Source organism: Sarcophilus harrisii, chromosome 2 (genome assembly GCF_902635505.1).
Source record: "Sarcophilus harrisii chromosome 2, mSarHar1.11, whole genome shotgun sequence".
NCBI lineage: Eukaryota > Metazoa > Chordata > Mammalia > Dasyuromorphia > Dasyuridae > Sarcophilus > Sarcophilus harrisii.
The window spans coordinates 598,701,338-598,773,426 of NC_045427.1; the positions used below are offsets into that span (position 1 = coordinate 598,701,338).

The window sequence follows — 72,089 nt, forward strand, 5'->3', positions numbered from 1 at the left end:
CCCTTGAGTCTTGTATTTGGAGGTTAATTTTTTTAGTCAACTTAGTCTTTAAATTAGAAATGCTTGAAAGTTTTCTATTTCATTAAATATCCATTATTTTCCCTGAAAGATTATATTCAGTTTTGCTATTATGTATATGCTTGATTATATATCCTAATCCTTTGCCTCCTGGTATATAATATTTCAGTCCCTCTGGTTCTTTATTGTGGAAACTATCAAATTCTGTGTAATCCTGAATGTAGCTACATAGTGCTTGAATTATTTCTTTTTGGATGCTTGCAGTGCTTTCTATTTGATATTTAAGCTCTGAAATTTGGCTATGATGTTCCTGGAAGTTTTCATTTTGGGATCTCTTTCAGGCAGTGATTCATGGATTCTGTCAATTTCTATTTTGCCCTCTGGTTCTAATATATCAAGGCAATTTTCTTTAATAATTTCTTGAAAGATATTATTCAGTTTTTTTTATCTTGGTTTTCAGGTAGTCCAATAATTCTTATATTATCTATCCTGGATCTATCTTCTAGGTAAATTGTTTTTCCAATGAGAAAATTTTATATTTTCTTCTATTTTTAAAAACATTTTTTTGCTTTTGTTTTATTGTATTTTGATGTCAATGTTTTGATGTATTTTAATGATTAGTTTCCACTTTCAATTCCAATTTTTAAGGAATTTTTTTTTTTTAGTGAGCTTTTTAATTTCCTTTTCCATTTGGTCAATTCTATTTTTTAAGGCAATATTTTCTCTGGTAAACTTTTATATACACTTTCCCATGCTATTGCCTCTTTTTTCATGATTCTCTTGTATTACTCTCATTAATTTTTCCAGTTGTTCTTCTATGTCACTAATTTGGTTTTTAAAATCCTTTTAAAGTTCTTCCAGTAATTTTTTTGGGCCTGACACCAAATTATGCTATTTTCCTCTTCTAAATTTATGCATTTATCCTTGCTATTACCATAGTAATTTTCTATAATTAAATTTTTTCTTTTGCTCTTTTCTTTTTGCATTTTTGTGACTTTTTTTTTTTTTTAATGTAGGAATTTGGCTGTGGTCCTATACTGTCCCATTGAAGCTCTAGGTCTTATTGCTGGCTTTCACTGGGATTTAAGTCTTAGTGGCTTGCTTTCTTTGGAGATTGGGGTTCCCTCTGTCTCATATTGGGGGGTGCTTCCTGTTGGTTTCCTTGGGTGTGGGGTTTAGCTTCTGGCTTGCTCCAGGGGTGAGATCTTGCTGCTGGATTGTTAAATTAACACCATTTTTCTGATGGCTATCCCTGGAGAAGAGATCTTGTTGCTTATCTGTCCCAAGGGTGGGTACTTGTGGCTAGGTCTCTCTGCTGGTAGGTCCCAGGGTGAGGCTATCACTATTGGTTAGCCCTGGAGCATGGTTTCTGCATTGGTCAGCAATAGAATGACTTGTGCTGGGGGGTGAGGTCTTGCTCTGCTGTACAGACTTCTCCCTTTGCAGAGAGGGCTGCTGGATTCTATGGATGAAATTACTCTTCACTAGAGATTTAACTCCTGATACTAGACTTAGCAGTGCCATTCTTGCAAGGTGAAGAAAGTAAAGTTTTCAGAAATACATACTTTACTGGCCTGAAAAAAGTTAATACAGCTCAAAAAAGTGTTTAACTTCCTCCTAAGAAGTGGATGAGACACATTTATTGTGTCATATTTATGTGATCCTTTGCTTTTAAGACAAGGTAAGAATTCTTCAAACATTCTGATTAAAAATACAATTTAGAAAATGTATTAATTCATTTTTAAGAGAGCATCCTTTAATGACAATATAAAGGTAGATATCTCTGGGTGTGGAAAGTGGAATTCATGTATAGTTGAAGTCCATCAAGAACTTTTGCATAGAGATTTTTCTTTGTTATAAGGAAGATTTCAATATCAGGAGTGGTATTGTTAAGAATTTTAAATAGAAAAAGTGCAAGAAAAAATTTTGTTCCATTCTCTCCCTCCCTGTTGTTAGCACTCTATCCATTCTGATATTACTTTGCATTATGTTTATATGCTTTGCATTTATGAATCTTTATATACATCATATCCTTGTCCAAATTTACACAACTGGTGTCTGAAGCTAGATTTAAACTTGATTCTTCCTGACTCCAGGATCAATGCTCTATGCCCTGTGCCACTTAGCAATCTAGAAAAAAACCTCAGGAGCTTTTTAGGTTACCCATCTTATTTTACAAGGTATAAAAAAGAGGCTCAGGAAAGCTAAATGACTTCTTAAATTATAGATCATAGTATTTATGACCTATGTCTCATAGGTCATAAGTATTAGAGACAGAATTTAAGCCCCATATATTTAAACTATAGAATCAGTATTCTTTAAACTGTACAGAATTGTCTCCATATGTCACTTCAAGGAGGCAATTTAATATAAGAAGAAAAACTCTAGAATCCAGAGATCTTAGTTATAACATAGGCTTTGTGGGTAAAGTATTGGACTTGGAGTCAGTAATTTAAGTTCAAATCCTGCCTCAAATATTTGTCAAGTGTGTGACCTTGGGCAAATCACAAACTCCCTGGGTTTCAATGTTCTCATCTGTAAAGTAGGGATGATAATAATACCTACCTCACAAGATTGTTGTGAAGATTCAGTAAAATAATAAGTGTAAAGCATTTTACAAACCTTACAATGCTATATAAATATATGCCTTATAAAATAGGATTATGGGTGTTGGCTTTTTTTTTTTCTGTTGTTTATCAGCTTGTGACTTTGGGAAAGTAATCATATCACTGAATTTGTTTTCTTTTTGTGAAGCAGATATAAAATAACTTTGTCTTCTATTTGACAGGATTGTCATGAAAAAATTACTTTGTCAATGTTTAAATGTTCTATACCACCATATATAAGTTAATTTTTACCATGATTTGTGGTTATAAAGTGAATATGATTTGAATAAAGAAGACAGGCTTTAAAAATTACCTCTGATCCTTACTGGCTGCATAATTATTCAAACGAGTCATGTCTTGGATCTAACTCAAGTCCTAGAGCTGCAGTTCCTTGGTGATCTGGAATTCTCCACATATCATATATCTGTTTCTTATGATTATAATTATACAAAATCAAGGAATCTTGATTAAGTTTTAATTTTTGAATAGTTTTAAAATTCATGTTGTTTTCTTGCTGTGACTAATTTGTGGGTAGATTTTCCCCTTCAACATTTTGCCTACCACTCAAAATATTTAGTTATCCTTTGAAAAATTACCTCGGTAAAAAAAATGGATGATGATAGTTGATAACCAAGGTCCTGCTTTGGGTCAGAATTACAGAAATGAAGACCATATTTAGAAGTAGGACAGGATTTATTTTATAGAAGTGTGACTATTGTAATCTGAGTTACATAAAATCAATTTAGCTTCTGATCTCTGCCTTGCCACTAATCACTTTCTGTTTCTGATTTGAATGAGGACTATTCATTCACTCCTCACTTTGGAATTAATAGCAGGGGTTGCTTTAATCTCCCCCCAGTTGTTGATTGTCCTCCTGAAGGTGAGCCCAAACCTGGGGGAGGGGGGAGAATCCCTTTCATTGGCTTCCTTCTGTCACCCATCCACATAATAAGAAGCAGTTACCAACATCAACAATTAGTGTTATTAATAGCCATACCATTTCTTCTACTTGCTATTCTGCCCTTTTATTGATGTCTTTCTGGGGTGTTCTTTTATGGTACATTATTCTGTTGAGAATTCCCACAAAGTCGACCCACTTAAGTCTCTGGCCTGTGCACAGACTGCTCACAACAGCACAGATAGCATTGGGAGCCCTTGACAAAGGATTCCTCTGGCAGTTGTGTTGGAGCACAGGAAGGATGAAGTTAGACAGCTTAATATCCCAGAGAAGATGTGGCCAGCAGGGAGGGCAAATCATTAGGGAAACCTGATGTGTAGAAGTAAAGGTAACAAAGGAAGGCCCAAGTAGGTTTTAATCTGCCATAAACTTTTTCATAAACACCTTGGGACCTGAGTTGAAGAAAAGATTGATTGAAGAATTTTATGTATGAATGATAAAAGCTGGCTGAGGGACATTTTTCCTTCATGGGTTTCAGCATTTATTTTGCTATTCATTTCACGAAGACATATTTCTCAACTCTTACAGCTTATCAGCTTAACTTGCATTTATGTAGGACTCTTTTTTTAAACTGAGAAGTAATTGATTTTCATAACTGTAGAGTCAATGGTGAAAATCTTTGCCACTCTTCAATAGGCATCTGGATGTGAGAAAGTTATTTCATAAAACCAAAGCTACAGGAGCAGAAAAGGACTTCAAGGAATTTTATGGTTTGGCATTTAAAGCCCTTCATGGTTTGATTGCAGCCTATCTTTCTAGGTTTATTTCACATTATTTTCCTTCACTCACTATTTTTTTCACACTAGTTTATTTATCATTTCCATACTTTTCTGTGCCTTTGCACTGAAGATGGTCCCCAGGATCTGCCTTTGTCTTCTTCCTTGCCTCTTCCTTTTGGAATCTTAGTTTAGGTGCTACCTTCTCCATGAGAAGATACCATTCCTTAGTAATTAGTACCTCGAGTTACTTTTTGTCTACATTTTATATTTATTTACTTGTAATCTCCACCCTTTAATATGAGCTTTATGAGGAAAGGGGCAGTTTCATTTTTGTTATATTCCCCACCTCCATCCATAATGTTTTGGACATGGTAGATAGTTAATAAATTTTTCCTAAATAAACAAATGGATATATGGTCCATCTCCTTGCCTTCAGATAGATAAAGTATCAGTACCCCTATTTTACAACTTAATCAATCAAAAACTTTCATGTTAAATGACTTGTTTGACATCCCACAGCTAATATATGGTGCATTAAAAAAAACTGAAATCTAACTCTTCTATATCCTTGTACAGTGTTCTTTACCACACTGCAAAGTATGTATTTTTTCTTTCCTGTGATGTTGGTTTCACCCATGATTCAGGAGTCAACAATTCTATGAGTTATATTATTTCTAAGAGATTTTGATCAACAAAAAATAGAAATTGTTAATAATTTGTATAAGAGTCAGGATCCAGGAACCAGGTGGCTGGCTAAATGTAGTTTTCTTAACATAAGTTAATATTATACTAGTTGAAATTGATACAAAAGGGAATTCTTTATAGCCAAAGCAATATAGAGAATTGAATTATAGAAAATTCAGGCAACCATTCCTCTCTTCTAACCATATTAACAACAAAATCAAAGCAAGAATAAGATTGGAAGAATGTCTGATGAATTTGAGACCGACGAACCCTATCTGGATAATTTTAGTGCCTCCCCACTTATCAGCCTTTTTGCAGACTCACTTCTCTCTGGAGCATAAGATTAAATATGAGGTTCCACAAAGAAAAACCTTACCAAGGATATTCTATTTATTATAAAATAAATAGCTCCTCATTAGAAAGGAGTCATTCCTTTTGGACTTTGCTGTAATGTTGGAAATATCCTATGTAGTAACCAAGAATACAGTGGGTGATCAAGCTGGAAAAAAGCACTGGGATAAAAAGGGCAAAAGTATGGGGATACATTAATCAGACTACATTTCTTAGACTATTATATCTGGTTTGGATTAAACAGTTTTAAAATCACTAATTGATATTCATTTCCAGTATCATCAACCACATTTTTCTTAGCAAGTGAGGCACTTCTTTTTTACTTGTTGAAATCACATGGCTATGTCAGTGCTGAATTCAAAACCAAGGAATCTTAAGGTCTTTTAAATCTTATGCTGCAAACCAATGTTCCAAAACTATAATAATTTAAATCAATGTTTCAGACAATGTTATAATATTTATATTTTTCTTTTGCATTGTTTTTAAGGGATACAAAATTTTTTTCTTACAATATCCATATAAGATGTAGTGAGTAGTGCAAATGTCATTCTCTTGTTTATATTGACTGGAAAAGTGGGGCTCATCACTACATGACTAATGTGTTTTAAAGGCAACATTGAAACTCAGATTTCCTGACTTTCAGATAAGCCCTGTTTCCACTATACTACATTTCATGAAATCCCTTTTGGGGGACTAAATAAAATCTGTCGGCAAGCAGATCAGTGAGTAGAATGGATTTAAAAGTTTTTGAGTTCATTTTTTTTTATTTCTGGGATAAGAAAGATATTGACAAAGAGGCTAACAAGTTTATTTTGTGGGACTCTAGTGTTTTCAAAGAAGCTTTGGAAATATTCAGTAGGGTCCTATGAAAATCAGGCTCATAAAATCATAGATTTAGAGCTGGAAGGACAAATCTAGTCCAACTACTTCATTTTTATAAATGAAGAAACTGAGGTTATGGAGATTGAGACATCAATATTCACACAAGTAAATAAGAGAAAGTACAGATAAAGTTTTGTAATAAAACACAATTATCATGATATGGGAAAGCAAAAATTCCTTCTCCTTCACCTCAGTTGGTTGATTTATCTCCTAGTCATAAGTATGATTTTACATGAACTAATTAGTCAAATGCCTTGGCTATTGTTACTTGGTCATTTACTTAGATTGTGCAAGTGAGAACAGCTTTAGTCTTCTGACATTAAGAATTGGTAGGTACAGATTTAACTAGAAAGAAAAGGTGAGGTGTAAAAATAGAGACAATCAGGTAAGTAGATGAACCTGTTCATAAGCATGTACTTTCCTACCAAGCAGCTTAATAAATCTGTATTTTTTATTTAATCAAAGAAGGTTTTGTGATAGTTTTTCAGTTGCTTCAGTTGTTTCCAATTCTTCATGACCCCATTTGGGGTTTTCTTGATAAAGATACTGGAGTGTTTGCCATTTCCTTCTCCGGCTCATTTTACAGATGAATAATTGAGGCAAATAGAGTTAAATTATTTGCCTGAGGTCACACAGGTAGTAAGTGTCTGAGACTAGATTTGAATCCAGGAAGAGGAATATTCCTGATTCCAGGCTTAGCACTTTATCTGTTGTGCTATCTAGCTGTTCCCAAAGGTCACCATTGGCATTATATTCATTTAGATGTGAGGGTATTTGGCTGGGACTGACCTGGTGATATCTGATGATATTACATATACTTGTTCTTTGTTTTCTCAGCCTGTTAATCTTTTTTTTTTTCTCCTCTTTTCTCCACTAGTTTTGCAAAATTACCTAATTTCTTGTTATTTTGGATTAATAGGATATAAGTTTTTTTTTTAAATCAATATAGAAAGAAAGGAGAGGACTTTGTATTCTCTGGCTAATAATAATCGCTAGCATTTATGTAGCACCTACCAGATACCCTACTAAATGCTTTACAAATTTACCTCTTCTGATTTTCACAAAGTCCTGAGAGACAGGTGCTGTTATTATCCCTACTTTATGATGGAGGAAACTGAGGCAAAGCAAAATTAATTGACTTGACCTTAGGTTTAGATTTGCCTAAGGTCATATAACTAGGATTTGAACTCTGTTCTTCCTTACTTCAGGTCTGATTCTTGATGCACTGCACTACCAGGCTGCCTAACAGAATGGTAATACAGCGTGCAGTTTGTTTTCTGTGAGGAAATGTAGTTTAGTACAAAGAGAACTGTAGTGCATATGGAGAAAACCTGGTATTGAAACCTATGTTTGACATTCTGCTTTGGTCTATGTGATTATGAAAAATTATTTAACATCTTTGATCCGTAGTTCCCTTATGTGTAAAATGAAGATAATATCCCTGGGTATCCTTTTCTTATTTCTTATTTCTCTTTATTCCCAAGGAGGAACTTTCTCTTTAATCCCAAGTACTCCATTTTAACTGATTTTTTTTCCTCAAGCACCGTTTTGCTTACTTGAGGTTGCAATTTTGAGGATTAAATTGGAGAATATTTGTAAAGTGCTCTGCAAACCTTAAAGTGGTATACTAATGTCTGCTATCATCACAAATTCAGTGTGCTTTTCTGTGTGAAGTTTCTCCCTATCCACCCCACAAGTGACTGATATTCACAAAAGCAATATTTAAGGGCACTTCACTTAACCAGGATAAGCATCATCTGTTAAATGATGCATATATCTCCCCTAGAGGAAGCCATTTATCAATGTTTTCTTGTAATAGCTTGTTTTTAAACAGTTAATGGAAATATTACCATCCACACAGTATATCAAAACTTCTACTTTTAGATAGAGGAGAGACAATTAAACAAAATCTGGTGGTAAGTAGTAGAGGAGGCAATCATAGGTGATTATTTAACTAACCTAGATATATTTCTTCAACCTAAGTGAAGGGCCATAGCTTGTGCTCTTCAGTGACCCAATTATTGGTGACCCATTTCCTTAGAAAGTGACTCAGTGGGTAGCAGAAGTCTCAAATACTGTTTTTTTTTTCCCTGAATAGATATATAGAACTTTTAAGAACCTCAATCTCAGCATGATGGATGGAAGTGATTTTTTTCTATATGTAGCAGAAGTATATCTACTATATGTTTCTAGCTTACTGAAAATGGAGTCTTTTGAAAACAATTTTTTAAAAAAACAAATATTCCTAGGCTTCCAGTTTTGGAATTTCCTATTTGGAAATTCCCACATATTTGAATTACTGTCGGTCCATTTTTATTTTAACGACTTTTACTATCTTCATTTCCCACCATCTGTCTTCTTCCTTTTGCTACCATTTTGAACAATTTTAAGTCACAGATAAAACTTGTTCCATGTCTTCATAATCACAATTATCTCTTTGATCCTAGGTAGTTTGTTGTCCCAAATTAAATCAATGCTAAAAAATGAAGACTTGCTAAAGTAAAAATATTGAATAGACTTTCATGGCTTCTGAAGGGCAATTCCAGAAGAATGTGGGAATAGTCAGAACATCACTAGAATTAGCATATAGCCTCCAAACTGGTTGACTTTTGAAAGGACAATAATTATTTGAGTATGTAATCAGTAACCCAATTGTGTATAGTATATGCTTTCTGCAGATTTGTACTTGTTTCCTTTCTTTAAACTTTGAACTCTTATAGGGCAGGGAAATGGCTTCTCCATATAAATTATAAAATCCTTATTGTTCTTTTAAAGAGATTCTTTAAGGCTATTTAAAAAGAATTGGGTTGTCCTTTCTTATTTTTTCCCCCTAAATCACCCAGTTTAGAACTTCCAAAAGTAATTTGTCAAAAAAGAAATAAAACCTATATTAATGGATCACAAAAAGAAAGTTATTAAGTTTTATTTTAAAAAACAACCAAGTGAAAAAACCTCTCCAAAGTGAATGAATAGTTATTTAATTTACAATGGCTTAAAGTTTCACTGTCTTACTTGGTTGATCTCTCATGTTTGAGCTCTTCTATGAGATGGCAGGTTAGTTCCTGAAGCTATCCATCAAGTTTAAAAGGCTGCTTCCCACAGCCACTTGTGCAGAGCAATCAAGGCAAACCTTTTACTTCCCAGTCTCAAAGGAAACCCGTCCAGTAGACATCTCTATCAAAGGTCTGTCCTAATGGATCCAGTTCACTCTCGTTGTATTCCTAGCTGCACAAGTATATAAGTTATAGAATATACTGCAGATGGGATTGGAAAGAATAGATTCTTCCTTTCCCTGTATAACTAGGATCAGATATCACTGGACATTCACCTTATGTGGATTCTCCCCTTTTGAAATGTTTTATTTGGAGAAATTTTCCAAATGATGAGACAAAGCTTACAATCTGTCCAGCCTCTTCCTAGAACATGCTGGGAACATTTTTTCCTTCTAAAAGTCCATGCACAATTCAGACATGCTTTTAATATTTGAAGATTTTTATGTTCCTATGATCTGTGTGTATGTATGTGTGTATGTGAGTTTGTCAGATGAAGTGTAGATGACAGAAACGAATTGGGGAGTGGAATCTGAGACCCAGCATGGAATAACTGGCATACTAGCAAGAAAATTATGGTAATATTTTATCTCAGCATAAAGACATGCTATGCTTATTTGCATATTCTTACTGTGAAGTAAACTGAGTTATAATCACATGACATGGCAAGGAAAGCTTGAAATGACATTTGCAACACACTTTAAATATTCACAGTGAAGCTTTCCCTGAAGGGTAGGGAAGTAAAGATCTCCTAATAAGTCAACTCCATTGTTAGAACTTGCTGTAAAAGGAGGAGATGTTTAACACATGGTTATGTATATCTTTTGGCTTCTTAATAGCAACAGTATGAAAAGAAGGCCTATAGTTTTGACAGAAACTGTTAACAGTAGGAAAAGATGAGCTATTGTTCCCTAGCTACTGTTTCCCAAGGAGCTCAAAGTCTTTGTGAATTTTGTAGATTTATCTTTATAAAATCTCATAGAGTGGTGTTTCTAGGATTCAGAGGGTGGTGAAAGGCCAGAAGGCAACATGGAACAGCGAAAAGAGATTCAGATTTGGAATTAGAGAATTTGGGTTCAGATCTTGCCCTGTCACTCTTTTTGAAACTCTGAACAAGTCACTTTATGTCTCTAGGATATAATTTCCTAATCTGATAAATAAAAGGTTTGGTCTAAAAAGTTGTTCTTAAGCAGCAGTTCAAGCATACATTTAAGGGATCTATTAATTTAATTGGAAAAAAAGTCTCTTTTATTTAATATTTATTTCAATTTAATTGGGCCTATTGGAAATTCTAAATATTTTATTTTATGCCTTTAAAAATGTTCTAAGAAAGGGTCCTACATCAGACTGTCAAAGGACTTAAGATGTTAAAAGTATTAAGAAGTCCCAGACTATATGTTTTCTGAAGTCCTTTCTAACTTTAGATGTGTTACCCTATTTTAATATAGGTCCTTTGCCCTGAAGGGGTATGGTAAATTACCATTGTTAAATAGCTGGATAGTTCAGTGGATGGAACTCTGGCCCTTGAGTCAGGAAAACCTAAGTTCAAATCTACCTCAAATACTTACTAGACATATGATCCTGTGTAATTAGCTTTGTGACCACCATTTGCCTCAGTTTCCTCATCTGTAAAATGAGAATTATAATAGCGTCTATTTTATTGTATTGTTATAAGAATAAAAGGGGGATAATATTTGAAAAGTGCTTAGGATACAATGGTTACTAAATACATGCCCATTTCCTTCTCCCTTCCAATGTAGGGCTGAGAAAAGGCCCCTCTTAGACAGTTGCTTGATGATTCAAAGCTCAAGAAGACTTGTAGGACTGACAAAAGGCTGGGCATCTAGATGTGAGAGCAAGGATAGATTTGACAGACATGAATCTGCAGGTATGCCTCCAATTTGGATCAGAGTCTGGCAGAAAAAGGGACGTGTAGAAATCATCTACCATTAGTGAAAGAATCAAACTGAGACCAAAATACAGGTTAGGATGTCTCTTCAGTCAAGGTAAGTGATCACTGGAGGGACAAGTTCCCTGTAAGTAAATTGGAGATATTTCATATGATTTGAGTTTACATCCTAATTCTAACACTAACTAGTCAGGGATTCAAGTAGTTTTTGGAAATCCAGTCATTGGAGTGAGGGAAAACTGGAAGTTAGTAGCAAGAAGTTTAATCACTGGAAAAATTTGGGAGACATAGTTGGAGTCTAGTCATTGAAGAATTGACAAGATAGGTTTTTCCCTTCCTCTAATTCGTCTGGAATCTTCCTCCATCAATCACTCCTTTTCTCCCTCCCTCCCTCCCTTCCTCCTTCCTTCCATCCCTTCCTCTGTCCCTTTCTTCTTCCCTTTCTCTCTCCCTCCCTCTCCTTTTCTCCCTCTCTTCTTCTTCCTCTTTCTCTCTCCTCATATCTTCACTTCTTCAATATTTTCCTTACCATCCTTACCTTTCCTCTTATACTTATTTATACTGTCTCCTTTTATACTATTTCCTATTCTAAAAACTTTTCCCTTGAGCTTGCTGGACCTAATTTATTGTCAACTCCTAGAAATAATAATCAGTAATTACCTTGGTTTCATCACTATTTCTAATTCTTTGCAGTTTTGAATTCCTTACCACTTCACTGAAATTGCTCTCTTAAAGGTCACTAGTGATATCTTGATTATCTCCAATGATAGTGATTGATATCTGTGGAGTTTTCTTAAAAAAGATAGTGGACTGGTTTGCCATTTTCTTCTTTAGTACCATTTTCTTTACAGATCAGGAACTGAGGCAAATAGGGGTTAATGACTTGCCCGGGTCATATAGCTAATAAGTGCCTAAGGCCAGATTTGAACTCAGCTTTTCCTGCCTCCAGACTCAGTGTACCTACAGTACCACTTAGCTACTATTTGTCAAATACAAAAGTTTATTTTAGTTGTTATCCTCCTTGGTATTAACTTTCTCCAAGTCACTTAGGCTTGAAATCCTTACTATTATCATTAGCATTTTTGCTGCTCCATATAACTCACTCAGTCCTATAGATTCCATCTCTACCCCATCTCTGAGATCCATATTATTTTCTCATTTCTGCTGCCACTAGTTTAGATCAGGTATTCATAACCTTTTCACCTGAATTGATGCAATGGCTTTTAAGCGAAAACATACCTTCTCAAGTCTGGTTTTCACAACATTGCTGGATTAATCTTCATACCCCAAATTGAATATATTTCTCTTCTGGTTAAAAACCTTTAATGGATCCACATTTGTCAATGATGGAAGTCCAAATTCTTTAGCAGGACATTCAAGTTCTATTTGATTGGATTCTAGCAGAAAGTAAGAAGAATACTAGACTTATAACATTTATCAAGCACTAACTATATGTCATGTATTTTGTTAAGTGATGGAGAAAAAAAGGCAAAAACTAGTTCCTTTCCTTTATGAACTAACATTCTAATGAGAAAAACAACAAGCAAAGAACTATATACATATAAATATATACAGAATAGATAAGATAGTCTCAAAAGGAAGGCATTTAGCTATGTTAGAGAATTGGAGGAGGAAGAGAGGATCAGGAAAGACTTCTTATAGAAGGTTGACATTGATATGAATTTTAAAGGAAGCCAATGGGTCAGGTGATGGAGGTGAAGAGGAAGAAAATGCTAGGGAAAAGAGAGATTCAGTATAAATATAGAGTTCCAAGATGGAGTATTGCGTGTGAAGTACAGTCAGAAGTCCAAAGTGGTTTGATCTTAGAGTATGTATAAGGAAGTAAAGGGTAAGAAGACAAGAAAGGTAAGAAGTGAAAGATTTTAAATGAAAAACAGAAAAGTTTATATTTGATCCTGAAGGTAATATGATCCTTTGGAGTATATTAAGTAGAGGTAACAAAGTCAACCCTGTGCTTTAGGAAGATCACTTTGGCGGGTGAGTGAAGGATGTATCAAAGTAAGCAGAGAATTGAAGTAGGGAAAACAACTAGAAGGCATTGCAATAGTTAATATGTGAAGTGATGAGGGCCCACAGAATAGTTGTAGCTGTGTGATTAGAGAGGAGAAATTTAATGAGAATTATTGTGAAGATGGAAGAATAAGACTTGGCAAAAGTTTGATTATGGGTGTGAGTACAAGTAAGGAATTGAGGAGGACTCTGAAATTGCAAGCCCATATAACTGGGAGGATGATGGTATTCTTGACTGTAATAGGGAAATTGGGAAGAGAAGAAAAGGAAAAACAAATAAGTTATGAACATGTTTAGTTTGAGATGTCTATAGGACATCCAGTTAGAGATATGCCAAGGATGGATGTTATCTCAATCTGGATCTTAAGAAATAGGTTAGGGTTGGATCCATGGATCTGGAAATCATCCACATATTGGTTATATTTGAACCCTTGGGAGCTGATGAGATCACCAAGTAAGGAGTACAGGATGGAGCCTTGGGAGACACCCATGGTTAGAAGATATGAAAATCCTGGAAAGGAGACAGAAATAATAGTAAGAAAGGTAGGATAATCAAGAAAGAGCAATGTTATGAAAATTTGGAGAGAAGAAAGTGTTAAAAAGACAAGGATCATCAATAGTTTTAAAGGCCGCAAAGAGATCAAGAATGAGAATTGAGAAAATATCATTAGATTTGGTGAGCAGATTGGTGGTGCAATGGATAGAGCCCTGGGTTTGGAGTCAGAAAGACTCATCTTCATGATTTCAAATCTGGTCTCAAACATTTGCTATCTGTGTGATCTTGAACAAGTCACTTTTTTTCTCAGTAAAATGATCTGGAGAAGGAAAAGACACATTAATCCAGTATCTTTGCTAAGAGAAAATCCCAGAATGATGTCACAGAGAGCCAGAGTAAGTGAAATGATATAATAACAATTAGGAGATCACTGGTAACTTTGGAGAGAGCAGTTCCAGTTAGATGATGATGGAAGCAGAATTATTATGGTATAGAAAAGATTGAGAGGAGAGAAAATAGAGGCAATATGTACAGAAGGCTTTCTCAAGAAGTTTAACTGAGAAGGGAAGAAAGATATAGTATGATATCTATTGGGAAGATCAGATCAAGTGAGGCTTTTTTTAAAAGATAGAGAAGAGATCAGTATATATGTAGGTATCTAGGGAGAGACTGAAGAGTCATAAGCCTGGGAATGATAGGGAGGGCAATCTTCTAGAAAAGGGGTTATAGAATAAAATCAAGTTTGCACATGGTAGGGTTTTAATGCAAGGGTGATGAAAGAGATAGTGGGGGAAAATGTTCAAGTGATGGGAGATGAACAAGAGGGGAAAATAGGTGATCGATAGTAGCTTCAACTTTTTTTTTTTTTTTAGTGAAGTATAATGCAAAATTTTCAGATGAGCAGGTGGGGGAACTACCATGAGAGTTGAGAAGGAATAAAATGGTTTTACATATGCTGTGATGAGTGGGAAAGTGAATCAATTAGGAAAGTATAAAAGGATTGCTTTGCTGTAGTAAAGGCACAGCTGAGATTATGTAACAGAAATTTGTAGTGAACTCAGTCAGCATAGTTTTTTTTTTTGGGTGTGCATTTGCAATTTTTTTTCCAGTTCTGTTAAGCAGAACATGAATAACAGCAAAGATACTGAAAGATGAGAATAATATGAAGTTAGGATTTGGCTTGATCAATATAGGATAAGGAGGCAATATACTCTAGTGCAGAGAGTGGAATGGAATAGAATTGAATCAGAAAGGAGTTAAGCAAGGGAAAAGTGAAGCACCCATTAGTGCAGGGTGATAAGCTGGGAAAGAAGTTAGGGCTGGATGGATTAAAGATAGCAATGCAGATGATGGACAGAGCTAGAGAGCAATAAGTCAGAGAGAAAGTTAAAATGATAAAAGATTATATTCAAATAAAGGCAGTTTTAATTTCATGAACATGGAACTGGAATGTTTATGGGTCATGGCAAGAGCAAGGACACAAGCATCTCTGAACGTAGATTAGGTGGAATGGAGGAGCAGGTCATGGACTTTGGGGAGATTGAGGAAACTGGAACTTAGAACACTTGAGAAGTACCAAAATGTATGCTAATATTTCCTCATATTAGAGTAGAATTGAGATGGAGAGAGGCACTGCATCATTGAAGAAGGAAGGAGAGTCTTCTGGCAACAGTTACAAGGATCTTGGGTGATACACTTATTAAAAGGAATTTTGAAGAAGGAGAAGTTACTGAGTGAAGGTAGTAGAGGGTGGGTCTGGAACTGGCAATGGAGAAGAAATAGTATTCTCACTTTTTATCATAACAGGGAGAGATGGGGATAGGCAGAGGCAGTGAGATCTTAGCATAGGGCTCCTTACATTCCCCTCGCTGGTCTTTATTAACTCTGAATGTAAATAGCAGTCGTTTCTGCTCTGGCCAAAACCCTGAGGGTCTTCCTCTCCTAGATTCATTCATTTACTTATTTATTTACTTTTTTTGGACTAGGAGAAAGAGGAGGTTTTTTTTCCTTAACTACTACTAGCCTTAATTACTGAATGGGTATAGTCTCAGTCAGACTGAGATCTGTTGAAGACCTTAGCTTAAAAAGGTCAAGGTTTCCCATTTCATCTGGGGCCATCCGCTCTATATCTGACCACTGGACCCAGATGTCTTGGAGGGGAAAGTAAGGCAGGTGACCTTGTCCAGTCTCCCTCACTTAAATCCAATTCACATGCAGGTCATGGTAACAACAGCCTAAGGAGAAAATTGGTTATAGAACTGGGTGAGACAAGCTATAGGTAAAGGTTAAGTAGCCCACTGGCAAAGGAGGGAGTGGAAGATAGGGGAAGATACTATTATCCTCCATTTTAAGCGAGGAAAATTTGTGTACCGAGGACTCTCATAAACTTCAACACTTTGATGGATCTGTGATCTACATCACCTGGGATGCTCACCATCCAACCTCAGCTGATGTAGTCATTATCCCTGTCTTCCTGTAATCCATTCTCTTATGCTCTTCCTCATTTTAACAAAGACAGGACCAGTATCTCATCTGTTAATAAAATTGATTGAGTAATTGATTGATTAATACCACAAAGTAGGGCTTATACCCTATAACATGCTGTACCACATTAAACCACTAGGCTTCACTTTGGGCTTGAGGGACTCATCAGACATATTAATAGCCAGTGATTTGCTATATTCAATCAAACCGCTAGATGGTACTCAAAGCTTGAGCTGGATGACCCTATTTCTGATGCTCATGTACTGGCTGTGTCAGTTTCTGCAATCTCCCCCTTCTCCCCTAACCACTCTGCTCTGCTTTTCCAAGGGCTTTCCAACGCTTTTGTCTAAGGGTATGAATACATTCCTGACAATAACTCATGATTTGTTTAATGGTTCGGAGCCCATCCAATTGTGGTTCTAATCTCTTCCCCAGTTGCCTGCTACATTGCTCATTTACATGTGGACTATATTTACTGAATGAAACCCAAAGCAGAAAATACAGCATTAGGAGACTGGCATCCCAAAGCTCCTAGTAAGTTCTGAAATCTTAACTTTTCCTTATTCCCATTTAGTTTTCCACATCTGGTGTTACCCAATGCAAGCCAAATGTCTTTATGAAGAAGCATTGTCTAATATACTGCTTTCCCAGACTCATGGAAAAAGCAGGGAACCATATTTTTTACTCTCCTGCTCCTAGACACCAGTTATACTTATCTGCTATAGGACACCTCAAGCAGCTGTTCCAGGAAGAGTAATTTGGTGCCATTTTTGCATCTTTTTGACCAGTTTTCTGGTGCATTTTTCTGATATTCCTTGGCTGCCAGGTCCAATCATAGGTATCTGTGAATCATTGTTCCCATGCGTAGAATGATAAAAAGACTAAAAGCCTGTGTCTCCATTTTAAATTTCTGCCAGAGCACTATGACCTGGTTTAATCCTCCAACTTGGTTCTTTTTTAATTGAGTCTTTTTACCTTCCCACTTTCATTTTCTTGCCCTGTAATAGAAAATGAAAGGGAAAAGATGTTACCTACAGCTTGAGAAGGGGCTCTGCAACCAGTTGTTACAGCCCATCGGGGGTTCATTTATTGTGCTGGGAATCTTCCTCTAAATTGTGACATTCTGTGAGTACTAGGGAAAAAGATTGTCTTTCTATCTGTTATCTCTTGCTCTGATTATATAGCTAATGAGTAGCTTTCCTAATTGTTTTAGCAAGTTATCAGTCTTAAAATAAGAGCATGCAAAACGAGTAAAAAGATATGCAATATCTTGAGACTCTACTCATCCTACTCTGATGCATGGAAATGACTACGGGTTCTCATACCTGTAGCAAGCAGCTGTCACAGAGGGAAGATTTTGGCTGTGAACTTTACTTCTCCCACCCAAAAGGGATGGAATTGAATCTCCTATGAAACCATAGAGAGCATAGAGAGCATGCCTTTCTTACTGGTTACACCTCAAACTCTCCTTCCTTTTGTCTTAGGTTAGAGACTTTGTTTCACATTAGCTTTTACTTAGCTATATATTTTGTTTCACATTTTTTTTCCCTCAATAGTATTTTTTCTAAAAATATGCAAAGATAGTTTTTAACATTCATCCCTGCAAGGCCTTGTGTACCAACTTTTTCTCCCTCCCTTCCTTCCCTTCTCCCTCTCCAAGACTACAGCAGTCCAATATAGATTAAATATATGAAATCCCTTTAAATGTTTCTCCACATTTGTCATGCTGTGCAAGAAAAAACAGGCTAACAAGGAGAAAACCATGAGAAAGAAAAGGCCAGCAACCAACCAAACAAAAAGCAAAAGGTGAAAAAAACATATTTCAATCCACATTCAGTCTCCATAGTTCTCTCTCTGGATGTGAATGGCATTTTCCATTCTAAGTCTAATGGAATTGTCTTTAACCATTACATTGTTGAGAAGAGCCAAGTTCATTACATAATCTTGCTGATACTATGTACCTTGTTCTGGTTTTGTTCATTTCACTCAGCATCAATTCTTATAAGTCTCTGAAATCAGCCATTTGTTATCTATTTGTAAAATATTAAGATTGTAATTTTAGCCCAGGACAATGGTCCCTAACTTCATATAGTCATCCTTTCTCCTTGATTTGGGGAAACTTGTTAGTACTGGTTATTAATAATATTCATAGAAATTCTGAGTCCTCAAATAACTTCCAGTCACTAGATGAGATGAAGATCCCTTGCTTTTTAAATTATATATTGTCAAGTGGTAACTGGCTTCCCTCTTAGCTACATTCTTTATAATAAGGGTATTGGTTCAGAACACAATTAAAACGATTTAGAAAGACCATATAAAAGTTAAGACAGTCAATAGGCTAGTTTAAAAGAACAGAGAAACAGTTAGGAGTAAACAATGCATATCATTTGCAGATGGAACCAAGGGAAAAATGAGAGTAAAAAAAATGCCATAGTTTTATTGGTTTCTATCCTGTGTTTCTATTTAGTCACATCCATATTGCCACTTAATGTGTCATCACCCCTCCCCTCTCCATTCCTTAAAGGATAATATAGAGTAAGGAAAAGATTCTAATTGCTTTAATGTTTAGAGTTAATTTTCACACAAAGTTTCCTTCATTTGCTATTATTGCCTAAACTCTGTCTACCTTGAAGATGTTTAATACAATTGGGCAAGCAGAACTCTACTAGTCCAGTCTAATTTGTTCATGTTCCATCTCCTTTTGGTTTTGGAGAAAAAAAGGAAAAACTATAAGTCCCAGGGTTTTAGTGAGGGTTTAAACTACTTTTCCTTTTTTTCTGGTAAATATCTCGCTGAATACCATTAAAGTATAAGCTCTGGCAGTACCATTGAGTAAGAAAAGCTTAAAATATGGGAGTGGTGATGGATTCACCTGCCATTTGAGAACCAAATATAATTAACTTCAAATAAACTAATTTTATATTCAGTTCTGGGCTGCATTTTAGGATATTAACAAGGGAAAATAATGTTTAGTTTTGGAGAAGGGAAGATTTGGCTGAGATGGGGTGAGGGGGGGAACATAATTTCTGTCTTCAAGTTGTTGAAGGACTGTCATGTAGAAGTGTGATTAAATTGATTTTGCTTGGTGCCAGAAGGCAGAATTAGGAGCTATGAGTTGATATTGTGCAAATTAAAAAAAATTATTTTTAATACACATTACTTTGTGAACTATATTGGTAGAGAAAAATCAGAACAAAAGGGAAAAACTATGGAGACAAAAAAAAACCCAGGAAAAAAAGGGAACATAGTATGTGTTGATTTACATTCAATCTTCATAGTTATTTTTTTGAATGCAGATGGCATTATCTGTCCAAAGTAAATTGGGATTGCTTTGGATCACTGAAGCACTAAGAAGAACCAAATCTTTCATAGCTGATCATTGAATATCTTGCTGTTATTGTGTACATTGTGCAAAAATTGAATGGACTAATTTATAAAGTAGTGAGTTCTCTGTCACTACAGATAGAAGTTGGAGGACTATTTTGTAGAGGTTATTATAGAGAGGATTCTGGTTTTGAGCTGGGTTGGGCTTCTGAGATTTTGTGATTCTGGTCAGGCTTTCTCTCTCTCTCTCTTCTTCCTGCCCCCACAAAAAAATCTCAGGAAATCTTCTACTGAGAGGTGGAAGGGAATTATAATCTGCTTCAATGGAGGGAGTCCCAACATGGATGACATTATAGATCTTTAAAGCATTTAAATGTAAATATACATCAGAAATCAGAACTCATTTGATTAGCTGTCATCTTATGGTACTGAGGGCATTTGTCATTGGAAACATGAATTTAGTGCTTTGTATTTGGCTGGTTTGTCACAATATTCCTTTACTTTAAATTTATTCTAGATGGATTTTCCACCTACACAAAGAAATAGAAAGGGAGGGGGAGAAGGCAACAGTAATGCCTAGGGAAAGCTTCCGACACTGTTTTGTGATTGGATCAAGGGAAAACTACCTAAAATCTCTATTTCAATAGAATTTTCCATTAAAAGAGATTGACTTATTTCCCAGTGATGGCTCATAGAGACTGTTGCTTGTCAGATCATTGCATATATTACAGTAACAAAATATAGAAATTGGCTAATGTAAAGATGTTGGCAGGCGACCCTATGGTAAGATCATTTTCCAACTTAGCATAGGCTCATTTAATTTTGGGTGAAATTCTCTTTGAAATTCAGATGACATACAGGTGAACACAACCCTGAAAATAACTGTCCTGCCACTGTTGTGAATTTGTCATGCCAGGATAGAATTTATTTATTGCAGGGACACCTCCCAAATCCCCATTTAGTCCATTACATTGCTTCAGATAGTGTTGGAGTGGTGTGTGTGTGTGTGTGTGTGTGTGTGTGTGTGTGTATAATCTAGAAGAATAAAATGGCTGTGGTAAAACATACAAAAAGGAAATTTATTTGGGGGGGATTCTAATTTGCCATTTGGCGGTTCTGCTCTGTTGTTAAATTTTGTGTTCTGTAGATAATGACAGTCTTCTAGAGAAGTGCTCTTGGTAGTCAAGAGCATCTCTGGACATTGAACCAATTTCTTTAGTCCCTAGGGAAGGAATAGAAAAGGAGAAAAAGAGACAGATGGGGAACTAGAGGCAGGCAAACAACATGGAGAAAGGCAAAGGGAAATAGAAATAGAAAAAGGAAGAGATTTAGAAAATCTTACTAGATTCTGGGAAAAGAACATATATTTGTCATATCTTGTTCATATACACAATTGACTTCACAACTTCATCACCTATTTTCATTCCAGTGGCCATTGGTTTGGAAAAGATTAGTTTATGTCCCAGTCATAAAGAAGGGCAATGCTACGGAATGTTCAAATCACAAAATAATTGTACTCATTTCACATGCCAGCAAGGTTTTGTTTAAGATTCTGCAAGCAAGGTTTCAGCAATATGTGAACTAAGAATTATCAAAGAGCAGTCTGGATTTCAAAGAGGAACTAGAGATCAAATTGCCAATTTTTGTTAGATTATGGAGAAAGCAAAGGAGTTAAAAAAAACTTACTTATGTGTCATTGATTACACTGTGTAGCCTTCAAAGAGATGGAAATACTAGATCATCTTGCTTATTTCCTGAAGATTCTGTATGCAAGCCAAGAAGCAACAGTTAGAATCAAACACGGAACAACTGATTAATTTAAAACTGGAAAAGGAGTGCAATAAAGCCATATGTTGTTACCTTGTTAAGTTAAATAACTTATATGTGGGTGGATGAATCTAAAGCTAGAATTAAGCTTAATGGATAAATTGATAATTGATAAATATCAATTTCAATAAGTATCAATATCAACTATTTCAGATATTCAGATGATACCATTGTGATGACAGAAAGTGAAGAGGAATTAAGAAGCCTCTTGATGAAAATAAAAGAAAGGAGCATAAAAGTTGGCTTGAAACAACATGAAAAGACCACAAAATTTTGGCAACTGGTGCCATCACTTAATGGCTAAAGAAATAATGGAAAGAGTGGTAGTTTATGTTTTCTTAGGCTCAAAGATCACTAGCAACTGCAACCATAAAATTAAAAGATGCTATTCCTTGGAAGGAAAACTCTGACAAATTTCTATCGCACACTTAAAAGCAGCGATATCACCTTGCCAATAAAGGTTAAGGCTATGTTTTTTCCTTCTCAGTAGCAATGTATATGATTGTGAGAATAGGGCTATAAGAAAGCTGAGAACTGCAGAACTGATGCCTTTGCATTGTACTGCTGAAGACTTTTGAGAGTCTTTTGGACAGTAAAGAGATCAAATCAATCAAGGATAAAAAATAATTTAGGCTATTCACTGGAAAGTCAAATACTGAAGCTGAAATTTAAATACCTTGGTCATATAATAAAAAGATGAGATGCTTAAAAAAGACCCTGATGCTTGGAAAGACTGAAGGCAGAAGAAGAGGGGACAGGAGAATGAGATGGATAGATATTGTCATGTAAACAATGAATGTGAATTTGAATAAACTTTGAGAAATATAGAAAATATAAGAATGTCACAAAAAGTAGACACAACTGAATGAATGAGTGACAATTAGTTTACCTGCCAAGTTGAACTTCATAGAACCATTACACAGTTTTACTCTTGGAGGTAAACTATCTGTAAATCAGTAGATATGTTCTCTGAGAGTAATTGTGTCTTAAGAATTTGCTAAAGCACACAAAAGTTAAAATACTTGCTCAGAAGTAGGTTTTGAACCCATATATTCCTGATTCCTCTCCTAACACTGCATCTGCTGGAATTTAAATTCTCTTCCCTTGTCCTTTCTATTACCGTTGGTAAAGCATTTTTAATATATATTAACATAAAAATCAGCACTTGATCATGACTTCTTTGGTTTTGATCTTTATTTTCCCAAGTTTAATCTTCTATCCCAAACTATAATTTTTTGATGGATTTGTTATTTGACCCTCATTATAGGCTAATGAGACAGGTCCTGAAGGTATTATCTCCATTTTAACCAAAACTAGAGAAGTTAAATAAGCCCCTGTTAACATGAGTAGGTAATGTTAAAGGCTGGATTTGAAACTACAGCTCTCCAGACAAGTCCGGTATTTTTTACTATGGCACTATCCCTAACGAAGATGTATTCCTGCTATTGTTAATATAAAACTGATTGCTTATTATGTATGTACTCAGTTTCCTCTTCTATAAGATGGAGAGAATAATACTAGTTCTGTACTTCTTTGGATATTGAGAAGATATTTGCTCTAATAGTTTAAGCATCTTTTTTTTTTTTTTTTTTTTTTTTGGTCCATGTGGAGCTCTCTTTACTGATGTGGAGTCCCTCCATTCTAAAGTGTCATTGTGGCCTTTGAAAGTAGTTGACACTTTCATTATGTTGATCAGGTGCATTCTTGCTAGATAATTAAATTTTTGCTTGATCCATCCTGGACCTGTATCAGTCAACAACTATTTATTATCCATTATGTGATAGACACTGGGCTAGGTGATAGGGAGGTAAATATAAAAAAAGAAGAAATAAATACTACTTTTAAAGATCTAACATTTTATTTGTGGAGACAACATGTAATATATACAGAAAACCATAAATAAATACCAAGTATTTTATAGAGGGAAGGGACTGACATTTAGGGGGATCAGGAAAAACTTCAGTGCTGGTTGGAAGAGAAAAATTGTTTGAGAACTGCATGAGGAGACTATATTCTGGTCATTAAGGATGGCCAGCTCAAAGGCAACAATGTGGGAAATGTCCCTCTGTGAGGAACACCAAAAAAAGCCAGTTTGGCCAGCTCAAAGGCAACAATGTGGGAAATGTCCCTCTGTGAGGAACACCAAAAAAAGCCAGTTTGGCTGGGCCACAAAGGGTAATATGGGAGTTAATTTATAATCAGGCTGAAAATTTAAGTGGTGACCAGGTTGTAAATGACTTTAAAGCTAAATAAAAGTTCATATTTGATTCTAGAGGTAATAGGGAGCCATAGGAATTTATTGAGTTGGAAAGTAACATGTTTTAAAATGTCCTTATAGAAAAATCATTTTGGAAGTGATTGTGGAAGATGGATTTGAATGTGAGGAGACTGAAGATGGGGACCATTTAGCAGATCTTCACAATAGTCTGGGTTAGAGGTTATGAAGAGTTGAACTTGTGAGTATAGAGAATGGGGTCTGATGTGAGAAATGCTATGAAGAAAAAAACAGCAAGATTTGGCAAATGATTAGAAACATGGGGTAAGGAACAGCAAGTAGTCAAGAATTATACTGAAATTAGGAACCTTAGAGATTTAAAAAACAGTGGTACAGTGGTACATTTAACAGAAAAAGGGAATTTTAGAAAAGAGACAGATCTTTTTGGAAAAATGATAAATTCTTTTTTGTACATATGGAGTTTGTTATTTGGGGTATCCCATTTGGTATATCTAAATTGCATTTAAAATAGTTTTTATTGATATTTTTGTTTCTTACCATCTCTATATTATTCCACACACACATATATATATATTCCTCATCTCATCCCCAAGAGCCACCCATATGACAGATAGTTTTTTTAATAGAGGAAAAGAAATCAACAAAGCTGATTGAGATATTATGGAAATCCAAAAACATGTGCAATGTGAAGCATTTATGAATTACCTGACTCCACCAAAGGGTAGGTTGGAGATGGCTCATCATCTCTTCATTTGAGTCCTTTATAATTTTTCTATGTTTACTTTTGATATTTTGGTGTGTCGTCCTATTCATTTACATTGTTGTAATTACTATGTATATTGTTTTCTTGGCTCAACACTTCATTCTGTGTCAAAAAATATATATCTTTCTGTATTTCCCTTTATTCATCACCTAAATTACTTCTTATATTAATGATACCACAATTTATTTAGATATTTCTCAATGAATGGATGTCTTTTTTGTTTTCAATTCTTAGCTATCATAAAAATGTTGCTATAAATATTTTAATATATATGGACTTTTTCTTTTATTAGTGGCTTTCTTGAGTATCAAGACCAGTAATGGAGTCTCTGGTTCAAAGGATAGGGATATTTTAGCCATTTTATTAGTTTAAATTCAAATTGATTTCCAAAATGGTTATTTCATAGCTCCATCAACCATGTTTTAGTGTTCTTGTCTTCCTACAACCCCTCCAACAATGACTATTGCCATTTTTGACAGTTTTTAGGATGTGATTTGAAACGTGACAGTTGCTTTGTTTTTCATTTCTCTTATTAATGATGTGGACATTTTTTCATATGGTTGTGAATATTTTGCTTTTCTTTTCTTTTTTTTTTTTTTATCCTAAATCGGCATTTATTATTTAAGTTCAAGAACAGGTTAGAAGGGGTGGGAACACATTCAGAACAGAGTCAAAGAGAGAAGGAAAGGAGGGAGGAAACAAGGAGAGTGGAGAAGCTCACCTGTGTCTGCTCTGCCAGGAGTTGATCCTGATTTCTGAGCCTTGATCCGGGCACACAATCAAGCACATGATAAGTGGAAATCCAGGGATACAGTTTTAGGAAGACATCAATGAATCCCAAAGTCACACATCTAACCAAAGGTGGTGCTGCGATTCTCCTTGGACCAGAAAGACCACTGCTTTTTCTGGAGCTGAAGCACAGAATTTGCTAAGTTCCATCCAACCCATTTCAGCTTTATGAGACATCCTTGGGGTTAAAGTCTTTGTGCTACAGAATTCTTTCATCGCCTCTCAAACTTCTTGTACGTTGCTTCTAGTTTCTTTGCATATGCATCCAACTTGTAGGCTGCTTGTTCAGCAGCTGCTGCTTGCTCCTCAATTAAAGTTATCTGATCCTGATAAAGCTGACATGCTGCAAATTTCTGGTTTAGGTCATTTACGTTTCTACTCTTGTTTATTGCAATCTTTCAATTCTAGATACTTCAAGCTACTCAGTTTGTTATTTTCCAGAAATTTATAGTCTTCAGTGGTGGCTCATCTTAATGAACATGTCCTGGAACAGCCCTGTGATGTCCATCTTGGTGGGCTCCATGGCTTTCTCCACCACTGCATTGTCTAGGAAGGAGAGGATAGAGAGAAGGATGGGGATGGGAGAGGAGAGAGAGAGTAGGAAGGAAGGAAAAGAGAAAAGGAGAGGGGAGAAGAAACAAAGGGAGAAGACTGAGAGCTGCAGTTCTGCTTTTGAAAAATGTTTATATCCTTTGTCCATTTATCTATTGGGGAATAGCTATTACACACATCTGTATGAATTTTAAACATATATTTTGAATATTAAATCCTTATCAGAAAAATCTTGTAAAAAGATTTTTTCTCCTCTTAGATCACTTCCCTTCTTGTCTGTGCAGAAACTTTTCAGTTTTAAATAATCAGTTATCTATTTTATCTTTTGTAATTGACTCTATCACTTAGTGATAACTGTGAGACACAACATCCATTCTTTTCATTTTTAAAAATATGATCTTTATATTAAAATAATGTATCTATTTAAAATATATTATTTATGGTGTAAATTGTTGATTTAAGTGTAATTTCTTCTGGACTGCTTTCCAGTTTTCCTAGAAGTTTTTTTTTTTTTAATTTTTGGGAGGGACTAAATGGGGAATTTCCCCTGGGTAACATGTTTTCCATTTTTTATCAAACACTGGGGTTACTGAGTTCTCTTGTTTCTGAATCTCCCCCTTTTTTTTTTAGTCTGCTCTGTTGTTCTCTCTCTCCATTTTAAACAAAAAAACAGATGGTATTAATGACTAAAGTTTTATAATATAATATGAGGTCTGGAAGTTGCTAGTCCCCTCTTCATCTTTGCTTCTCTTCATTATTTCCCTTGATATTTTAGGTTTTTTGTTTTTTCAAATGAATTTTGTTGCTAATTTATCAAACTCTGAAAAGTTAACTCTTGGTAATTTGATTGGTATAGCATTAAAATGTAATTTTGGAAATATTGTTATTTTTATTATATTGGCAAGGGATAGTCAGGAGTACTGAACTTTCCTTAATCTATTTAGGTTCTTTAATTTTTAAAGGAATTCTTTGCAATTGAATCTCTACAAGTATTTTGTGTGCTTTGGGAGATGGATCCCCAGATATTTTATTCATTTTGTAGTTATATGAAATGAAATTTCCCTTTCTATTATTCTTTCTTGTGTTTTATTATTATTATGTAAAAAGATTTTTGTTTTTTTAAGCTGGAAAAACTTTATTGCCATATAAAATATTATAATAATCATGAAATGATACTTCATATTAACTCTAGTTATTTTAAGAAATAATTATGAAAATGGGAAAAATTTGGCTATAGTAGGTTTATCCTGTTTGACCTAAACAATATTTCAACATGTATTCAATTAAAACAGAAAAGTAACATTTTAAAATTTAAGAAAAAATCTTCTACTTTGTTGCAGGCTTTTTCTGCACTTATTAAGATCATGTGGTTTGGATGTTTTGGAATTTAATATGACTAATTATATTGATTGTTTTCCTAATGTTGAATCATTTTTTGTATGCCTGGTGTAAGTCCTTTTTGAACATAATGAATGATTTCTTGGATAAATAGGTGTAATTTGTTTGATAGGATTTTGTTTAAAATTTCTGAGTTGATATTCATTAATGATATTTACCTATAATTTTCTTTATATATTTTATCTTTTTAGGTTTAGGCACTAACACTACATTTATCTCATAAAATCTTTCTGGTAGGATTTTTCTTTCTCAGTTTTCAACATAATTTGTGAAGTATGGGTTTTATTCTTTAAACATTCTTTAAAAGTTTATCCAGTTAATCCATTAAATCTAGGATTCCCCCTCCCCCCCTTGGTAGTTTCTTTACAGCTAGATAAATTTCATTTTCTGAGTTTGGGTATATTTATCTCATCTTTTAATAGTTTGAGTATTTTATTTTTTTGAAGATTTTCCTCTCTTTTGTGTTCTATTTTCTTAGCATATAACTTTGCATTATATATATATATATATATATATATATATATATATATATTTATTTTGCTAAGGCAATTGGGGTTAAGTGACTTGCCCAGGGTCACACAGCTAGAAAGTGTTAAACGTCTAAGGTTGGATTTGAATTGAGGTCCTCCTGACTTTAGGGCTGGTGGCCTACTGTGCCACCTAGCTGTCCCTGCTTAATATACCCTAATTATTCTTTTGACTTATTTTGGTTATGCTGTGACTTCATCTGCTCATTTTACTATTTTATTGTTTTAGTTTTCTTTTTAATCAGATTAGCTAAGTGTGATGACCATGTATTTTAAAATCAGCATGAGTCAGGAATTCAGGTTAAGGGAAAATTCTCGATCTTTATTCTTTGCGGAGGTGAAGAGGGATGGCGATAGGAAGTGTGAGCAGCCGGGCGACACAAACCCGGCCAGCAGTCTCTCTCTGCCTCTCTCTCTCTACCCACCAAAATCGTCTCTACGTCATTTCCTATTCAACACATCAAAACTTGCACAAAGAGTAGGTGGGGCATTCTTTCTCCAAACATATATTAATAGAGTATGGTCCAATTGCTATTTAGCCTCATGTGCTTGGGACCTCAGTGCATCAACTCAAGCTTCAGCTCATTACAGCTAAGGCTATATCAACCTTACTAGTATTTTCACAAAACAGATTTTAGTTTTATTTATCATTTCTATGTTATTCCTTAATTTATCTATTGTTCCTCTAATTTAAAACATCCTTTTTTGTACTTATTTTAAATTTTACTTATTGGTTTTTAATTTAAAAAAATTCATTTTTAGTTCATTGGTCTTCTTTTTCTAATGTATGATTATAAGAACTGATATTAACCTGTGGACAGCAGCTTCAGCTGCATCCTTGAAATTTTGGGATGTTGTTTTCATTATCATAATTTTCTTTTATACAGTTATTGTTTCTGTGATTTGTTCTTTATCCTATTAATTATTTAAGATTTAATTTTCAAGTATCCATTTAGGTCTGTATTTTCCATTTGTAGTCCTTGAATCAAATTCTGTTCTTATTATAATATGGTCTATAAAAAAAAGTATTGACTATTTCTGCCTTTTTGTGTTTGTTTGTAATATCTATGTGCCCTAGTACAAGCTTGATTTTTTTTAAAAGTTCCTGTACTGCCTAGAAATATGTGTATTGAATTAGAAGACACCATAAGTCCTTTAACTCTAGTTATTTTATAAATTTGTTTAGTTAATTTGTTTCCCTTTTGTTGATTTTACTGTTACTCTTAAAAATTGACAGTCTCTTTTATATTAGAATATGTGTCTTCTTGAAACTCCGATAATGTTTCCTTTATGAATTTGGATAACAAAACATTGGAGCATATAAGTTTATCCCTGGCATTGGCTTGTGGTTTATGGTTTATTTTTAGTATAACGTAATTTTCTTGTTTATCCTTTTTTACATTTTAAATATTTGTTTTTGCATTGTCTGAGAGCATAATGGCAACTCTTGCTTATTTTTTTTTTTTTAACATTCATTTGATGCATAATATATTTGCCCCAATTTTCTCAGTTTTATTTTTGATTCATCTTTTTTTTTATTTGTTTTTTTTAATGTGCTTCCTGTAAGCAACAGATCATAGGGTTTTGTTTTCTTATGTACTCTGTCACTCCCTTTTCATTTTATTGAATTGTTTAACTCATCATTGAATTGTTTAAACATCATTTAAAGTTTGTTTGGTTTATATTTTCCTTTACCTATCTCTAAAATTATTTTTTTTAAAGTTGTGATCCCCCTTCTATTGTAAGCATAATATTATAATCCTTTAGCTACTTTATTTAATCTTTTTTAGGCTGCCTTGTTTCCACTGGCTTTCTTCCCTTCACCTCACATACTCTTCTTGTTTTTTATCCCTTTATTTTTAGGATTTTGTTTAATTAGTTCTTCTCTCTTGCTTTTATCTGATTGTATATTTATACTCCATAATAATAATATTTTTTTTCTTCATAATAAATCAGATACATTCCCCTTTCCTTTTCTTCCCTTCAGCTGCTCATAAATTTTTAAAATTTTATTTTTTGGACTCCTTTCAAAAATGATTTTTAAACTTTTTTGTTATTTGTCTTCTCTTTTCGTTTATTCTAGATCCTCATTTTTAGATTCACAACTCCTGTCGTCATCTGGTTTCTCTATTTTTTTCTGATTTCTTCTTCCAAGATATCCATCCTAGTTTCTGCCTTTTGAGTGCTTTCTATCGTTTCTGACGTGGGACTTACTCCATGGATTCATCTTTTCTATTATGCTTTATTTTCAAAACAATGCTAACTATTGCAGGTGTCAGAAAGTACACTGCTTTCTTTTATTGAACTATTGACTTCATTTTACTGTTTCTTGATGTCTTACAGACTTATTAGTTTCTACTTGCCCAATTCTGATTTTTAATGTTTCTAGTAAGCAAATTTTCCATCTGACCAATTTTTCTTTTAAAGAACTTTTTTTTTTTTTTTTCCAGGCAGCTAAGTGGTGCAGTGGATAGAACAGCAGCCCTGAAGTCAGAAGGCCCTGAGTTCAAATCCGACCTCAGACACTTAATACTTCCTAGCTGTGTGACCCTGAGCAAGTCACTTACCCCCAATTGCCTCAGGAAAAAAATTTTTTTTTCTATGAATTTTTGTACTTTCTTTTCCATTTGACCTATTAAGCTTTTTCAGAAGTTCTTTTTATCAACAAATTTTTGTGAGTCTCTTACCACTAGGCTAATTCTGTTTTTAAAGTGCTATATTCATTAGTGTGTATGTGCATGTGTGCATGTATGTGTGTGTGTATATGCTCCTTTTGTCAAGCTAACTCCCTTTCCATAACTTTTTTGCATCTTTCTCATTTCTCTCCTTAGTTTTTTCTCTACCATTTTCATCTCTCTCTCTCTCTCTCTCTCTCTCTCTCTCTGACACACACACACACACACACACACACACACACACACACACACACAGTTCCTGAAATTCTTGTTGGGCTTGGGTTCAATTAATATTTGTCTTTGAGGCTTTGCTTGTAGTTATTTTCACCTTTTCTTCTTCTGAGATATGTTTTGGCCTTTCCTGCCACCACAGTAACTTTTTATGGCCGATTTTTTGTTGCATGATCATTTTTTCCCAGTTTATTGCTTGACTTTGAACTTTACATTAAAGTTGGGCTCTGTTTAGCTTGGGGTATGGAGACATTTTTCCAAGTTTCAGGATTTTTTATGTTGATGTTTTCAGAGTGAGTTCTGGAACTGGGGAAAGGAATATGCAAATCTTAAGTACTTCCAAGGGGATGTGATCCTAGTCTATACTATGATATTAGTATTATTAATAGTATTTATTAGTAAAAGCCCTGACTCTGCTACAGCCACAAGTTCAGCCATAATTCCCCTTGTCCCTGGAACCAGGTGTTCTGCTCTTCTGCATTTACCAGTTCTAGCATACCTGTGCCTTGGAACTGTGACCAAAGCCCCTGCTTTCTTGTTACAGACCACCCTAGAACTGTGATCCAGAATTGCTTATGGACAATAGAGTTGCCAACTAGTGCCAGGAAAGGGTCTCCTATAATTTTTTTCTGACCAATTGTCCAACCCCCTTCCTGTGTTTCATTTGAGAGCTCCCAAAGCTGCTGCTGCAATTATTTCTAGGTCCTTCCACTGGTGTTGAAACATTATGGTGTGCCCGTACTCTGGACTGGTCTCCACTCCAGTGTAACAAACTTTTCCTGCCTGCCTCCTAATTTTTCTTAGAATGGGAAAATATTCCTCTCTGATCTTTTGTTGACTCTGCTACTTCCAGAATTTGATCTGAAAAGTTATTTTAAAAGTTGTTTGGAGGGGAATGTTGGGAGAGCTCAGCTAAGTTTTTGCCTCTAATTCACTATCTTGGATGTACAACATTCATTTTCTAATGGAAGTCTGAAGTTCAGAGGACATTTTAGAACTGGGTGCATAGCTCTCTGATTCATCTGCATTGGGATAATAATTAAACTAAGATGATGAGCTCATCCACATAGAGATTGTAGAGAGAGAAGGGAGAAAGGCTGGGAAAATAAGACCAGCTCTTAAAGGGGTGTACCATCGGCAATGAACCAGCAAAAGAAACTGAGAAAGAGCAATCAGACAGATTGGAATAGAATCAGAAAAACAGATAAGAGTAGAATTAGAAGAGAAGGGCAAAATGAAAGAAAATGGAGAACAGTCTTTTGGATTTGGTAGAACCTGCCCAAACTTTTGGCTGTGCTGCTTATTAGCCTTTGGGAAACAAGGGTCCAGTGGAGGACTGGGCAGCTATGTGATATTAAAAATAACAGCTATTTTGAGCAAATCAGAAGGGTGCCAAACAAATCCTCTGTGGAAGACACAGATAATCATAACCATGCCTCATATATTCTCTAAAAACACCTGACTCTGCCATTATATCTGGGAATAGTGTTACAGTTCCTCAAAGATCTACTAAATTATGGAAACTGAAAAAAATTAGCATCTTGGCAATGAAAAAAATCCCAAGAGAATGTGCTTTTCAGACCTTTGTTTCCATGTTTCCTTTTCATAATTACTTATTGTTTTAGGTTTTCTTTTTTGCTCATATCTGTGACTTCAGTGGTATGGGGTACTTCCATCTTGGGTAACTTCCATTTTAGGAAATTTGAGTTAGATAAGAATTCTGTCTGTAGTTTTAAGAGAGTTGACAGGGGTAATGAGGGTTTAAATAAATTGTCTAAGGTCAGCCTAATTTACAAAAGAGGAGGATTTGGACCTTGTTTGAGCTCTTCCTGCTTCTAAGGCTGTCACATTATTCACTGTCATGCTGCCTCTTGTTTTATGTTTAATAATAGAAATCAGATTTGATGTTAAGTAGCATTTGTAGCCATAACAAATGGATGTCATGCATTTCACAGACTCCTGGACTCACCCACTTGGAAAAGGATCTAGAGTTTATCTAATTCAATTGATATGAAGGTATCAATTCCTTATCCAGTCTTTAGTTTGTGGTTGCATATGACAGAGAACTCATTATTCCATAGGCATTTCCATTAATGGGTAGCAGAGACTATTAAAATGCCTAATAGCATTCACACCCGTGACTCTCAATCTTTGCAACAAAGGGGAAGCACTTTTCATATCACTTTTTTTGGAGGGCAACAAGCTTGATCATCATATTTTCACAATTGGATGCAGTGGATATTACATATAATATGAAAATTTTTTGATATGTTGGTTAGTTTTGCTGACCCTTTCCTTTTTCTTCTTTTTTTCTTTATTATTAGGGATGGCCTTCTGAAAGAGAGGGAGAGATACAGTGGGAAATATAGGTGATGTAAAAACACATACTATTAATAAAATATATTTTAAAGTTGCCAGAAGCATTTGAAAGCATTTACTTGGAATATTTCTCTTGACTTATTTGAGCCAGATTACCTAGGAGATAGATTGGAAGTTTGGGATGTTGGTGAGCTACAAGACCATATTACTTTTTGAATTATAAAGATTAAGCTATTTGTATTTACATTTGAGATTAGTGATAAGAATAAAGAGGATTGTCTTATAGAAATCCACATGGTTCATAGAGAGAGAGAGAGACATGGAAGTTGGATCCAGGAAGAAAGAGCATCATAACATTCTTTCCAAGAGTCATATGAAACTAGCTCTTTAAAAAAAATACACTTCAGTTTATCCTAAGGTGAATAATATCATACAAAAAGGACAACTTAGAAACCCAAATAAGGTTTTTCTTTATGAGAAAGATAAAGTAAATCCAATTTATAGAGATGTTTGGGTGCTTTAAGATAAATCATATTATTATAGTTTATCATCAGAAGGGTGTGCAGCTTAACAGGCTTACAATTGGCAGCAAAATTGAAAGAGTCCTTCTTAATATCTATGAAGAATCCATTATTTTATGTCAGTTTTTGGAAAGTACAAAGTAGAGATGTGCCCTGAATTTCCATGTGTTATAGGCAGAGAGCTAACATTTAAATGAGTACTATTTGATGGAATGTCAGGATTTGACGCTAAAAGAAGGGTTTCTTTTACTTATAGAATTAGAATATCAGATTCAGAAAGAACAATAGAGATCACTTAGTCTTCTCTACTCCTTCCTTTAAAGATAAAGGAACTAAACCTTGGAGATATCACATGACTGATGTAAATTCATGATACTAGTCACTGGCAGAATCAGGAATAGAACATATATCTCCTTAACTTACTTGTTAGTATATGTTCATTATTTTTTAATCTGTTATTTAGAGAGTAATGATACTGCATAAAAAAAACAAACAAGCACTTCTTGAATCTTAATCTCTTTGTGTATTTCTCTATTTTGCATTTTTATGAAGAATTCTGGAAGTAGAAATTTCCAATGAGTCAGGCAGAGAGTTGTCTTCAAGATGGGACAGCAGGGATATTACCTCAATGTATCAAAATCTAGGCGGCACAAAACAGAAGGGACAAACTGATTTTTTCTCTTGCTTAATTGAATTTGCTTTAAGTATTTGAATTATTTTTATATGTGGATTAGACATTGATGTGAGAATCCTTTCATGCTTCTTGTCCTATATGTGTTGTTTCCCTGGATGCCCAAACTACTCATAATGACTCTGGCTAGAATGGTTGAGCCTGATATGAGCCCTAAGTTTGTTTTTTAAGTACTGTTTTTAAATTGTCAAAAAAAATTTGCTTCCTGATCCAAAGACAACAAAATGTCAAAGACTGTCAAAACTTCAATACTTTATCCAAAGTTTACAAGAATATTTATTTGGAAGTTAACCTATAAAATGATGTGATAACATATTATACATTGTATATTAATATATATTTATCAATTGATTTAATCAATAATATTAATATATACTATTAATCATTATCAATTAATATATCACATTAATAAAATAATTTATCACATTAACATTTATATATTCATATAAATAATTATTTTAATAAGTAATGATTAATATTAATTAATATACATTATATATTATACATTGTAATATGTATATGCTAAAAGATAGCCTGGTATAAACAAGGTATTTGGAGATAGGAGGAAACTTGGTTTGAATCTTATCTTTGACACTTACTAGCTGTGTGACTTGAATAAATCATTTCACCTCCTTCTGCCTCAGTTTCCTTTGCTTGAAATGTGGATATAATATACTACTGAGGCGCTGTGTGGACAAGTCTTGCAACCTCCAAAGTAATATATAAATGTGACTCATTATTACATGTGTTGCCACAGGGAAGTGACTTGCTGCTTTCACTCTGGGTATCTGTGTTTTCTTTTACTTTGCAGGCCAGGGACTGCTTCATTGGCTTTCATTGTAGGTGATCAATGATTTCCCCTCCTTCCCGCTTTGGCTAGTCCTGATTTGCTTTTGCTCAGCTTTCTTGCATAAGGTGAGGCAGGTTTCCAACTTCTAAGCTATCTCTGAATTACACACACAAATGCCATTTAGGTTTTTTCCCCTCCCCTTTTATTTTTCCAACTGCTGCTATAGAGAGCCACAAATAAATAACAACAAATGAAAGGAAAAAGTGGCAATGCTGTGAGGATTCCTAAAGTTAGCCCTAGACTCTGAACGTGGAGAAAAAACAAGAGTTTGATGTATCTTAACTTTCTTGTTCTCTTTGATTCATTCTTCCTGGAGGAAGCTAACTCTTCCCCATAGATCTCTCATCTGGGTTGTGTGTCAAACTCTTAGGTTTCATGTTCACTGGATCTTAAGATCACAGAATTGAAGATTAATGTTGGGTAAGAAACTTGGAAGTCATCTTATTTAACTCATTTATATACTCAGTCAATTAATTAATCAATATTTATTAAGTACCTAGTATATATTAGGCACTGTACTAGGCTATGGGGATACAAAAAGAAGTAAAAGTCTTTGCCTTCAAAGAATTTATAGTCTAATGGGGGAGAGACAATAGAGGCAACTGGATGCACATCTTTGCCTCAGACACTTACTAGCTGTGTAATTCTGGAAAAGTAACACCGTTTCTGTCTCAGTTCCTCATCTATAAAATGAGCTGGAGAAAGAAATGGAAATGTACTCCACTATCTTTGCCAATAAGTCAGTAGTTGGAACAAAGGAGGGAGAGAATTCTGAGTCATGGGGACAGCTCAAGGAGATAGAATATCTTGTTTGTGGAACAATAAGGAGGCCAGTGTTATTGGATCAGAGTACATGTTGAGGAATAAGATGTAAGAAATCTGGAAAGTTGGAGGAGGCTAAATGATAAAGAACTTTGAATCCTAAATAGGACATTTTGTATTTGTCTTTAGGGACAATAGAGAGACTGAAGTTTATTTAGTAGGGGATGATGGCTGGATCTGTGTTTTAGGAAAATCACTTTAATAGCAAAATAGAGCCAGAAGACTATTGCAATTAGTCTAGGCATGAGGTAATGAAGGTAATGGGTATAATAGAGTGATAGCAACATCAGAGCAGAGAGAGGGGTATTTGGGAGATGCTGCAAAAGTGAGGTAATAGGTCTTCGCAAGAAATTGGATCTGGAGGGTGAGAGATAGTGAGGAGACCAGAATGACTACTTCATTGTAAGCCTGAAACACTATGTAAGTAGCATTACTTCTACCCATTAATAGGGAAGGCAAGAGTGGGGTAAGGATTAGGGGGAAAGGTAATGAGTTCCAATTTGGACATGTTTAGTTTAAGATATCCAGTAGATTTATAATTTAAGATGTTTGAAAGGCAATTGGAGATGTAAGATGAAAAGTTAGTAGAAAGTTTGGGGTAGAATAGAGATTTTGAGAATCATCAGCATAGAGATGATAATTAAGTCCAAAGGAAGTGATGTGGCCACTAAGTGAATTAATATAGAGGGGAAAGAAAAAAGGGTCCAAGACAAAAACCCGAGGGACATTTATGGTTAGTGAATATGATCTGGAGGAGGATCTCATTAAAGGAGACAGAGATGGAGGAATCAAAGAGGAGGAGAATCAGGACACAGAATATATAAAGAGATTATCAAGGAGGAGAAGGTGACCAAGTAAGGAAATATAACATGTAAGGAAACCAATCAGTCAACAAGCTTTTATGTGCCTACTATGTGCCAGGCACAAATAGAAAAGTGGGAAAGTGCCTGCTCTTAAGGAGCTTCCATTCGAGTAGAAAGTGAAATTCAGACTGATAAGATTGCAGAGTCTTGGTTTCTACTGAATCTTCTTTTTAATCTCACTTTTAAGTATGAGAATTTCTAAGTTACTTCCCTATCTATATCCCAAAGGTTCTTTCTAGAGGTTATAGATCTTCTAGTAAAGACCTTATAATTTCTGTTACCAATTTGTACAAAAATACACATTCCTTAGTCGAGATTTAAGCATCTTTTTTGAACTGGCTCCAACTTATCTTCCCTATCATATTTCAAACTGCTGTATTTTGTAAGTTCTATATTCCAGGAAATTGGATAATTGGTTATTTTGAGATTGCTATAATTCTCATCCCTAGAGTACATCTGTTCACATTATCTCATATACCTGGAATGTACATCATCTGCGTCAATTCCTGTTGAAATCCTTTTCTTCCTTCAAGGTCTGGCTTAGGTGCTGTCTCTTCATGAGCCTTCTCTAATTCCCTTATCTTTATGCTGTTGTAGCCTTTTCATAAATTTCTGATTATACCTTGGACCCTTCATTGTCTTTAGCACATTTCACCATATGTCATTCTTAACTGTGTAATGTGTTTTTCTTTATCAGTTCTTCAAGGATAAGAATTGTTTCTTTTTTTATATTCCCATGTTTGAATTTAATACTAATATAGTGTCTTTTATGTTACACAGAACCTATGAGCTCCCTAAACCAATTAAATCACGTCTAGAAAAATCATACCAAAATACACACACACATACACGCTATACTTTTTTATGGTAGCCATGATTTCTTTCACATAGAGAGTTTCTATTAAGGAATTTCATCACTGATTGCATGAACATGCTCTACAATATATAGTATTGAAGAGTTGGGAGATTAAGCAATTTGTGGCAGCATTGTATAGTCAGTGATTGAGCTACAGTGGGACTTGATCCTAGATCTTGCTGACTTGACCCTTAAGCAGTCTCTTACTGCTACTTCTCACTTCACACACAGTAGGTGTTTAACAAATGTTGAACTGAATGACATTTTGACATTCATGCTGCTATTCAAGGAAAAATGCTAAATCCAGATGATGAATTTTTCATTTTAATCCAGATGCAATAATATAACTAAAGAATGATATTGTGATGAGGGTGAATATTACATAGAATTGGGAGATTTGTGTCATGAACTATATTTAAGATCTGTCATTGAATATTGGGCGACTTTGATCTAATTACTTCTTCTCTATAGCTAAAGGTAGTCTTTTATAATGTAGGATATTACAGGGATACTGGAGGGAGGAGAATTTGAAAAATACTAATTATATAAAAATACATTCTTTATATATTAGTCATGTTCCTTAAATTTTCAGGGAAATTAAAAAATCCTTCTGTTCATTCAATATCTCATTTTTTTTTGGGAGTGAGCTAATCATTACTGAATTTCCAGCCAGACACTTCACTTCATACCACTGTTCATATGGGCTCACTTTTCCCCTAAATTCTCCCAAATGAAGCAATCTGTCAGCCCAGATTTTTTCCCCTGGAAGCAAAACACAAAAGAAAAGATAAATGGGATTCTGTGGCTATAGATAGCAGCCAAGTGTGGTTAAAAACTTGGACAAAAATGAACTTGGAGTTTTCAGGGTATATTTAATTGAAAGATGTGGCTCATTTTGGTCCTTGGGCTGAGCTGGCAATTGTACAAATGTAAAATGTAAAAACCATGACTACAAGCTTTGGCAAGCCCAGTAGAGAGAGGGGAGGAGGAGGGAGAGAAATGGTGTTTGTAAAAGCAGACGGCTAGCCTTTCTTCTTTTTTATGATTATTTTCTCATTTCTCTGTCTTTTTTGGCTAGGGTGCAAGAGTGAGTTATATGTGTAAGTCATACTTCTGGAATAAAGAGCTAACCAATACACCTCCTCTCTCTTTTCTCCTTCCCACTTTTCTAGGGTATTGTTCATGGCTAGAAATCAATCTTTTAGCTCTCTCTGGTCCCATAAGAGGAGGCAATAGTTTATCCTTTCTATCTTGGATGATGATTGTATATGATGTTTCTTCCACTCAGCCTCATGTCACTACCTATGAGCTGAAAGTTCAATATCAATTGAATTCGTCTCTTTCTGCTCAGACTAAGGGCAGTTTGGATGGTAGATTTGAACAACTGAGAATAGTCTTTGTCACTGGGTGAAAGTAGTTCTCAGAATTTTAGTTTTTGATTTTGTCTTTGCATCTGTATGAGGATGGGTTGTCCAATATTTAAGCAAATATAATTTAGGTTAAAAGAAAAAAAATTCAGTTGTGGTGCATGTATATGTGAGAAGGGGATGACTTGTTATTATAAGGATTCTCATTTATTACCCTCTGGAAAAACCCATTTCCTGCTATTGTAAGCCAACCTCTTATAAAGAAACAGAAAGAGAAGGAAGGAAAATTATATAAGGAACTTGGGAGAAAAACTTAATTTTTGCTATGATTTGTGAAAAATCTTTTGTGTTTATAATTAGCCTGAAAAATTTTGAAAATACTATTTTTTTGGGTCTAAAATTGTCTTTTATGCAGCATTATAATTCTGTAGTCACTTGGGAGTTTGAATGGTGATATTGAACTATGAGAAGAGAAAATTCTTTGCTATTTGAGCCTTGAGAAAATGTTACTGACAATTCTAGCAGTTTTCAAGATTGCTTGCATGCTGTAGACTCATTTTTCAGAAATAATAAGATTGATAATATATTTATTTCTTTCACATACCACATAATTTTCCAGAATATGATACCATCTACAATTTTGATATATTTGACAATAATAATTGCCTTAACTGTGGTACTGGCAAGTCAGTAACTATTTATTAAATGCCTACCATATGCTAGACATTGGGCTAAATGCTGGGGATACAAACAGAAGTAAAAACAAAACAAAAGAAAGAAAAATGAGTCTCTGATCTCAGTGAGCTCAGTATATTGGTGAAGACAACTGGTAAATAACTAGTACAAACAAGACATTGATAGGATAAAGTGCAGGTCATCTCAGAGGCAAGTCACTAAAATTAAGAACTATGAAATTCTTCTTGCAAGAAGTGGGACTTTACCTGAAACCTGAAGGAAACCAGAGATGCCAGGAAGTGAAATGAAGCAGGAGAGAATTCTTGGCATCGAGGACAATTAATGAAAAACGCTCAAAGTTGGGAGATGGATTATCTAGGTGAAGAGTAGCAGCATGGAGGTCAATGGCACTGGATCATTGAGTGTGGAGCAAATTAAGATATAAGAAGACTGGAAAGGTAGGAAGGTTTAAAAGACAAACTGATAATTTTATATTTCATCCTGGAGATAGTAGGCAACTTTTTTGAATGAGAATGGAGTAACATAGGTCTGTGTTTTAGGTAAATCAATTTGACAGATGAGTGGAGGATTGATTGGAACTAGGGAGAGACTTGAGACAGGGAGAACAACCAATAAGCTAGTTTAGATATGAGGTGATAAAACCCTACACCAAGGTAGTTATATTGTTGGAGGAGATATTATGAGATAAATGAAAGATATTATGAAGGTAGAAATAAGAGGACTTGGAAACTGAGTGGATATAGAAAGTGAGAAAGAGTCGAGTTGAGAATGTCACCAAAGTTATGATCTTGGGTGACTCAGAAGATAGTGGACTTTTGACAGAAAAGTTAGGAAGACATGAGGGCTTTTGGTAAAAGAAAAAGAGTTCAACTTTGGATATGTTAAGTTTAAGATATTTATAGATTATCCAGTTTGAGTTGTCTGATAAGCAATTGGTAATGCAAGAGTGGAGGTGATTAGAAGCTAGGGTTGGACAAATATATTTAAGAGTCATTCTCTTCAAATGACTTCAAATGAGTCATTTGAAGAGACATCATAATTGAGACAATGGGCATTGATGAGATCACCAAGTAAAATACTATAGAATAAGAAGAGAAAGTTCAGGACATAGTTTTAGAGTATTCCCATGGTTTTCATAGGATTGAAGCGATTGAAGATTAGTGAGAGTAGTCATGATTGAGGGGGAAATCTGCTGGAAAAGCTTTTTGCATATAGAGGGGTTTTCCTTGGTAAAAAGAAATAATAGTTCTTGTAAAATAGGCATGAAGAAAGAAATAGTAGCAGGAGGCCTCTGAATGGTATAAGGTGAGAAATGGAGAAGAGGGAATTCCTGGCAAATAACATCATTATATATTCAAGATTCAGGATTTAGATTGGTGATTGACTATAGCAAAAAGAGAGACCATTCACACAATTCCTGCAATTAAGTGTAATTTAGATAGACAAATGGCTTCAAATTTTCATCTGTTAGTATATCTTGAACATTCTATGAATTCACTAGTGGCCACTCTATTCAATATTATGTTGTTTGTCTACCTCATTATGCCAAAATTTTCTTAAAGGTTTTTGATTCTCTTTCAGCTTTGAGGAAACATTTCTTTTTTTTTTTCTTCTTTTTTTTATTATAAGTTTTTATTGACAGAGCCCATGCCTGGGTAATTTTTTTACAACATTATCCCTTGCACTCATTTCTGTTCTGACTTCTCCTCTCCCTCCCTTCACCCCCTCCCCCAGATGGCAAGCAGTCCTATACAAGTTAAATATGTCATAGTGTATCCTAGATACAATATATGTGTGCAGAACCGAACAGTTCTCTTGTTGAACAGGGAGAATTGGATTCAGAAGGTAAAAATAACCTGGGGAGAAAGACAAAAATGTAAACAGTTTACATTCATTTCCCAGTGTTCTTTCTTTGGGTGTAGCTGCTTCTGTCCATCATTGATCAATTGAAACTGAGTTAGATCTTCTCTTTGTCAAAGAAATCCACTTCCATCAGAATACATCCTCATACAGTATCGTTGTTGAGGTATATAATGATCTCCTGGTTCTGCTCATTTCACTTAGCATCAGTTCATGTAAGTCTCGCCAATCCTTTGAAATCATCCTGCTGGTCATTTCTTGCAGAACAATAATATTCCATAATATTCATATCCCACAATTTACCCAACCAATCTCCAATTGATGGACATCCATTCATTTTCCAGTTTCTGGCCAATACAAACAGGGCTGCCACAAACATTTTGGCATATACAGGTCTCTTTCCCTTCTTTAGTGTCTCTTTGGGATATAAGCCCAGTAGAAACACTGCTGGATCAAAGTGTATGAATAGTTTGATAACTTTTTGAGCATAGTTCCAAATCTGAGCAAACATTTCTAAGACTAACTCTGAGGGAAAGACCAAAGGTCCCACATCTTAATTTTTTCAGTTGTCTATAAACATACAAGATTAAAAGAAATCTTTGGGGTCCTTGTTTATCAATCAATCAACAAGTAGTTACTTACTTGTTCTAGTATGTGCTAGGTGTTGGGCTAATCACTGGAGATACAAAGACAAAAATGGCATAATCCCTACCACCAAGGAGCCTATATTCTATTGAGAAATTTATAATAAGGTCAGAGATGTAGGTGGGGTTAATTTGTGAAGATTCTTAGAACAGAGATGTTCATATTTGTTTCAAGGGACAGTAGGAGTCATTGGAATTTATTGATTGTTTTTTGTTGTCATTTTTCAAATTTCCCCAAAACACAGAAGTCTTTCTCTTTTCTTTTATCCCTTGGGATTATGAAAATCCTAGGAGATTTACAAATTAGACTAATTTAGTAGTTGTGGATAGAGGAATATTATGGTCCAAGACCACAAGGAATAAATAAATTTATGTGGACCCTATTACAATCATTTGAAAAATTAATCTGTTTCTCTAGTGTAAAATGGTTCTGACTCTGGCTCATTTAAAACTGATTGGTCTGTCCTCAAGATCACAATATCAGCCAATGCTGTGACACGTTAAAATATGAACTTGCTTTCCATGACTAGCACTTGGAAGAAACTGGAAGCAGCTGCCCCACGCTTGGCTGGGCTTTTCCTATGCTTGCGCCCAACCTCTTGGCATTATTAGTTCATTGTAGGGGTATGATAACAACTGCTCCCTATGTTGGCTCACAGGTTCATAAATATATTTAAATTCTCACATGTGGAAAAATCAGTCGAACTGAATTTGAGTTTGGATTTCATCGCTTATTAGTGACCACCATTCCTGGCCTGGAAACACAGCTGACCACTCCAATTTATTTCCTCTGGGATGTTGTTGTTAATACAACCAGAGCAAATACAGGCCCAAGCAAGGCCTTAGCCTGTTTGGAGCTGGGACAGTGTTATCCCTTTCAGTGGCTGATGTGTTAGGGCTATTGGTATTTCTAGTGCCTGAACCTGTATCTAGTAGGGATTCTACCTATTTATGCACAGAATACCATGGCTGCTGCTCATGGTGGCTACCCTAGTGGGACTATTGAAGTAGCCCATTGAATAGTTGGCGGGCTTCTCCATGTGTCAGTAGAAAGAGGGATGAATTCTAGCTGGAGGATTTGACCTTGAATATCAACTCTTTTACCTATCTCTTTGCCCTAGAGGAAGTTATTTTATGTCCTTTTATTTTCTTTCTATTCATTTGTAACATGAATAGTTTAAATCAGGTGGCCTCTAAGGTCCTTTATAGATCTAGATCAGAGCTTTTGAACTTTTCAAAAGGCATAAACCCCTTTGACATTCTGATGACGGCTGTAGACCTTACCTTGAATAGTATTTTTACATATATAAAATGAAATATGCAGGATTATAAGGAAAATCCAAGATGAGCAAAAATAAATATGGAATTCTGAATTCTGAATCCATGACCTTCCTAAAATCTCCACCCAGATTGTTTGGATATTTATGGATCCCAGGTTAAGAATCCCTATTCTAGAGCCATGATCCCATGTTCCTTGGTGTAGTGATCTATATTCTATTCTTGGACCAAGATTCTGGTCACTATTTTGAAGTGCAGGTTCCCCCATATGTGTCTATTGAAATAGGTGGTTCTATTGTGTAGCTTTGTTTGTCTATATATACTATTGAAGTTTGGATTTACCAGAGCCTTCCCAGGGTACCCTATGATGAAATTTCACCCACAGACTAATGTAGACATCTATTTGAAATAAAATATTTGGAGGTCTCACTTTCAATAGTAGATTGTGACGCAGGGGTCCTCAAATTATGGCCCAGGGGCCAGATGTGGCAGCTGAGGACGTTTATCACCCTCACCCAGGGCTATGAAGTTTCTTTATTTAAAGGCTCACAAAACAAAGTTTTTGTTTTTACTATAGTCCAGCCCTCCAACAGTCTGACGGATAATGAACTGGCCCCCCATTTAAAAAGTTTGAGGACCCCTGGATTGTAGAGAGAGTATTGTGAATCTATTTATGTGTATGTGTGTGTACATACAAGAACATTCAGAGAAAGCACAGAAACAGCCTCTGTTTTTGACACACAGAAAGCACACCATAGAAAGAGCAAGATTTAGAAATGGAGAAAGAATTCATGAGGGTCTGAGAAATGTGTCAATATGATTTCATTAGCCCTAGAGGTATAATTTGGATAAGGGGAGCTGACCATTTTCTTTTTCTCATTCTCTGGTACATTTGAAAAGGCCTTCTTGCTGCACAGGCAAAAATGTTTAAAAAAAATTCCTATGTCATCATTACCTATAAGATAATATTGAGGGGACAATGAGATTTAAATACATTCTCTGCTCCAGACACTCTTCAACAGTACTGCTTCTAAGAAGACTCCATCTATTTGTATCACAGGGAGAAGGCAAATACCTATTTATCTGTTAGAGATGCCTGCCTTATCCTAGTAGTCCTGACCTCAGGGATCTGCCAAGCTGTGATTTTGGCTTTCAAACTGCTTATTAGTACATACAGAATTCTCCAAATCAACTGGCTAAAATTCTACAACTGCTTGCTTTTACAGAAAATTATACCATTATGTCATATACAAAGAGTGATGATTTGGTTTCCTCATTATCTACTCTAATTCCTTTAATCTTTTTCATCTCTTATTGCCAAAGTTAGCATTTCTAATACAATATTAAATAGTAATGGTGATAGTGGGCAACCTTGTTTCACCCCTGATCTTACTGGGAATGGTTCTAGTTAGTCTCTATTACATGTGATGCTTACTGATGGTTTTAAATAGATGCTACTAATAATTTTAAGGAAAAGTCCATTTATTCCTATACTCTCTAGTGCTTTTAATAGAAATGGATGCTGGATTTTGTCAAATGCTTTTTATACATCTATTGAGATACTCATATGATTTTTGTTAGTTTGGTTATTGATATAGTCAATTATGCTAATATTTATTTATACCAGGAATGCAGGGCTAGTTCTCTATTAGAAAAATATAAAACTAGCCCTGTATTCCTGGTATAAATCCTACTTGGTCATGGTGTATTATCTTGGAGATTACTTGCTGTGATCTCTTTGATGATATTTTATTTAAGATTTTTCTTCAATAGTCATTAGGAAAATTGGTCTATAATTTTCTTTCTCTATTTTGTAGTTTTGATATCAGAACCATGCCTTTGTTCTGATTCAACCATTTTGGAGAACAATTTATAATCATGCCCAAAGGGCTATCAAACTTTGATCCAGAAGTGTCTCTACTGGGACTGTATCTCAAAGAGATCATTAAAAAAAGAGAAAAGTACCAATCTGTGCAAAAATGTTTGTGGCAGCCCTTTTCATAATGGCAAGAAACTGGAAACTGAGTGGATGCCCATCAGTTGGGCAATGGCTGAATAGATTATGTTATATGAATGTTATGTAGTATTATTGTTCTATAAGAAACGATCAGCAGGATGATTTCAGAAAGGCCTGGAGAGACTTATAGGAACTGATGCTAAGTGAAATGAGTGGAATCAGGAGACTATTGTACACAGCAATAGCAAGATTATACCATGATCTATTCTGATGGGTATGACTTTCTTCAACAGCGAGGTGATTCAAATCAGTTCCAATGGCTTTGTGAAGAAGAGAGAGACTGTATCCAGAGAGAGACTGTGGTGACTGAGTGTGTATCACAACATAATATTTTCATCTTTTAAAAATTGTTGTTTGCTTGCATTCTATTTTCTTTCTCATTTCCTCCTTTTTTATCTGATTTTTTTTGTGCATCATGATAATTATGGAACTATGTATAGAAGAATTGCATATGTTTAACGTATTGGATTACTTGCCATCTAGGGGAGGGAATTGGGATAAGGGAAGGAAAATTTTTTTTAACACAAAGTTTTGCAAGGGTGAATGTTGAAAACATATGAAAACATATTATGCATATGTTATGAAAATAAAAAAAAAACTTTTACTAAAGAAAGGAAAATGGTTTATGCCATTGAGAATTCCATTTGACTGCTGACCTTTTAACATCATTAGGAATTTAGTATTGTTAGACCTGGGAGTGTCCAGACCAAGTAATAATGTTATAACCAGGTTAATACTTCTGTTCAATGTTGTAAGATTACTGTGATATTTAAGTGAGGTATTTCTGAAAAGTAAAGTGCTTTGTAAAATAAAGTAGAAATATTAAACTATAAAGAAACACAAGACATTATATATTATTAGAAACATGATTCTTTTAAGTCTCATATATTATGGTATAAATGTGAGTGGATTTTTATTTATGTATTTCAAATAAAAAGTTTTTCAGTTAATAAAACCTTATTTTCTCTTTCATCTATTCCATTGGAAGAAAAGACAAAACTCTTATAAAATTATTATATTGCCAGAATTAACAAAAAAAGTAAAATGTTTTTTCTTCTGTAGACTTACTAAAAGCATACTTGAGAAAACTTCATTAATATATAGTTTGCAACATATTCTATTCCCACCTGATTTTGATCTCTTTTTCTAGGTCTTTATATTAAAAAAAACTTTTCATTCCATATAGCTTGGAGACTAAGTATTCAGTATAGTGACATATATTAAAATGTTGTTCTTAAATTTCACTGATAAATAAAATATTTGGGTAATGATGTGTTACAATCAATTATTTTTTTATAATGGTATGGTCCCAGTATGGTTAAATTATTAAATTCTTCTGGATATAGGGAGTTATAACTGTTAATTTGTGAAAGGTAGTGAGCATCTGGTATATAATTTTAATTATCAGGTTATGCATTGCTAAGTATTCAGTATGTGCTAAATTTTGTAATCTGAAGTATTATGTTGCATAATTCTTATCAATTTCTTGCAAAGTTTATTCCAGATTGCTTGGGCTTAAGCATTCTGTAATTTCTGGTAGTAATGAGCCAGTCTTATTGCTGTCATAATATATTTTTTTTTTGTTTCTATAACAAATTCATTTGATTCAGCCATTTGTTCATCTCTTTGTCAGTGAATTGTCATTCAAATTCATGTTACCTACTAAGGGTCTTTTGATTCCAGTCTTGGATTTTAATTGTTTCTAAGGTTGCATCTTGAGATAAGACAAATATTAACATCATTATCATCATCATCATCATCAATAAAAGCAATATATTAATACTTAAATGAGCTATGTATTATGTGAATGGGCTCCTTTTTGTATATATGGGGAATGCTGAAGCATGATTATTTAAAATTCTACTTCACTTAACCTTGTATCTTTCTAATTGGCCATTTTGTGTGTGTGTGGTGTTTTGAAAGGAGTAGAAAGAATTAGCCCTCTGAGCTGTCCCTGGAAATTTATGATGACTAGCATCAGGCAACTGAGAGAAAATGATAAAGGTAAGAACTGCAAAGCCATTAGCTTTGGATTAAAACTGGTTTGGAAGAACACGATCCAATACTGCCTTTAGCATCTTGCATTTTAAAATTAGGTTATATCACTTGCCTGAGGCTTAACAATGATTTAAAAAAATCAGTCACTGAGGTTTGGAACAATCATTCTGAGGAAAGTTGAGAGTGATTGCTTTAAAACCTTCATGTCATCTTTGGGGTAAAGGAAGCATCTTAATTTGGAGGATCAGATTTCACAGCTAGAAAGAACCATGGTAATAATTTCTCTAATCCTCTCATCGTACAAATGATGAAACCAGTTTACAAACACTAAATAACTTGCCCAAGACCATATAGATACTAACAGAATGAAGACTTCAACCTGAATTTTCTATGACATAACATTTCTTGTTCTTCCCTCTCTATGTGTTTAAGGCATTTGGATCTTTAAGTCTGTTTCATTAACATTAACACTATCCCAGGGAGATGTAGAACATAAGCTATTATTAAGAATTTATCAGATTCTTATTTGCTAGATCATCATTTGTGTCTCTTAAGGCTCTCTTCTCTTCTCTCTATACCTTCTCTATTGGTGAGCTCATCAGATACCAGGCATTCAATTATCACCTCCATACAGAATACTAGATCTACATGTCCCACTTAAGTCTCTCTTGGATTTTCTTCCCACATAAATTTTCTGTTAGACACTTCAAACTTGATATATGTCACATAGGACTTCATATTTCCCCTCTCCTTCAACCCTATGCCCATTTGAAGGTTTCTTTTTCCCATTGAGAGCACCACAGTCATAGAAGTCATCAGATTGAATTATTCTTATCTCTATTTTTCTTTTATCCTTTATTCCAAAGACAGCCAATTTTTGCTGTTTTTATAGTATTTCTCATATTCATAGCTTTTACTTGAGTCACAATTCCAATGTTATAGATGTAGAACTGGTAGGGAATCAGAAGTTATCTAGTCAAGCCTCCTTATTTTAGTGTAGGAATTACTAAGACTCAAGGGAGTTGAATGGATTGTCTGGAATCGTATAGATGAGAGATATTAAAGACATATCTGAATTCAGGTCCTCTGGCTTCAGAGTCTCAATTCTTTGTACCTTACTATACTGATCCCTTTATAACCTTTTGCTTGGACTATTGTAATAACTTCTTAATTGTAATCTTGACTTGAATATTTCCCTTTTTTAATCATTCTGCATATAGTTGCCAAAGTAATGTTCTTAAAGTACAAGTCTGAGCATGTCACTATTTTATACAAATGTTGTCAGTGACTCCCTAGTGTCATTAGGAATATTTCTGAACTCTTCAGTTTGTCACTTTTAGCCTCTGAAATATAGTTCTAGCTTCATTTTAAGCTTATTTTGCATTGCTCTTGTCATATACTTTATTACAACCAAACTAACTCACTTGCTATTCCTGAAAAGAGGCATTTAATTCCATACTGTGCAGCTTTCATAGATTGTCCTCTATGTAACTCACTCTCTACTCACTTCTTTTTCTTAGAATCTTAGAATATTCAGCTCACAGGTCACATCCCAAGTAAAGCCTTTCTTGATCCTATTTTGCCTTAATGATTTATCTATTAAAATAATCATATAACTTTTAATAATGATTTTCATATTAATACCTACTTCTTTGCCAATAAATTCAGTAAGAGCAGGAATCCTTCCTTATTTTATCTTTGAATCCTCACCTCTTAGCATAGTGTCTTATACTTAGGGATAAAGATAGATATGTGATATCATTGATGTAGGGAAATCCCAGTTAAGGAAATTTTCTACCAGTGCAGTTTGGCATCTTTTTCAACAGCTCATAGCCTTAGAAGTCCACTTAAAACAGAAAATTATATGATCAATTTATATCAGAGATGGGATTTGAACTCATGTGTTCCTATTATTAAGTCCAGCTCTATCCATCATGCCACACTTTCTCTTAAAATCTTGGATATAATAGATATTTTACATATCTTTTTTGAATTAGACTGGTCAACTTACTTTTGACCAATGACACTAACCTGAGAGCAAAGCTGAACAGAAATAAAATCCCTGAGAAATGCTTGGGGAGGAAAATGATGCAGAAAAGGGTAACTAGAAGACATCAAAGATAAGTCTTTACTTGCCTAGTCTACTGGGCTTTCAAGAATAGATTGTATGTTGTTATCACTTGAATTTCCCTACAAAACTGCTTTTCTCTGTTCTCTACCATAGTTCCCACTTGAACTGTGCTCTTAGCCTTTATAAATATGGTCACTGCCTAAAGCCACAAAAGACAGTGGGAAGAAAGAACAAGCAACCCACTTCAACCTGCATTCTAGTGCAGCTTATCATTCGTCTTCCTGTAGAGAAGTGAATGGCTTTTATTTCCCTCTAGGAATTTATGCTAAACACAATTACATGCAGCATTTGACAACAGAGCTGATAATTTATGTGCTGCTTGAATAGAAAATGAGAAGGATAATAGGAATGAATATCAATGGGTTCAGAAATGACTCAAAATGATTCTATCCTTTTCAAGAAGTTGGGGGCTATGTGAGTAGAAAGCAAAGGATGTAAAATAATCTCTTGGTAGATAAATTTAAACAATCCTAGGGAGTTAAAGTATGTGGCTGTGTGTGTGAGAGAGACACACACACAGCAAAAGAGAAAGAAAGAGAGAAAAAGAGAAAGAGAGAGAGAGAAAGAGAGAAAGAGAGAGAGAGAGATTGAGAGAGAGAATGATCTAATCCAAGATCCAAGTCCCTTGACTAATATACAAAGAAGTAAGTTCAGCGAAGTTTAATGACTGTCCCAGAGTCACAAAAAATATCTGGACTCCAAACCCCTGAATCTGAGCAGGGGTTTGGAGTCCAAATACTTTTTGGTTGTTTGTCCTTCATGCTTGAAGAGGATAAAAATGGCATCAAGATTCCAGACTCAATTGACAGTGTGTCTAGCTGTGACTGATCATATTAATACATAGATCAGAAGGCTTCACCACAAGTCAGGCACGATAAATAGTCTGCATGACTCTTTGTGAGGAAGATATCTCTAAATTTGTGTTCATGTTTCTTTTGAACTATTGCAATGATGCTTTTATCATAGAGTACAGCACATTCTTTAATGTCATACTGGATGATTTTATGCCCGTTTCTTTCCTATGTCTCACAATTGATACTGGAGTTTTTCAGATAGACTTTGAGGGTGTCTTTGTGTCACTCTTCTGACCTCTGTGTGAACACCTGCCTTGTGTGAGTTCACCATAAAATAGTCTTTTATGCAATGTATGTTTGTCATTTGCACAACATAGTCAGTCAGAAATTGCAATTATGCTTTCTGCATTAGAGTTTGATGCTTGGCAATTTAGATTGAGAAAGGACCTCCATTGTCTGGTGTCTTATTCTGCCAGGTGATTTTCAGAATCTTCCTGAGACAATTCAAATGGAATTGATTCAGTTTCTTGGCATAGTGCTGGTATAATGTCCAGTTTTTATTGGTATATAACAATGAAGTCATCAATATAGCTTTGTAGACCTTCAGGTTGGTAGACAATCTATTACCTTTTCTTTTACACATTTTCTGTTGGAGCTTCCCAAATGCTGAGCAAGTTCTGGCAATATCTGTGTCAACTTCATCATCTATATGTATATCCCTTGGGTAAGTGAACTTATCCATTGCATTCAAAATGTCTCAATTTGCTGTAATTTATAGTTCCACATATTGATGGTATGGTGATAATTGGTAAAAAAAATTTGCATTTTTGGGTATTAATTATAAGACCAAAATTAGCGCAAACTAGGGATATAATTAACTCATATTCTATTACGCCTTAGCCTTAGAGCTGTGGAGTATATAATCATCTGTAAACAAAAAGTCACATGTCAACTTTTCCTCTACTTTAGTCTTAGCTTATAGACTTTTAAAATTAATTAATTGACTTTCATTGAGACAGTTGATCTTGTTTTTGTCCTTGCTGAAGGTATCTGATAACATCACTGAAAATATGATGTTAAATAAAAAGTATGTGAGCAAGCACCTAGCCCTATTTCTCTTTATTGATGAATGGGAAGGCATGAGAGCATTGTTTATCATCCAGAATGTGTGCAAGCATGTTTTGTGGGATTGTAACCCCTAACTCAAAATGACTACTCAGAGATATCTCAAAGTGAAGAACAGAAGCTTTATTAGAATCTCGTGAGAAGCAGGCAGTCCACTCACTAGAGTCTCAGAGAGAGGAGAGCCACTAATTACAGAGTTAGAAATGATTAAATAGTTATAGGGACCCAAGAGTCCTTCCCCTCCCCTTATCTGATTAATTTTCACTGCCTGCTTAGATGGAAGTGGCATGAGATGTGTTTGTAGTTGACCACAGTAAACTTAGGCAATGTTTGCAAATGCTTGCTTGAGCTGATGTGAGCACTCTATTGTAATGTTTGTACAAGGAATTTCATTTTTCTCAAACCCATCAGACCTTCATAAACTAAAATTTAGATTATAGATTCAATTTACACAATAAGGAGGTTTCTTTAGAGGTAAGTAATCGATTAAGCCAGAGGGGTTAAAGTTAGTTAGTTTGGAGACTTCTTGAGTATCTCCAGCTCATTAAATAATTAGTCAGGTTCTTCTCTAAGCAGTTAAGGTCAAAAGGGGTTATCTTAGATATTTCTGCTAGAAGAGGAAGTCTTTGTTCTTCTTAACAGAATCTTAATGATTAACAGATCTTTGGTGCTAAGTCTTGAATTGCCCAATTATTATTCTGAGAAGTCCCCAGTTTCCTCGTTTCACTCAATGTCTTCATGAAAATTGTACCATATTAATGAATTTCTCTAGGAAATAAAATTGTGCCTTGATTTTCCACAAGCTTTCATGACTGACTATCAAAGACTTTGGTCAGATCAACAAATGTTGTGTATAGACCTTTGCTTTGTTCCTGGCATTTCCTCTGGAGTTGGGCAGCAAAGGTGATATCAACTTTTCCTGGGCCCTTTCTGAAGTGTCATACAATGAAGAAAATTTGAAACAGCTTTTGTATGAATAGTGGACCTCCTACTTTGTAACTCTCAGCTGCAAAAGAAAAAATACCACGTACCTTGTCACATGAAAGGAAACTAATGACATTCAAAACCTATTCTTTAGTTGGAAGATCAGTTAGAGAGGGATTGATTTCAACTTGAAGTAAATAGTCAATGGCTTTAGTATTGGCTGGTGATGGTCTGTGGAGGACTCTTTGCAAATATTCAGTCCATTTCTCCAGAGTCACGTTCTCACTGATCCATGTGGATCAGCATTGAGTAGTTGAGATGTAACAAAAGTCTTTGGCTTATAAAGAGCCTTGAAGACATATAAAAATTCTTTGGGTGGTTATTATCAGTGTCCAACTGAATTTCATCTGCCTTTTTAATAAGCCAAGAATTCTAATTTCCCTAAGCTTTTCTTTTACTTTATTTTTGATGGAGTTAAATAATGCCTTTTAAGAGGCAACCTTTCTTGCTGGTAGACCCTGTAGAATTCTCATTTTTTGCTTCATGGCTCCTGAATTTTCTCATTATTTTTATCAAACTAATTCTGATGTTTATGAATTTTTGATCCAGGGAGTAAATTCAGCTCTGTACACCAAATCTCTGAAATGTGTTCACTCCTTTTATGCTCACTCTTTTCACCCATCTGTTGTCTCAGCATTCCCTTCAAGTCAGTAACAAACTGTTCACACATGGATTATTATGCTTATATGTTCTTGTTGAGTGTTCTGACAGTCATCATGCTTTGGGACTGCTAATATTTTGTTGAATACAAATATTTAGCTTGGAGAGGATAAGTCTGCAATTGGTCCAGCACTCTGTACTATACATAGTCTTTATCTCTTCCATACCTTATCTGTCTCTTCTCCTTATAATCACTAGTCTATTAGATTTTATTGTTTTCTGTGAGAATTAATTTATATGTTTAGGTAAGTGGAAGATGATGGTGATGAGGTCACAAGACACAGAATTTTTTAACAGTAAGTGACCATTCATATTTCTGACTTCATATCCTTCCAAGGAACAGTCTTATAGTCTGTTCTGTTCTGATATTAAAGTTACCTACAGTTACAACTTTGTCCTATTTTGGCACATTAATGATGAGGGTCTATAGGTCTTCATAAAATTTTTCTTTTAACTTTATCAGGGTTCATTATGGAGGGAGCATGCAGATAGATAATGATGGCATGGTTCTTTCCTATCAGTGGATTGTATTCAGGTGAGAACCATATATACCTGATAATTTTGATTTTGGAACCCTCCATAAAGGAGATGCAACTATTCACAATCAGTATTTCTTAGCTCAAAACTAACTGAAAAAAAGCCCACCAAGTAGCCAGAGGATATACAGCAGAAAAGAAGTTGACAGGATACCAGATTTTGCCAGGACCTTCAGCTAGGAAACCTAGTCCTACTGAGAAACTTTTACACTCACGGTTCTCACAAGCTAGATGGCTGATACAAAGTGATTGAGCAATCCTATCTGTTTATAAATATATAACTTATCTGTTTTACAAAATGGCCTCAGAGAAATCTATCAAGACAATTGGCCACAAGTGACGTCACCATCTTGCTCTGAGGCCAGTTAGCCTGATTTTCTAATGAGCAGATGGTGAGACATTCTAGTAAAAGAGATCATTTGCTATCTGTACAAAAACTATCAAACTCAGATAGAAGCACTGAAATTGATGATTTCAATGAACAAGACAGTGTGTGTTATTGAAAGGCAGGAGGACTGAACCAGGAGAAAATTTGCCTAGAATGTCACTACAGAAACTCCCAGAACATAGACAAAATTTTCAGAGTACAAACACACCAAGAACCAAGCTGCCCCCGCTGACAGCCCAGGTGGAAATGAAGAATTCTATAATATGCTGAGGGTCCTTTTCTACCATCAAATATAGTATTTGTTACCTTATTTTGTGCCAAGGAACCCTTCTGGGAATCTGATGAAAATGACACAAGCACCTTAATGTTTTTAAACATATCAAAGATATAAGCTTACACAGAAAAGCAAAAGTGAGTGTCAATAAAGATATAACTTTTTCCCAACCAAGTTCAAGGACATTCTGAAATCTATCCATGGAGCCTTTTGTAGGGAGCAGGATAGCTGTATATTCCAGCTTAAGAATTCCCTGATCAATAAAGGAGGGAAAGGGACCTACTGTGCAAAAATATTTGTGGCTGCCCTTTTTGTAATGGCAAGGAACTGGAAATTGAAGAATGGCCGAATAAGTAATGATATATGAATGTTATGGAATGTTATTGTTGTGTAAGAAACGATCAGCAGGATGATTTCAGAGAGGCCTGGAGAGACTGACATGAACTGATGCTGAGTGAAATGAGATCACTTGATGACTGGGGGAAGGAAGGAGATAGAAGGATGAAGGAGAAAAATTAGTTTTGTAGGGGTAAATGTCGACAATTATCATATATATATATTGAAAATAAAAAAAATAATTCCCTGATTAATGAGTCAGTCAACTAGCATGAATGAAGCACTTACTTATGTGCATTTATGTGCCAAGTGCTGTGGTAAGCATTGGGGATACAAAGAGAGGCAAAAGTTCCTACCTTCATTTTTTAAGTAGGATTTTTGTTCAAGAGTAATTTCCATTACAGTCCCACCCCCAGTGGAGGTCTTTGGAAATCCCACCTTATTGTATCCAATCAGAGAGCCAAGTTATGATGTCAAATGCCCAAGATTAAATTTCCCTTATAAACCTGTCCATGGTCTATGCCATTTTTGCTAAATCCCCTTTAAGTTTAACCTACCCCAACATCCTGCTATCTTGGTGTCTCACCTCCTCCACACATACCCCAAACTTCTAATAGATTCATGGTGTTTTTCTCTTTATTATATTTAACTCTTTTAAGATGCTAAATCCCTTTTAGAGTTAACTCACCAATCAAAGGTATAATCCTCTTCCTGTACTAACCCCCTTTTGGTGTTAATCTGCTAAACTCCTCTATGGAGTATTCCAGTCAATGGCATATTTCTTCTGGCTAATTGTGAGTTCCACTAAGGAATTTGTCTTTTTTCCATTGTTATTTGTTAAAAACAAACAAACAAACGAACACTTTTCTTTGTTAAATATAACATTTTTTCTATAGCTCATCCAAATATATTTCATATTTACCACTCCTGGTGTCTATTCTACCTCTTCATTTTGTCCATAGCCTCTTCTTGTAAATAAAGCTACCTTTTAGCAAAGAGAAAGCTATTGTGAATTCTTTATATGTACCTTTTGCCTTGTACCTTATATTTTGAATTTGGAACTGTTCCTATCAGTCAGACCTTGTTTTGGGAAGATGATTTTAACAGCAAAATGGAGGATATATTGGAATGGGGAAAAATGAGATAGACCCATTAGTTGAAATAGTCCCATCTTGATGAAATGTGGCCTTACACTTTGGTGGCTAAGTATTTTCTTTTGGATCAGCTAACACAAAGACACATAATCCAGGTGATCTAGATCACAAAGATGTGTGATCTAGGACAGTTAATCCGGGTGATCTAGAACACAAAGACATGCAATCTGGGTGATCTAGAACACAAAGACATGCAATACAGAATAGTTAATCTGGGTGATCTAAAACACAAAGAGAGGCAATCTGGGTGATCTAGAACACAAAGACACCTAATCAAAGCAATCTAGAACACAGACACATAATAAGGGTGATCTAGAACACAGAGACATGTAATCTGGGGCAGTGAATCTGGATGATGTACTTCAGGACAATTAATCTGGGTGATCTAGACCACAAAAACATGTAATCCGGGTGATATAAAACACAAATACATGTGATCCAGGACAGTTATTTTTTGTTATGCTGTTTAGATTTGTCACAGCTTTCTTTACAAGGAGCAAGCATGATTTTTTCCTTTGGTTTTGATATTATTTAATTTTTAGATGAAAACTCATTTAAAAAAATTTTTTTTGGGCAAATCCAATTGCTTAAAGCTAGAGAAAGGCTCTAGAAAAGAATATAGAAAAGGATGTTTTTCTGGATTGAGGTTCTAGAAAAAAAAATTTCTGGATTGATGCTCAAGGGAAAAATGTTTTCTGGATTGGGACTCTAGAAAAGAATCTGGAAAAGATTGAGGATCCAGAAAATAATCTAGAAAAGAATGTTTTCTGAATTGAGGCTCTTAAAAATAATTTAGAAAACAATGTTTTCTGGACTGAGGCTCTAGAAAAGAATATGGAAAAGATTGAGGATCCAGAAAGTAATCTAGAAAAGAATATTTTTCAATTTCTGGATTGAGGCTTTAAAAAAGAATCTAGAAAAGAGTGTTTTCTAGAGATAGCATCCAGAAAAAAAACCTGTCCCAGATTATGTGTCTTTGTCCAAGTGATCTAGAACAGAAAGCCATCTGAGCAATCTGGGACTCAGACACGTGATCTGGGTGATCTAGAACACAGATATGTGATCTGAACCAGTGAATCTGAGAGATCTAGAACACAAAATATGTGATCCTAGAACACAAAACAGGCAAATTTGGGTGGTCTAGAGTACAATGCATGCAACCCTTGTGATCTAGAACACAAAGACATGTGATCTGAGTGATCCAGAATACAAATATGTGTAATCTGGGAGATCTAAAGACACGCAGTCTGAGATAGATTATCTGGGCGATCTAGAACATGAAGTAATCTGGGCAATCTAGAACACAAGGAATGCAACCTGGGTGATCAAGAAGATGAAGACATGTGATCTGAATGATCTAGAACACAGAAGTATGATCATTGCCTTTAGTTTACACAAAAACAGGTAATCTGAGTGATCTAGAGCATAAATGCATGCAATCCAGGTGATCCAGAACACAAAGAAACACAATCTGGATGATCCAGAACACAAAGACACATGGCCCAGGATAGCCAATCCAATTGATCGAGAACACAAGGATGTGAGGTGATCTGAGGGATCCAGAAAATAGACATGCAATCTGGGTGATTTAGAACACAAAGATGCCACAAAACTGGGTGTCTAGAACAGAAAGACACATAATCAGGGTGGTCACACATCTTTGAGTTCTAGATCACCCAGATCAAGTGTCTCTTTGTTTTAGATTGCTCCAAATCACCATGGCTTCATATTCTAGATCTCCTGGATTATGTGTATTTGTGTTTGAGATTACAGGATCACCACATCTTCATGTTGTAGAACACCCATCTTGCATTCCAGATCACTCAAATCATGCACTTTTGTGTTCTGGATCACTCAGACTTCCATGTCTTCATGCTCTAGTTCACATGCACTTAACATGTCTTTGTGTTCTAGGTCACTCAGACACTGGACATTTGTGCTTTAGATCATCATGCTTTTCATGTTCTAGATAACACGAACCAAGTGCATTTGTGTTCAGATCATCTGTGAGGTGGATGCGTGCATGTTCTGGACCACCCAGATTATGTGTATTTCTGTTCTAGATCATTCATATTCTACATGGCCTTTTGTTCTAGATTATCACGATCGCACACATCCATGCTCTAGATTACCAATAGCTAACACATTGCCATGTTCTAGATCACCCGGGCCAAGTGAGCATGTGTTCTAGATTGCCCACACTGGACACATCTCTGTTCTAGATTGTCCAGACAACACGAGTTCTTATTCTAGATTACCTACAGGCCACAAATTGTTTGTGTTCTAGATCACTAGGCCATCAACTTTTTCATGTTCTAGACTGTATTAACATGGTGTTGTGCTCTAGATCACTCATGTATTTGTGTTCTAGATCACCTGGATTATTTTCTACAGTCTCAATACAGAAAACATTCTTTTCTAGGACCTCAATCCAGAAAACACTCTTTCTGGATTCTTTTCTAGAGCTTCAATTCAGAAAACATTCTTTCCTACAGTCTTTTCTGTATTGACAATGTTTTCTAAATTCTTTTCTAGATCCTCAATCCAGAAAACACTTTTTTCTGGAGTCTCAATCTAGAAAACATTTTTTTTCTGGTGCCTCAATTTAGAAAACATATTTTCTATATTCTTTCCTGGATCCTCAATCTTTTCCAGATTCTTTTTCTAGAGCCTCAATCCAGAAAACATTTTTTCTAGATTCTTTTTTGGAGCCTTATCTTTTCCAGATCTTCTTTAAAGCCTCAATATCAAAACCAAGGTAAAAATGAAACTTGATCCTTATAAGGAAAGCTGTGAAAAATGTAGACAGCATACACAAAAGCAGACATTCTGCTGACAAAGGTCCATATAGTCAAAGCTGTGTTCTTTCTAATAACAATGTATGGATGTCTGTGATGGTTGGACCATAAGGAAAGCTGAGTGCTGCAGAATCAACATTTTAAAATTGTGATGCCAAGAAGACGTTTGAGAGTCCCTTGGAAAGAAAAAAGATAACATCAGTCAATGCTTAAAGAAATTAATTCAGGCTATGCACTGGACGGTTAAATACTGAAGTTGAAGCTTAGAAGACACAACTTATTGAAAAAGATAATGATGTTGGGAAAGATTAAAGGCAAGAGAAGAAGGGAAGGCAAAGGATGAGATGGATAGGTAGTGTCATGGAAACAATAAACACAGTTTGGATAGACTTTGGGAGACAGTGGAGGATGAAAGGCCTGCTGTGGTTCACGGGGTCATGAAGAATTGGATATGACTGAACAAATGATATTGATGATATTATTATACTTATAATCATAATAATAAAACAATGCATTAAAATAGTATATGATCAAAGACACATTAAAATTATATATAATGGAGAAACACAATTATTACCTGACATTTCTGACACTTTTAAGCTTTAAAAACTGTTTTACAAATATATAAATATATAGATGTTATAATTCCTCTGTATGTCATTTATGTTCTATATATTCCCAGATACTATATATTCCTATATATATACATATACATATACATATATATGTATGTATATCTCCTACAGATATATCATTCCTCCAAAAGACAAAGCTGAGACTTAAAGGAGCTAAGATATTTGCCTAACATCAAGTGACTAGGGAACACCAGAAGTGAGATTCTAGTTTCCTGCATTCCAAATCCAGCTTTCTTTCAACTACGCCATGCAGCCTTTTCTGTTATCTTCTCTGTTAATAAAGTCAGATGTATTATCTACCTTTGTCATTCCTAGGGGGAAAGAGTGAGAAGATATGGGAAAGACGGGGATCTATCACTGACTTTGATAAAGGCAAAGATAGTATGTTTATCAGACTTGCAGATGGCTTAAAGTTGGTAGGGAGAATAAATGCACTGAATGGCAGAGACAGGATCCAAAAAGATCTTAGGAGAAATTTGTCTGAAAAAGATTTTAGTTTTCATATATTGCAAGCTCAATGTGAGTCAACAGAGTGATATGGAAGCCAAAGATGCTAATGCAACATTGGGGGGGGGGTGATAATTCCTCTGTACGTAGCGTACAGTGCTTATTTCTAGGCACCATAACTTAAGAAGGACATTGATAGCCTGCCCGATATCCAGAGGTCAGCTAAAATGATAAATGTCCTTGAGTCACCTGCCATGAGGATCAGATAATAGAATTGAATTATTTAGCCTGTAGAAGACTTGTGTGTGTGTGTGTGTGTGTGTGTGTGTGTTTGTGTGTGTGTGTGTGTATGTATGTGTGTGTGTTCCTGTGTGCAGAAGGTGATAAACTGTCTTCAAGCACTTGAAAGGCCATCATATGGAGAAGGGAACAGAATATTGTGCTCGGACCCAGAGGGGAAAAGTAGCAGAAACAGAATCTGAAAGAATCTAATTTAGGTAAGATGGAAAGAAAAAGTTCCTAAGAATTAGTACTATCTAAAAGTGGATTGGGCTGCCTTGGAAGGGAGTGAACATCTGAAGGCAGAGGCTGGATCACCATGTGTTGGAGAGAGGATGAATACTACTGGATGGCTGCTAAGGTTTCTTCCAGCTCTGAAATCACAATTCTTTGTTGAAGCTCGGCTGTGTAAGTCCAAAGCTTAGAGCCCTGGATAGCAAATGTAACACCAGTCACACACAGATAGATCCAATGCATATGGAAAAACAATAAAGTGAGAAATATCTAGAGGATGAACTAGAGAACTAGTGAATGGGGTATTTACTCCTTCAAGCTTCAGTGTGTATTATAAGGCAATAATTCAAAAATGGAAATTAAAAAATTTTAAAAGAGAAATCAATGAAACAGAATGGAGGATTCAGAAATGTCTAAAGGACAGTGAAGATCTGTGTTTGGAAAAACCCACTACTAACAAGCTCTATTCGCTGAAAACTGTTCACAAAAGCAAATGGTGGTAGGGAGTTATAAAAGACATAGGGAGGGGAGATAAGCTGTGGGAGTCTCCTAACCCAAAAAGAATTCTTAGTAGCTGATATAGCGTGTATTTCACTGATAAATGCTGCCTTGTGCACAAAAACTCTGGTACTTCACTCTGCTACTTCCTTACTTGTGTGACCTTAGATAAGTTATTTGTCTTGTCCTGATCATCTCCACTATGTAATGCTTACATTCCAGCATCCTCCTCTTCCTCCACCATCTTAATTCCCTGCTCTACCTCTCACCTTTCAACAAACAAATCCCTGGGTCCTAGAAAGAACATGGCCATATTTGCCCACTGACTCCAATCATCTACTTCCTTATTCTAAGTACTGATTCCTTGGTCATCCTTCCCTTATTGATCAAGTTGTCCATTATTGGAAAGTAAGCTCCTTTACTTCCTTGCTTGCTGTTATTTACATTTTCAGGATTTAGCACATGATAAGACCTTAATACATGATTTTTCCTTAATTTATTCACTTACCTCTTCACTTTTTTCTTTTTCTTTTTTTGCTATATGTATTGAATTTTATTTTTTTATTATAGCTTTTTATTCACAAGTTATATGCATGGGTAATTTTACAGCATTGACAATTGCCAAACCTTTTGTTCCAATTTTTCCCCTCCTTCCCCCCATCCCCTCCCCCAGATGCCAGGTTGACCAATACATGTTAAATATGTTAAAGTATAAATTAAATACAATATAAATATACATGTCCAAACAGTTATTTTGCTGTATAAAAAGAGCCAGACTTTGAAATATTGTACAATTAGCCTGTGAAGGAAATCAAAAATGCAGGCGGACAAAAATAGAGGGACTGGGAATTCTGTGTAGTGGTTCATAGTCATCTCCCAGAGTTTTTCGCTGGATGTAGCTGGTTCAATTCATTACTGCTCTATTGGAACTGATTTGGTTCATCTCATTGTTGAAGAGGATCATGTCCATCAGAATTGATCATCATATAGTATTGTTGTTGAGCCTCTTCACTTTTTTTCATCAGTAAATGATGTTGGACTAGAGGTTGGGACTCCTTCCAGCTCTTAGTCTATGATCTTCCACCACAAAGGGTGATCCTTGCCTCTGTCTAAGGGTCAATGGCTGACTTAGCCTTCCAACTAGAGAATTCACTTAACCTTCTCAAGGAAAGAATATTTCCAATCCCAAGGCAGGCAAACCACAGGCTTCTTTGTTTGGCATTCCCTTTATTCCACTCTCCTACCACCCACCTCCAATTATTATTTGCTTGTGTGAGTGACATTACCTCAGAATTTGCACGTTCCAGCCTAGGTCTGGGGAGTAGTATCTTGTCACTACCAGGAATCCCTGAGAGAGGGTCTGTCTTTATCAGACTGTGGTTGGCAAGAGGGAACAGGGTAGAGTTACTACCAGTACCAGGCAAGGTGGGTTTAACCAGCTCTGTGAGTCTGGAGGGTTCAGACCCTGTTTATTTGGATTGTGAACATGAGTTTTCAGGGTCTCAGTTTCCTCATCTGGAAAATAAGGGATGAATGAGTCATATAATATCATAATCTGGAAAGGACTAGAGGAAGAGAAAGGAATAGGTGGCCCTAAGGGCAATGGAATACATATGGTGAGCATGAGTAGGAATGTAAATGGAAGAAAACAAAAGGCTTCCTGCAAAAGGTGACATTTGATTCTGAGTCTTTTTTTTATTAAAGCTTTTTATTTTCAAAATATATACATGGATAATTTTAGACATTCACCCCTATAAAACCCTGTGTCCTAATTTTTTCCCTCTCTTCTCCCACCCCCTCCCTCAGTTGGCAAGTGATCCAATTAAACATATGTAATTCCTCTATACATATTTCCACAAATTTGATCTGAGTCTTAAAGGAGACCGGAGAGGCAAGGAAGCAGAGGTGAGCAGGAGAAGAGCATTTAAGGCATGTGGAACAGCCAGTGAAAAGATAAGAGGTGGGGAATGGAAAATTGTGTGAAAGAATCCTACAGTATGAGAAAGGAAATAAAGTGTAAGAAGACCAGAAAGGCAGAAAGAGGACAGGCTGTGAATGACTTTCAGAACCAAGGGATTTTATATTTGATCTTGAAGGCAATAGGGAGCCATTGAGTTTGTTGAATAGTGGAATGACAAGATCATTCCTTCAATTAGGATAATCACTTTGGCAGGCTAATGTGCAAGACTATTGAAGGGTAAAATAATAAAATAACTAAATAGTTGACTAGTATGGGTGATTCCTTTCGACTTGCCCATAAAATGGATTTAGGTGAAGTAAGAGTTATGGATAGTCATCACCCTCAATCTTTGTTCCAGAGTCATAAGAGCCCAATGGCAACATAAATGTCAAGGTCAGTGGTGATGTCTTGGGATGTAGTGGATGACCTTAGTGTCTTCAGGATATGACCAAGGTTTAGTACCTGCTTCTACTGACTTCATGATTCACTGATACAAATGTTCACATCCACCTATTCTGTGGGGAAAATCTTAAATGCTTGGGGTAAACATCCCACTAAGTCATCAGTGGGTTTTTTGCCTATTGGTTATCCTCAACTTGTTTCAGCTCATCTGCCAAGAAAATTTACCAGGGTGTAGCTACTACACATGCTACAGCTTCCTGCAGCTACAGGTGAGAGCTGGTTGACAGGTGAACACCAAAAGTGGAAAGAAGACCTGAAAAGGATGTAGTTTCAACAGTGCCACCTTCTTTGTAGTAATATTTCCTTGGCTTTTTGTCAGCTGTTTCAAATCTCAAGTGTTACCATTGTCCTTAAATTTGTAAACTTCTTATATTTGTTTGATATAATTTTAGCTGAATACATTTTTCTTTTTCTCAATTTTTTACTTTAGCATTTTATTTTCCCCAATTACATTTAAAAACAATCTTCAACATTCATATTTAAAATTGAGTTTCAAATTCTCTCCCTCCCTTACTCCCTACTCCCTTCATTGAGAAGTCAAACAATTTGATATAGGTTATATATGTGCAGTCATGAAAAATACATTTCCATGGTAGTCATGTTGCAAAAGAAAAATAGACCAAAATTTAAAAACCAAGAAAAATAAAGTAAAAAAAGTATGCATCAATTTATATTTAAACTCCCTCAGTTCTTTGGGGATAGCTAGCATTTTTCCTCATAAATCCTTTAGAGTTGTCTTAGATCATTATTTTGCTGAGAAGAGCAAAGACATTTGTAGTTGATCATTTTACAATATTACTGTTACTGTGCATAATTTCTTCCTGGTTTTACTAATTTCACTTTGCATTAGTTCATCTTTCTAAGTTTTTCTGAGAGCATCTAGCTTATCATTTCTTATAGCATATAATAATATTTCCTCATATTGATATACTACAACATGTTTAGTCATTCCCCAATTGAAGGCTATTTTCTCAATTTCCAATTTTTTGTCACCAAAAAAGAACTACTATACTACATATATACATATATACATATACTATATACATATACAAAACTGGCCTAGTAGTAATATTACTAAATCAAAGGGTTTTCATGATTTTATAGGTCTTTGGACAAATTCCCAATTATTCTACATAATGGCAGAATCAGTTCACAACTCCACCAACAATGCATTCGTGTCTCACTCATTCCACATCCCTGCCAACATTTTTCATTTTTTTTTTCTCTTATTAGCCAGTCTAATAGTGCCTTGGATGTTTTAACTTGCATTTATATAGCCAATAGTTTATTTAGAGAATTTTCTCATATGACTATAGAAAACTTTGAGAGCATCATCTGAAAAATGATTGTTCATATTTTTTGATCATTTATCAGTTGGGGAATGGCTCTGATTCCCTTAAAATTGATTCATTTCTCCATATAATTGAGAGATGGAGATCTTTATCAAAGAAATTTGCTTCAATTTTTTCCCTAATTGATTACTGACTGTATTTCTCACCATATATATATTATTTAATAATAATAATAATGATAAAGTTTATAATAAGCCTACTCTACAAAAGTTTCAGATTCCCAGCTTGGAACTGATGGAAATATTTGTTTTTCATTTTTTAGTCATGTCTGACTCCTTGTGACTCAGTTTTGGAGTTTCTTGGTGAAGTTACTGGAGTAGTTTCCTTCTCCAGTTTTACAGATGAGGAAACTGAGGCAAATAGGGTTGAGTGATTTGTCCAGGACCACACAGCTAGTAAGTGTCTGAGGCCAGGTTTGAACTCATGAAGATGAGTCTTCCTGACTCAGGTCTGGTACAGTATCCACTGTGCCCACCTAGCTGCTGCTGAAAATATACTATTAATCCAGTTGATTCTCAACATTATGTTGAATTTGATTAATCTGACTTGCACCCTGGCTTTGTAACTGCCATACTTTTTGTAAGCTGATCAGTGTAGGGTTTACTTTGCATTCTCTCCAGTTGCTGCCAATCATTATTGATTAATCAATGGACAGCTTTCCACTGAATGTCTGTTGTGTCAGTCTTGCCCAAGATGTTTCATGGGAATATAGGTCATAGAAATACTTGCTTCTTGCTGCAAAGAGCTTTAAGCTTAGTCAAAAAAGGGCAGTTATGTGGCACAATAGATAAAGCTTTAGTCCAGGAGTCAGGAGGACCAGAATTCAAATCTGACTTCAGACACCTGACACATACTTGTTGGGTGACTCTGGGTAAGTTATTTAACCCCGATTGCCTTGCCAAACAAGATAAATCTAGACAAAGAGATGTCGTGAGAGAGTGTAGAGAGTAGTACAATAGTTTTAATTACAGGCTAAAATTCTGTAGTACAAACTTTAATTTCTGTAGGAGCCGTGAGTTCTACAACTGATGTTAATCATATTCTCTGAGTATAGTATGACTATCCTAAGTACCACAGATTATATTCTAAAGAGACTGTGCAGGTATAATCTTCAGTAAAAGTACAGAAGACTACTGATTGTAGAATTTGGAAATCCAAGTTCAAATCCAATGCTTTAGACACATATTAGTCATTTATATGTCATTTAACCTTTCCTAACTTCATTTTCATCATTTGTAAAATAGGGATAAATAATAGCATTTGCCTCATAGGCTTGTTATGAGAAAAAAATGAGACAATATATCTAAAGTACTTTGCAAACCTCAAAGTGCCAAATAACTGTTAACAATAAAAATGATGATTACACTAAAGTTGAAGGGGATGAGACCAAGAAGCAGCTGAAGCAGGATGGTGTAGTAGAAAGCATTGTGAATTTATGGAGTTAGGGGACCTGAATTCAAATCCTAGTTCTGCTACTAAATTTTTCATCCATTATGATATTGAGCATGACATATTACCTCTCTAGTCACTCAATAAATAAACATTTATTAAGCACCTACTTTATGCTAGGCACTGTTAAGAACTGAGCATACAGATAACAAAAAAGTCCCTGCCTTCAAGAAGCTTATAATCTAACAAATGGAGGAAAACAACATACAAAAGGAAGTTAAAAAAAGGTGGTGATGATAATGAGGGAAAGTGTCTAGCAATGGAATATAACAAAATCCAAGGGAGCACGGGTGAGTGGGAAATGAATTATTTTTTTCCTCATCTGGAAAATCAGGGAGCAGGATTTAACGGTCCCCAAGGTTCCTTTCAGCCCTATATCTATGTCTCAATACACATCCCTAATACATATATATATATATATTAATTTTTTAAAATTAAAAAAGTTAATACATATATATTCTAAAAGAGATGAATGGGTCACTGTGGTTACATGTTCAGCTGTGGCCAAAAAAGCTTTGTGTTGTAATGTGGTACAGGATCTAAAATGAACGAATTAGAGTTTTCTTGGAGATTCATTTAAAAGAAAATTGGAGGTAAAAGGGAAAAGGTTGGCAGGGATGAAAAAAGTCTAGCACAGAAGGTTAAATAAGAGGCTTCCATTTATAGAGAACACCCCAATGGTGAGATAAATGTAGATTGATTGTTAGCATTTCCTTCTTGCTCAGCTACTGGGAGCTTTGATATTATCATTCACAGCTATGCCTTTTTTGGTTTGAACAATCAGCTTCCAGCAGCCTGCCCATAAAGAGAATGAGTGACCCAGGTAGTGACTCTGGTAAGAATGGAGAAGAAGAGGGTGCTCTGACTCTTAGGAGTTAAATAGACAAAGAAAGTCCCGAGCTGGGCAGAGGCCTTCAGCCCGGAAGATCAGAAAGCAATTATGCATGGGTTGAAATGTAATCTGCAACAATCCGTCATGCTGTCTCCAGCTGCTTTATATGCAGAAAGTTCATCTGCTTTAATCTCTGTTGTCCCCAAATTTGAGCTCCCTCTCACATAAATTAGGCAAGGAGATGGCTCTAGGGGGCAGCTGGGTTCCACAAGGCAGGGGTTTGTGCTGCACCCTGGCCCTCCTGAAGGCTGGGAGCCTTGCATTCATTTGTAAAAGCACCTTTGATTTCTCGGGACTGCTAAGGCAAATTTTATAGCCAGATGCTGCCGTCCTGCACCCTGGTGACTCTCTTGCCTTGCTCTGACAGTCACATGTAGTTGTGCAGATCTGCTGAGCACATGATTTATAGGAAGACCCAAGACTGGCAGAAGTTCCTTTAGTGGACCCTGAAGGAAAGAGCTATTTATAGTTATCTCTCCTACACGTGTCTTGTGGGAAGCTCCACTTGTTCTACGTTACTCTAATCAGAAATAGAAAGTATTGTGTTTATCATGGCATACTTTAAATTTTGGGAAAAAAACCCGAATAAATTGGAAGGGTCTTTGTTTTGCATTGCTTATTACAAGCTCAGCCCTTATCACATGGTCCAAGGTTACTGCTATACAGGAGAAGGATGAGGGGGAGGAAAAGGAAAGTGACAGAGCAGGAACTGGTTCTCAAATTCAGTTAATTTAGCTAACAGTCACCAGTCATTGACAATCTGTTTTTCATTACTCTGGAAAAGTATAGTGTTCATCACAGAATCTTTTATCATTATTACTTGGTGATTGTTGAATGCATGAATCCTTAATCTGCTATTTATAATTATGTGACCTTGGACAAATCAGTTATTGTCTCTAGTTTTTCTTCCTTATTTGTAAAATTGGGGTTTGGTAGGGAAAACACTGGTTATGCAAATTAGTTAGACAGAATAATAATAATTATTATTCTGATATACATATGACATGGCATCTATCTCATGGTAAGTATTTATTACATTTGAATCTTACAACAGTTCTGTGAAAGAAAATATGCTTTTGAATTATCCTTGTCTTATAGATAAGAAAATTGACTCTTATTAGCTTGTGACATACTTGTGAAAATCCAGGTAGCTAATGTCAGAGATGGATTTGTACCCAAGTTTTCCAGCATTAATCCAATACTCTAACAGTATACCATGGTCTAATATCATGGCTTCTGCTAAGAGAATAGCATATATTATACAGCAATAACAAAAGGGATCAGTAATTCATAAGAACTGATATACAAGAGGAGAGCTGGGCATAAAAGCCTTAGCATTGGGTGTTATATATAGCTGCACAATAGACAAATAATAAACAAGAATTACAGACCCTAATGCAGAGAGATAGAGTTGACCTTGCAAGTTCCACTATAAGAAAGCTTAAGTGGCACAGTGGATAGAGTGCCAGTCCTAGAATCAGAAGGAAAAAAAGCATAAAACCCTCATAATAAATATGTATAGTCAAGCAAATCATATATGAATAGTGGTTGGTCATTGCATTAATCAGAGTTCTTAAAACTTTCAAAGTTGTTTTCTTTACGTGTTCTGGTCATTGTATAAATAGTTCTCTGGATTCTGCTTATTTTGCTCTGCATCAGCTCATACAAACCTTCCCATGTTTCTTTGATATCCTCCTATGACCATCCTTTGATCAACGTAAGTAATAAGTGTATTTTTTAAAAAGCTCAGGTGATTCAAACCAGCGACAGTTAAATTCATCTCATCCATGGTGGAGTTATAAACTGATCCAGCTATTCTGGAGAATGTGTGGAACACTGTGCTAGGTGTTCAAGATCCAAAAATAAACCAAAAAACCCTTCTCCTCTTACGGACCCTGTATTCTATTAGGGAGATATATAGATGAATAGGTTTATTGGAATGGACATTACAAAGCTAGGGGCATTAGGAAAAGCTTTCTTAGGAGATGTACATGAACTGCACTTTTAAGGAAGATGGAGAATGTAAGAAATGCAGATGCTTTCTAGGAATGGGGAATAAATTGTACAAGGCATGGAGTTGGACTACGGAATGTCAAGAGAATAAAATAAACTAGTTTGACTAGGACATAACATCTGAAAGATTGTAACACTTAATTTTTACTTTTGGAAAGAAATGACTTTAATTCTTCCTAGGAACATGGTAATGACTGACTCATTTGTAATTATAATGTTCTTCAAACAAAATGTATCTTTGATGATCTATATGAAGAAATACTCATTTAGAAATTAAGTACATATTAAAGAAAAGCTTGATTCTGGGATTAAAAACAATAAAGTTAATTTAAAATGCTTTTATTGAGTTAGCAGAATAAATGTAAAACTTATAAAAACTTGCATTAGGTTAAAAAAGCAAAACTATTATTTTAACTGTTTTTCATTAATGCACTGTCTTTGAAATTCAATGAATCCTTTAAAAAGATTAGCTTCACTGTTATATAAGCTCTGGATCAAGGTTTTTTATAATTAGGAAGAGCCTGTATGCCCATTTTGTAGACTCATTAGTTTTTACAAATTTTAATATATATAAACATCCTAATATCAGTCACTTTGCCTTTTCAACTCATTGGCACATAGACCTTAAACAAAACGTAAGTAAAAAAAGGTCTCATAAAATGATCTATGGCGGCCTTAAAGCTCTTGTTCATTAGTATTTTATTCCTAAGGTATTCCTAAATTCCTAAAGTATACTCAGAGCCAGAGATCTGTTGGTTTGAGCATTTACATTTTAGAAATAAGTAAATGCTATAGATTAGAGTTTGATATTTTTTGGTTGTCTATATTTTAAAAAGTGATAGAGAAAACATTAAGAAAGCAGATTAAATTAAAAATTATATTCTACATGCTTTTTTCTTCCAAAGAGTCAGTTGTTAAATATTTATCAACATGATCCTTCTCACAGCTTTATTGACTTTTATTTTTCTCCACCTAATAGTATTTTATTCTCCCTCCAGTTAAATGTAAAGATAGCTTTCAAAATCCACTTTTAAAAAATTTTGATTTCCAATTTTTTCTCCATCCCTTCTTCTCTTCCTCCTTCCACAAAATGGCAAGCAATCTGATAGAAGTTATACATATACAAAATAGTAAACATATTTCTTGTGAAAGAAGAATCAGAACAAAAGGGGAAAAACATAAAAAAGAAATTTAAAAAATTGAAAATAGCTTTATGTTTCAATCTATATTTGACTCTGGATGTGGATAGTGTTTTCTATCATAGATCTTTTGGAACTGGCTTAGATCATTTCATGGATGAGATGAGCTAATCAAAGTTGATCATCACAAATGTTTCTGTTATTGTGTACAATGTTCTCTTGATTTTGCTTACTTCACTCAGCATCAGTCTATATAAATCTTTCCATGTTTTTCTGAAATCTGCCTGCTCATTATCTCTTATAGCACATTAGTATTCCATTACATTCATATTCACCAGTTGATGGATGTCTCTTCAAATTCCAATTCCTTCCAACTCAATATTTGACACAAAAAGAACTGCTACAAACATTTGTGTATATGTGTATTCTTTTTGTTTTATGATCTCTTGGGGACATAGACCTAGTAGTGGTATTGCTCTATTAAAGGGTTTACACAATTTTATAGCCCTTTGGGCATAGTTCCAAATTACTGTCCAGAATAGCTGGATTAGGATACAACTCCACCAAGAATGTATTAGTGTTCCAATTTTCTTACATTCAATTCAACATTTATCATTTTCATTTTCTGTCATATTAGCTAATCTGATAAGTATGAGGTAGTCTCTCAGAGTTGTTTTAATTTGCATTTCTCTAGTCAATAGTGATTTAGAACATTTTTGTTCAACTATAGATAGCTTTAATTTCTTCTTCTGAAAACTGTCTGTTTACATCCAGTTGGAGGATGACTTGTATTCTTATAAATTTGACTAATTTCTCTATATGTTTAAGAAATGAGGTTTTTATCAGAAACACTGACTGTAAAAATTGTTTCCCAACTTTGTGCTTTCCTTCTAATCTTGGTTGCTTTGGCTTTGTATGTGCAAAACCTATTTAATACAGTATTATCAAAATTATCCCTTTTGTAATTCATAATGTTCTCTGTCCCCTGTTTGATCATAAATTCTTCCCTTCTTCATAGATCTTACAGGTAAACTATTCCTTGTTCTCCTCATTTGCTAATGGCATCATCCTTTATGTCTAAATCATGTGCCCATTTTGACTTTATCTTAGTATAGCCTATGAGATGCTAGTCTATATCTAGTTTCTACCATACTATTTTCCAGTTTTCTTCAAATGGTGAGTTCTTTTTCCAGAAATTGCAGTCTTGGGGTTTAACAAACAGTAGATTACTATAATCATTGATTATTGAGTCTTGTGCGTCTAACCTATTTCACCAATTCGCCACTCTATTTCTTAGTCAGTACCAAATAGTTTTGATGATTACTGCTTTATAATGTAGTTTTAGATCTGGTACTGATTTTATTTAAAGTGCATTTCTAGTACTCTTAGCCATCTTGATTCCAAATAAACAAATGAGTAGTTTCAGACTGCTAGGAGAGGGAGGATTAATGGAGACTTTGAGGCAAGGCAACATGAATGACTCTAGGAAAAGTCGTAATGGGCAGCTAGGAGTGGAAAGAAGAGTTGGCAAGTAGGTATAGTTGTGAATAAATGCCAAATGCGGGGCTTTATATTTGAATCTGTGTAGTAGAGAGTTTTTGGAGTCTGATGAGCAGAGGACAGACACACTTAGCTATGATTCAGGATAATTACTTGAACAATTGTGTGGAAAATACATTGGAGTGAAGAGAGACTTGAGGAGGAAGGGAGATTTGAGCAGGGGGACCAATCAGGGGGTTAAATGGTACAGTGGATAGAACACTGCTAAGCTGGAGTCACAAAGACCTGCATTCAAATCTGATCTCAGATACTTAATACCTGGGTGACCCTTGGCAAGTCAGCTCATCTTGTTTTCCCTACAGTTTCTTATCTATAAAGTGAGCTGCACAAGAAAATGGCAGGCTAGTCCAGTATTTTAGCTAAGAAAAATCCCAATTGGGTATAAAGAATCAGACATGACTGAACCACTTCACAATAATCTAGGCAAGAGCCTAAATTAGGGTAGTGACTATGTGAATAGAGAAATGAATAGAAGCAAGAGATGTGAGAACTGACAAGATTTAGCAAGTGAATGGATATTTGGAGTGTTAGGAATTAAGAAGGTGTCCCAGGTTGCAAAGTGGATTGAATCAACAAATTCTCAACAAATAAACATTGTCAAATATATGTTCTCTAAACCATCAAACAAAAGACTCAAGAAGCCTGAATACATGCAACTATAAACACTAATAATTAACCGTTAAAAGAACTGAAAGGA

General features: G+C 35.1%; 1 pseudogene; it reads right to left on the bottom strand.

The window, feature by feature from the left end:
* Positions 1 to 25,025: 25,025 nt before the first annotated feature.
* LOC116421033 lies at positions 25,026 to 43,039 on the bottom strand (annotated as a pseudogene).
* Between the last annotated feature and the right edge of the window lie 29,050 nt (positions 43,040 to 72,089).